The sequence below is a fragment of the Tursiops truncatus genome, chromosome 20 (genome assembly GCF_011762595.2).
Source record: "Tursiops truncatus isolate mTurTru1 chromosome 20, mTurTru1.mat.Y, whole genome shotgun sequence".
In the NCBI taxonomy this organism is placed as follows: domain Eukaryota; kingdom Metazoa; phylum Chordata; class Mammalia; order Artiodactyla; family Delphinidae; genus Tursiops; species Tursiops truncatus.
The window spans coordinates 21,273,050-21,345,138 of NC_047053.1; positions in this window are offsets into that span (position 1 = coordinate 21,273,050).

A 72,089-nucleotide genomic window follows, 5' to 3' on the forward strand; every position below is an offset into this window, starting at 1 on the left:
AGAAGAACAGATAAGTGACCTGGAAGAAAAAATAGTGGAAATAACTACTGCAGAGCAGAATAAGGAAAAAAGAATGAAAAGAACTGAGGAGAGTCTCAGAGACCTCTGGAACAACATTAAACACACCAACATTTGAATTTTAGGGGTTCCAGAAGAAGAAGAGAAAAAGAAAGGGACTGAGAAAATATTTGAAGAGATTATAGTTGAAAACTTCCCTAATATGGGAAAGGAAATAGTTAATCAAGTTCAGGAAGCACAGAGAGTCCCATACAGGAAAAATGCAAGGAGAAACACACCAAGACACATATTAATCAAACTATCAAAAATTAAATACAAAGAAAACATATTAAAAGCAGCAAGGGAAAAACAACAACTAACACACAAGGGAATCCCCATAAGGTTAACAGCTGAACGTTCAGCAGAAACTCTGCAAGCCAGAAGGGGGTGGCAGGACATAGTTAAAGTGATGAAGGAGAAAAACCTACAACCAAGATTACTCTACCCAGCAAGGATCTCATTCAGATTTGATGGAGAAATTAAAACCTTTACAGACAAAGAAAAGCTGAGAGAGTTCAGCACCACCAAACCAGCTTTACAACAAATGCTAAAGGAACTTCTCTAGCCAAGAAACACAAGAGGAAAAGACCTACAATAACAAACCCCAAACAATTAAGAAAATGGTAATAGGAACATACATATTGACAATTACCTTAAATGTAAATGGATTAAATGCTCACACCAAAAGACACAGACTGGGTAAATGGATACAAAAATAAGACCCATATATATGCTCTCTACAAGAGACCCACTTCAGACCTAGAGACACATACAGACTGAAAGTAAGGGGATGGAAAAAGATGTTCCATGCAAATGGAAACCAAATGAAAGCTGGAGTAGCAATTCTCATATCAGACAAAATAGACTTTAAAATAAAGACTATTACAAGAGACAAAGAAGGACCCTACATAATGATCAAGGGCTCGATCCAAGAATAAGATATAACAATTGTAAATATTAATGCACCCAACATAGGAGCACCTCAATACATAAGGCAAATACTAACAGCCATAAAAGGGGAAATCGACAGTAACATATTCATAGTAGGAGACTTTAGCACCACACTTTCACCAATGGACAGATCATCCAAAATGAAAATATATAAGGAAACACAAGCTTTAAATGGTACATTAAACAAGATGGACTTAATTGATATTTATAGGACACTCCATCCAAAAACAACAGAATACACATTTTTCTCAAGTGCTCATGGAACATTCTCCAGGATAGATAATATCTTGGGTCACAAATTAAGCCTTGGTAAATTTAAGAAAATTGAAATTCTATCAAGTATCTTTTCCGACCACAACGCCATGAGACTAGATATCAATTACAGGAAAAGATCTGTAAAAAATACAAATACATGGAGGCTAAACAATACACTACTTAATAACGAAGTGATCACTGAAGAAATCAAAGAGGAAATAAAAAAATACCTAGAAACAAATGACAATGGAGACACGACGAACCAAAACCTATGGGACACAGCAAAAGCAGTTCTAAGAGGGAAGTTTATAGCGATACAAGCCCACCTTAAGAAACAGGAAACATCCCGAATAAAGACTTAACCTTGAACCTAAAGCAATTAGAGAAAGAAGAACAAAACAAACCCTAAGTTAGCAGAAGGAAAGAAATCATAAAAATCAGATCAGAAATAAATGAAAAAGAAATGAAGGTAATGTTAGCAAAGATCAATAAAACTAAAAGCTGGTTCTTTGAGAAGATAAACAAAATAGATAAACCATTAGCCAGACTCATCAAGAAAAAAAGGGAGAAGACTCAAATCAATAGAATTAGAAATGAAAAAGGAGAAGTAACAACTGACACTGCAGAAATACAAAAGATTATGAGAGATTACTACAAGCAACTCTAAGCCTATAAAATGGACAACCTGGAAGAAATGGACAAATTCTTAGAAATTCACAAGCTGCCAAGACTGAATCAGGAAGAAATAGAAAATATGAACAGATGAATCACAAGCACTGAAATTGAAACTGTGATTAAAAATCTTCCAACAAACAAAAGCCCAGGAACAGATGGCTTCACAGGAGAATTCTATCAAACATTTAGAGAAGAGCTAACACCTATCCTTCTCAAAATCTTCCAAAATGTAGCAGAGGGAGGAACACTCTCAAATTCATTCTACGAGGTCACCATCACCTTGATACCAAAACCAGAGAAGGATGTCACAAAGAAGGAAAATAACAGGCCAATATCACTGATGAACATAGATGCAAAAATCCTCAACAAAATACTAGGAAACAGAATCCAACAGCACATTAAAAGGATCATAGACCATGATCAAGTGGGGTTTATTCCAGGAATGCAAGGATTCTACTATATACCCTAATCTATCAATGTGATAAACCATATTAACAAATTGAAGGAGAAAAACCATATGATCATCTCAATAGATGCAGAGAAAGCTTTTGACAAAATTCAACACCATTTATGATAAAAAGCCTGCAGAAAGTAGGCATAGAGGGAACTTTCCTCAACATAATAAAGGCCATATATGACAAACCCACAGCCAACATCATCCTCAGTGGTGAACAACTGAAAGCATTTCCATTAAGATCAGGAACAAGACAAGGTTGCCCACTCTCACCACTCTTATTCAACATAGTTTTGGAAGCTTTAGTCACAGCAATCAGAGAAGAAAAGGAAATAAAAGGAATCCAAATCAGAAAAGAAGAAGTAAAGCTGTCACTGTTTGCAGATGACATGATACTATACATAGAGAATCCTAAAGATGCTACCAGAAAACTACTAGAGCTAATCAATGAATTTGGTAAAGTTGCAGGATACAAAGTTAATGCACAGAAATCTCTTGCATTCCTATACGATAATGATGAAAAATCAGAAAGTGAAATCAAGAAAACACTCCCGTTAACCACTGCAAGAAAAAGAATAAAATATCTAGGAATAAACTTACCTAAGGAGACAAAAGACCTGTGTGCAGAAGATTATGACACTAATGAAAGAAATTAAAGATGATACAAATAGATGCAGATACCATGTTCTTGGATTGGAAGAATCAACATTGTGAAAATGACTCTACTACCCAAAGCAATCTACAGATTCAATGCAATCCCTATCAAACTACCACTGGCATTTTTCACAGACCTAGAACAAAAAATTTCACAATTTGTATGGAAACACAAAAGACCCCAAATAGCCAAGGCAATCTTGAGAATGAAAAACGGAGCTGGAGGAATCAGGCTCCCTGACTTCAGACTATACTACAAAGCTACAGTAATCAAGACAGTATGGTACTGGCACTAAAACAGAAATATAGATCAATGGAACAGGATAGAAACCCAAGAGATAAACCCATGCACATATGGTCACCTTATCTTTGATAAAGGTGGCAGGAATGTACAGTGGAGAAAGGACAGCCTCTTCAATAAGTGGTGCTGGGAAAACTGGACAGGTACATGTAAATGTATGAGATTAGATCACTCCCTAACACCATACACAAAAATAAGCTCAAAATGGATTAAAGACCTAAATGTAAGGCCGGAAACTATCAAACTCTTAGAGGAAAATATAGGCAGAACACTCTATGACATAAATCACAGCAAGATCCTTTTTGATCCACCTCCTAGAGAAAAGGAAATAAAAACAAAAATAAACAAATGGGACCTAATGAAACTTCAAAGCTTTTGCACAGCAAAGGAAACCATAAACAAGACCAAAAGACAACCCTCAGAATGGGAGAAAATATTTGCAAATGAAGCAACTGACAAAGGATTAATCTACAAAATTTACAAGCAACTCATGATGCTCAATAGCAATAAAACAAACAATCCAATCCAAAAATGGGCAGAAAACCTAAATAGACATTTCTCCAAAGAAGATATACAGACTGCCAACAAGCACATGAAAGAATGCTCAACATCATTAATCATTAGAGAAATGCAAATCAAACTACAATGAGATATCGTCTCACACCAGTCAGAATGGCCATCATCAAAAAATCTAGAAACAATAAATGCTGGAGAGGGTGTGGAGAAAAGGGAACACTCTTGCACTGCTGGTGGGAATGTGAATTGGTTCAGCCACTATGGAGAACAGTATGGAAGTTACTTAAAAAACTACAAATAGAATTGCCATATGACCCAGCAATCCCACTACTGGGCATATACCCTGAGAAAACCATAATTCAAAAAGAGTCATGTACCAGAATGTTCATTGCAGCTCTATTTACAATAGCCAGGAAATGGAAACAACCTAAGTGTCCATCATTGGATGAATGGATAAAGAAGATGTGGCACATATATACAATGGAATATTGCTCAGCCATAAAAAGAAATGAAGTTGAACTATTTGTAATGAGGTGGATGGACCTAGAGTCTGTCATACAGAGTGAAGTAAGTCAGAAAGAGAAAGACAAATACCGTGTACTAACACATATATATGGAATTTAAGAAAAAAGAATGTCATGAAGAACCTAGGGGTAAGACAGGAATAAAGACACAGACCTACTAGAGAACGGACTTGACAATATGGGGAGGGGGAAGGGTAAGCTGTGACAAAGCGAGCGAGTGGCGTGGACATATATACACTACCAAATGTAAAATAGATAGGTAGTGGGAAGTAGCCGCATAGCACAGGGAGGTCAGTTCGGTGCTTTGTGACCACCTAGAAGGGTGGGATAGGGAGGGTGGGAGGGAGGGAGACGCAAGAGTGAAGAGATATGGGAACATATGTATATGTAAAACTGATTCACTTTGTTATAAAGCAGAAAATAACACACCATTGTAAAGCAATTATACTCCAATAAAGATGTAAAAAAAACCAAAAAACGACATACTGATATTTTACATAATTCACCATAGTCCAGGTGACCACATACAAAGCAAGCAGCAAGTCACTATGAGCACCTACAGAGCTTGGAAAGAACACTATTCTTTTAAAAAGTTATGTTGCTAGTGTTAGAAGAAAGAAAATAGATCTTTAAGGTTGAGCAGGTACTCCCATCTTTGAGGAGGTGAGGTTAAGGTGTAATGCAGATGCACACTGCACATTAGGAAAGGAGCAGGACCAAACAAACACAGAGAGAGGATTATATGTGTAATTTTTTCTTGTCTTGCCTTAAAATATAAATTTTATTTCATCACTATTATACTTTCTGATAAGATCCCACACATTAGAGTTTTTTTAAACATCACCCTCAAAAGCACACTGTTTGTTTTGAGGCCGATGTTTCTCTTAGACCACATCCACGGACCTCATTATTATTTTTATTTTTAAACATATTTATTGGGGTATACTTGCTTTACAATGGTGTGTTAGTTTCTGCTTTATAACAAAGTGAATCAGTTATACATATACATATGTTCCCATATCTCTTCCCTCTTGCGTCTCCCTCCCTCCCACCCTCCCTATCCCACCCCTCCAGGCGGTCACAAAACACCGAGCCAATATCCCTGTGCCATGCGGCTGCTTCCCACTAGTTATCTACCTTACGTTTCTTAGTGTATATATGTCCATGACTCTCCCTCGCCCTGTCACAGCTCACCCTTCCTCCTCCCCATATCCTCAAGTCCGTTCTCCAGTAGGTCTGTGTCTTTATTCCTCACGGACCTCGTTATTGCATGTGGTAAGTTTACCAAGGTGAACCTTGTTAAAATACCAGTTCTTTTAAAACTCTATTTGGCAGCAAAGGCTCCAAGGAGACCATTAAAGTAACACTCTGGGGTATTTCAGGAATGTTCTTGGTATTGTTGGCCTCAGCTGGACAGGCCTAGCAGGGTAGCCCAAGGCAAAACTTGTTTGAGGCCAAGCTTATCTTTGGCTTCCTCTTACACTGTCTTGAGAAGGTCTGCCAGGCTCTTTGACCTTAGGCAGGGCACTGGCTTCCTCATTCATAAACAGGGGATAATGATAATACTGCTTTTATCTAACTCAAAGAATTTTTCATTCATTGTATTAGCTACCTATCCCTGCAGCAACAAATTATATCAAAACTTAGTGGCTTAAAACAATAAACATTTATTATCTCCTGGCTTCTGTTGGTCAGGAATTTAGGCTGAGCTTAGCTGGGTGCCTCCGACTTTGGGTGTCTCATGAGGTTGTTATCAAGCTGTAGCCCAAGGCTACAGTAATCTCAAGCCTCAAGTGGGTCAACATACAGATGGCTGACAGGCACATGAAAAAATGCTCAACATTGTTAATTATTAGAGAAATGCAAATCAAAACTACAGTGACGTATCACCTCACTCTGATCAGAATGGCCATCATTAAAAGGCCTACAAATAGGGCTTCCCTGGTGGCGCAGTGGTTGAGAGTCCGCCTGCCGATGCAGGGGACACGGGTTCGTGTCCCGGTCCGGGAAGATCCCACATGCCGAGGAGCGACTGGGCCCGTGAGCCATGGCCGCTGAGCCTGCGCGTCCGGAGCCTGTGCTCTGTAACGGGAGAGGCCACAGCAGTGAGAGGCCCGCATACCGCCAAAAAAAAAAAAAAAAAAAAGTCTAGAAATAATAAATGCTGGGGAGGGTGTGGAGAAAAAGGAACCCTCCTACACTGTTGGTGTGAATGTAAATTGGTACAACCACTATGGAGAACAGTATGGAGGTTCCTTAAAAAAACTAAAAAGAGTTACCATGTCATTCTGCAATCCCACTCCTGGGCATATATCAAGAGAAAACTATAATTTGAAAAGGTACATGTACCCCAATGTTCATAGCAGTACTATTTACAATAGGCAAGACATGGAAGCAACCTAAATGTCCATCAACAGATGAATGGTTAAAAAGGATGTGATATATATATATATATATATATATATATATATATATATATATATATAAAATGGAATATTACTCAGCCATAAAAAGAATGAAATAATGCCATTTGCAGCAACATGGATGGACTTAGAGATTATCATACTAATTGAAGTAAGACAGAGAAAGACAAATATCATATGATATAACTTATATGTGGAATCTAAAAAAAAGATACAAATGAACTTATTTACAAAATGGAAATAGACTCATAGACTTAGAAAACAAACTTATGCTTAACAAAGGGGAAAACGGGGGAGGGATAAATTAGGAGTTTGGGATTAACATATATAAATATTATATATAAAATAGATAAACAGCAAGAACCTATTGTAAAGCACAAGGAACTATATTCAGTATCTTGTAATATTATAATGGAAAATAGTCTGAAAAAGAATATATATATAACTGAATCACTTTGCTGTACACCAGAAACTAACACAACATTGTAAATCAACTGTACTTCAATTAAAAAAAAAAAGTATCCAAAACTGCTGTTCCTGGTGCTGCATTGGTGAAGTTTCACAGCTGAACTTCTGCACACTCTGAGAGCTGCATATGAACACCTCGGCTCTACACATCAGGAAAGGGACCCCTGGGTGCCCGTGTCTGCAGGGCTGGGAGGCAGACCAGGGTTGTCCCCATGCATGGTTATTCATCCACATAGTGCTGCTCTCAGTGGATGGGTATCTGCAAACAGGAGCACAGGTGAGATGTTATTTTGAGCGGAGATGAGCAGGGAGACTTGCCAGTGTCCCTTAGTATTGATCTTCTGCTCTACAGATGGTCTCTGCTTCTCAAGAAAGGAGATTAGAGGAAATGGGCAGCAGGGTATTTACAGTTCACACCTTATTTTTTGACTCAAGGGACCTAGTGGATATTATTGCTGTTCAGCTGTTTTCTGCTACTGTTCACAGAAAAAGATAGAAGAGAAATCCCTTGGTGAGAAGAGTGATCACACTACTTGATCTGCTATACAATTGTACATCGTTAAAATACAAGACATTCTCATAGGACAAGAAGGTTTGACTTTATCAAATAATTTGGCCTCTCAGCCACTGGCTCCTTTCTTTTGAAATAATAGTAACTGTGTGCCAGGCACCTTTCTAAACTCTTTTTAGGAATTAATTAATTAAATCTCAGATAAATGCCTAGTGGTGGAACTTCTGGATTACAGGGTAGATATATGTTTAACTTTAAAAAAAACTGCCAATCAGTTTTGCAGACTGGTTATGCTGTTTTACATTCCTACCAGAGAGTCCTGGTTACTATCTTTGTCACTTTATCAATTTTATCATGTATGTAGTGGTATTTCATCATGGTTTTAATTTCACTGAAGACTAATATATTTTTAATGTGCTTATTGATTATTTGTGTGTAATTCATTTAAAAATCTTTCTTATAATTAAATAAAAAATAATTTAAGACTGAATTTTCCTGAGTGTAAGTTTAGTCATATCCCAAAGGGTTTGGAAAGAAGGGTTCTACATTTTTTAGTTCTAAATAATTCTGTCATTTTATTTCTAATAATTGCTAAAAATTCCTAAGTAATAAAGGATCATTTACAGATTACCTCAGTGGCTATTACTTTTTTGCTTGCCTATCTCTTAATTATTTTCTTCTGAATTTATGACAGTGTAGTCAATGAACATGACCTGTAAAATACTAACTTTTTAAGAAAAAGCATACAGTTATTGCCAAGTACATGCTCATAGTTTTTTCAAGCTCTATGGGCATAAAGAATATATTCTTTCTTTTAGTGTACATGGTTTCTTTCTATATATCTATTAAATCAAGATTGATAATTATGTTGTCAAAATAATTTATGTACTTATTCCTTTTTTGTCTGTTCAATTAAAAAAAATTGGAGAGGTGTTTTAGACTCTCTCATTATGCTTTTCTTTTATCATTGAATTATCTTTGCATTTTTAAGAGCTTTGCTCTTAGCTATTGTTTAGTGCATAATTTTTCATGCCTTTTATAACTTGTTCAAAGAGTGTCCTTTTGTCACTTAGAATATTCTTCTTTGAACTATTTAAAAATTTGACCTAACATTCTATCTTTAATCCTAAATATTTCTACCTCTGCTTCTTTTTTTTATTGAAGTATAGTTGATTTACAATATTGTGTTAGTTTTAAGTGTACTACCTCTGTTTCTTTTTGTTTGCTTTTATCTGATATCCATTTGCTCATCTAATATTTTCCAACTTCACTGTGTCATTTTGTTTTAGCTTAATTTCTTTAAGACAACATATAATTGGACTTTTGTTTTTCAAACCCATTCTAAGAATCTTTGTCTTTCTATAGCAGAATTCAACCTTTTGACATTTATTTGGGATTCAAGATGTTTGGTCTTATTCCTGCCATTTAATAATTTTATATTGATACTTTCTATGGCACTTTCTATTTGTTTCCTCATTTCCACTTTACTTATTGGGTTGGCCAAAAAATTCGTTTGGGTTTTTCCATAACATTTAACTGAAAAACCTGAATGACCTTTTTGGCCAACCCAATATATTTGTTAAATTGATGAAATTTTCTTTTTCATTTTTTTCTATCCAATGAATTGGAAGTTCTAATATGAATTTATATTCTACTAGTGTTTACATTTAAATATTTAATATACATATTTAAACTTACATTTTCTAACAATTACAAAAATGAAGTAATGACCATGTCCCTTTGAAATGCCTCTTATATTTCAAGAATCCATTAACCCTTGTATTGCAGTTTAATTTACTTAGACTTAATTATTAATAAGTGTTTATTCAGTTGAATTGTAGGAGAAGCTTTTCGTCTCTTTGCTCATTGACTTGAGGACAGGGACTATTAAAAAAAACAATTCCCTATATTCCCCCAGAACCTTCCACCTGGTAGGCAATTCACACTGGTAGTGTGCTGTAGGAGACATAGAGTTGGCCTTGAAGTTTAACTTGTGTTTGTTCCAGCTCTGCCACTTGTCAGTTACAAGTAAACCACTAACATCATTGACCCTCAGCTTCTTCAACCCTAAGATGGGAATAACTTGGCAGGCTAGTTATCAAGGTCAAGAGGATCAAATCTACAGAAATTCTGAGAACCGTAGAGCAAAATTGCTGGATGAACAAATGGATGCATACAAATTGAAGAAAAACAGAGTCAAAGCCTACAGACTCTGAAATGTATCCTGGACATGAAGACTGTTCCATGGAGCATTTGCTGCCTTTGCTTTTTAGCTGAAAGTGTTTTCAGTGAGCTCAGCCAAGAGGTGGTTGCAGAATGTAGCTGGAGGTGTTGGCGAGAGTGTGGGGCTTTATGATGTCCCAAGTCCACATGTACAGCCAGATGGGCCCCTGTGTGAGACTCAATCTGCTCACCATGCTGGGTGCCAGCCTGTGCTGTCCTGCTATTTACCAGGAGTCAACCTGGCAGAGAGCATTGGAATGGTGACCTGGAGGCTTGGCAAGGGCGTGCTAGGTTTCCAATGAGTTTGTTTGTTCAGTCACATTGGTTTCTGGTCCCCTGTGACCTGAGGAGACCTGGTGCTCATCTTTCTCCCCTCCCCGCCATTTGTTTGCCTGAACCCTTGGCTCCCTTTTTAAAGCTACTTTAAAATTGTTAAGATTTTCCTTTATTAAAAAGCACTCTCTCTCTCTCTCTCTCTCTCTGTGTGTGTGTGTGTGTGTAATTTATAAAATCTGGGAGCTTAGCACACAAAATGGCCCAGCTCGATGTTTATTTGCTTTCTACTTTTCTCAAGGATGAGAGAAATTGCTATGGCAGGGAAGAGACGGCCAGTTGACCTCTCCTGGCTTTCTGCTAGTGTTGCTTGTCAACTCCAGTATCTCTGAATGCTGAGGGCCTGAGTGACATTGAGCTAAATTTGCTCTTAACTGTGCTTCATGCAAGGGTCCCCTATACTCATGCTGAGCTTGGTACCAAGGGGTGATACATCATTTGAACTGAGGACTCCCCCTCCCTTGAGTTAACTTTTTGTTTTGGATTATCAGAAAAGTTGTAGAGAGTTCTTAAATAACCTTCACCCAACTTCCTTTAATATTAACATCTTTTGGCCTAATACTATATATAAAACTATAGACTTCAGAATTCACCAGGTTTTTCACTAATGCCCTTTCTCTATTCCAAGATCTAATCCAGGATCCCACATTGCATTCAGTTATCATAGGCCCTTAGCCTGCTCCCATCTGTGATAGTTATCTCAGTCTTTTCTTCTTTTTCGATCTTGAAAGTTTTGAAGAGTACTCCATTTTAATTTAGCAAAATGCAAGTTCTCTTGCATTTGAAAAGGAGGAAGAACAATTTATTATTTTCTGCCTTCTCAGTGGAAATCTGCTCTCATCTAAGCCATTTTTCTGGTAGTGTCATCAATATTCTCGGGAGATTATTCAGAAGGCAGTTGGGGAAATGAGTTTTCGTCCCTATACAGAAGTTTGGCTGAGCAGTACTTAATTTATTATCTCCATGACCCTGACTTAGTATGTGAACAGGGAATACATGGAGTTGACAGGTTAATAATGTCCCTGGATTTGTTATATATGGTTGTGCCCACTCTCAGGTGGGAGAGTCCTGGTTCTGCCACTAATCTGTGGTGAGATTTGGGCTAATTCACTATCTTTAGTTTCCTTGTTTGTGAAAAAAAAAAGGGGTTGTGGATTAGATAATTCCAAGTTTCCTTCGAAGTCTAGCAAATGATGATTCTTATTAACTATGTTACACCCAAGATAACTTGCCTCAGCCCTCACCAAAGGACTTCTTTTCTTTCTTTCTTTTTTTTTAAAATAAATTTATTTATTTATTGGCTGCGTTGGGTCTTCGTTGCTGCGCACAGGCTTTCACTAGTTGAGGCAAGTGGGGGTTACTCTTTATGGCAGTGCACGGACTTCTTATTGCAGTGGCTTCTCTTGTCGTGGAGCACAGGCTCTAGGCACGCGGGCTCAATAGTTGTGGCTTGCGGGCTCTAGAGCACAGGCTCAGTAGTTGTGGTGCACCGGCATGCGCTCTGCGGCACATGGGATCTTTCTGGACCAAGGCTTGAACCTGTGTCCCCTGCATTGGCAGGCAGATTCTTAACCACTGCACCACCAGGGATGTCCCTTATTCTTTTCCTTGAGTGCCACCATGTGAAAACTTTAGGGAGCATCATGGTAGTGGAGAGTGTTCTTTTGGCCACCTGACATCCATTTCCAATTCCTAACAGCACCCCAAAATCTTTTTGGGCAATTACCTCTTCCCTGGGGATATTAGTCTGATGGGGTCCTGTCCTTCTGTAAACACAGGGACATGTGACCCAAACCAGGCCATCCAGATGTTCCTTTCCTGGAATTTGAATCTTGAGCAAATAGGAAAAGACTGCCAATGTCTGGTGTTGCCCACTCCAGTTGGCATCTGGATGTGGCCACTCATGCAGCAGGACCTTCCTATACTTCTTGCTTCTAGGAGCTGTCTATGCCCTAGTAGTGTCCAGGCCTGGGTCCCAGCCTTCCAGTTGATTCTGAGAGCCCCTGACCTCCTTCAGTATAATCCCTTTTTTCTTACACTAGACAAAATCAGTTTCTATTATTTGCAACCATAGATCTGTAAATATTGAGAAAGTGTCTGCTAAACTTCTTAAATGTGAACTTGTGCAGAGAATATTTGCCTTAGTTTCAGATAATTCCAGAGTTCTGGGAAATATGGGTCATGCCACCTTGTGATATTAAGGCTCTGGAATGAAACACATCTAAGCCAAATTGAATGTGATGTCTGGAGTCACCTTTGGTTATTCCTGTCCTTGGATAACTTTCTAACTCTTTTTAAGCCTCAGTTTTTTGTTTTTATGTTTTTGTCAATTACATGGGGATAATAATAATACCAGCCACACTGAATGGCTGTAAAGATTTAAAAAAATATTCATAGTAAGTTCTCAATAAACACTGAATCCGATTGTGATTGCAATCATGGAAACTTGGATTGTTGGTGATGCTGTGTTAGGTCTCATCTGTCTCTAGAGGCCCAAAATCACTAGGAACAGAGACTGAGAACAACAACAGCAGCAGCAGCAGTGCACACTAATATAAGCACTTACTATGTTCCAGCTACTGTCCCTATTAACTCATGTAATCCTTATAACATAGGGTACTATTATTACCACCACTTTATAAATGAGGAATTGAGGCATAGAGCAGTTAAATAACTTTCTAAGGCCTCCAGAAGCACTTTACCTGCTCTGATGTTTTCTGACCTGGAGAAGGCAGGGCAGACAGGCTGACATCGTACAATACATGCAGTGCAGAACTCTATGCTTTCTCTGCATCCCTCTCCTGGTCTCAGGGAAGGCATTGCCACTGCAGTCGGGGAGGGAGGCAGCTTCATCGGTAGGTATGACTCAGCCTGTGCTCCTGGATTTGTTCTTGAAGTGAGATCTTACTGTATTTATTGCAAACAGACAGGCAGCTCTGTTTCCTGTTGGTTCAATTTCATTCCCACTAAGTTACCGAACTTCAAGGTTGGGGAGGGCGAGCAGGAAGGGAGGTTAAACAGGGTTACAAGAGGACTGTCTTCAGCAAGTAATGAATTTTCTGGTAGTCTTCCCCACTTAGTCCAGATGTCTTGATAGGATGTGAAGATGGGCTTCATTGCTCTGCCCAAGTTGCAGCTTGGAAGGTTGCAGCTCCTCTTGGGAAGCTGGCCCAGGGACCAGACATCTGCTGCTGAGGCCAGAGGGAAGACTGGCTAGTGTTCTGGCCACACACCTGCACAGCTGAGAGAAAGATGGAGCAAAGCCATGGGGTGTAAATGGAGGCTGTAACAAGGAGTTCAGTCAAAGAGCCAGAGGGGCTTCCCTTCAGTGAGTTCTTCACTGGTGACACATATAGAGAGCCAGGAAGGAGTGACCACACACTGAGAGCCTGCTGTGGGGAGACACAGCAACAGACCCATCCAATACCTACCTCACTTAATCACCAAGCCAACCCCCCAGTGCAATTGTATTATCCTACCTTACAGACAGGAAACTGAAACTGTAGAGCTAGGATTCAAGATCTGCTTGACTCTAGGGTCATTCCAGAAATCTCTTTCCTTTGGGCCTTTCTGCTAAGATTTCCATCTCTGACCACCATTTAAATGAAATACAAGAATGCAGATAATTTATAAAATCCCAGATAAAATAGATGTGAATGCCTTTGTTTTGGCTGTGGTTGTTGAAGAGGAGGTGACAATTGATGTGAGGGGTTTTTGTCTAATGCATGAAATGCTTATGCTGGAGAAGTTGAAGCAGGTTGGAGGGCTTTAGAAACCATTGGGTCAGTGGTCTTCCACTGGTGGTGGTTTTGGTAATGTCTACAAACATTTTTGGTTGTCATCACGGGAATGGTGGGGCTGCTAGCCTCTAGTGGGTAGAGGCCAGGGATGCCACTGAGTGTCTTGCAAGCTACAGGACAGCCACCACATCACAGAATCATCTGACCTAAAGTGTCAGTGATGCCAAGACTGAGAAAGCCTGATCTTGGTATCCTGTATTTACAAGGTGTGTAAACAGGGTTCCAAGAGGTGAGGTGCCCTGCCCCAGGAAGCACAGCTTTTGTGAGGCAGACATGAGACCAGAACCCAGGTTTGCTGCCCGCAAAGTGAGTGATATTTACACTGTGCTGCATGGCCTCAGTCAAGGGGTACAGGAATGGGTTTTGGATGGAAAGGAGGGGTCCCGTGCAACTCAGCTTAAATTGTCCAGGCCAGGTAAGGGCCTGCACAGGTCTCTCTCTTTGAGGAAGAGATGCTTCTAGTCTGCTGATTTATCCATGGGGTCCAGGACCCTGGGAGGAAGGGCACTATGGGGTGTCCTTGGAACCAGCACAATCTGGGTGCTACTGAAGGAGATTGGTAGGAAGTCCCGAGATGCCACTTCCCCCGCTGCCCTCTAGTGACCTGCATGCCCACCCAATGGGAAACATGGGAACAATTGTAGCCCCTGACTCCTGAATAGCTCTCTTTTTTTTTCTTTTTTGGCCATACCATGTGGCATGTGGGATCTTAGTTCCCCAACCAGGGGTCGAACCCTCGCCCCCTACATTGGAAGCGCAGAGTGTTAACCACTGGACCACCAGGGAAGTCCCTTGAATATCTCTTGATAGTTTACAAAGAGCTTCTTAATGTTCTGTCTTTTCATTGACTGTGTGATCCCCACAACAGCTTCATGAGGTAGGCTGAGCAGGCATGATAGTCCCATTTTAGAGACAGTGGAAGTGGGGTTCTAGAGGTTGGTCAACTGTCCACACATCTTGCTAGAGGCCCATGGAACCATAACTCCAGCCCTGTGGCTTTTGCCTTGTGTTCTTTCCACGATGGTTTACCAGTTTCCTGTGAGGGGGAGCTCTAGGTCTGCGCACTGCCATGCCTGTCTCTTCTACCCTCCTTCTTCTCCATGTCCTTGCTTTGCACTGTTTCTCCAGGGTGTGAATATCTCAGTTTTTTTTTTTTTTTTTTTGGCCGCGCTGCACAGCTTGCAGGATCCCTAGCAGTGAAAGCACTGAGTCCTAACCACTGGACCGCCAGGGAATTCCCATCAGTTTTCACACGCCAGTGAACACAGATATTCAGTATTTAATTTTCATTTTAATAAATGAATCTTCCACTTGAGGTGCATTTGCATTTGTGAGGCTTGGTGCTGCAAGCAGGGACACGGTGCTGACCAAGCCATGGCACCATCTCTCATATGCTCAGTAGGGGATACAGAGGCAGGAACAGGCAGTGATTTGGAACGTAAGCAGAGGGTGCCACGGGCCTGGAGGTGTGCAAACAACCAGTCCTGGAAGGGCTCCCAGAGTAGCAACGAGAAACCGCTGACCTCATATTACTGCTTTATAATTTGCATTGTGTAACTCTCTCCAAAAGACCTTATGCTTCTTCAAGAGCAGAGAGCATTTCTTTTCAATTCTGCCTCTGCAGCCCGTAGAAGAGCTCTTGGCACATAGTAGTAACCCAATAAATGCCAGATCCTTCTGTTCTCTCTCTGGGGGCACTGTAGAGAGTAGTTAAGAGCATGACTTTTGGAGCCTCAGTTCCTTAACATATTTGCTGTGCAACTTGGGGAAAATTAATTAATCTCTCTGAGTTTTAGGTTCTTCATTTGGAGCAATGGGTTCTGTGAAGATTATCTGTGTAAAACACCAGCACTGTAGGAAGATGTCAATAAATGCAGCTTCTATAGTGTGATTATATAATTGAATGGTGATGCCCATGCCTGTCCAACACATGCACCAGCGCTACTTAGATCCCAATTCCTATTGGTTGATTTGAATGGTACAGGCACAGGTGTTGTAGTATAGATTTTACTCGTTAACCACCTTACAGTGCTTTATAGTTGGAAGTGAGGTCACCTGTTGACATGCTAAGAAGTATCAATACCTTTAACACCTCCCAAAACAGAGTAAAAAATATTCTGAAGCATCATACAGGTGGCTCTACTGTGGTTGAAAGGACATGGGGCCAACAAGTTTTGGATTCATGCTTGAAGCTTGTTGCTTACTGACTTTCCTGTTCCACTGCATGAACCTTTGAAACTCTCCTGTCACTGCATCTATTCCATAGCTAAGTGTGCCTGCAGCCAGTTCAGGAACAGTTCGGAGACTCTGAGTCCACAACGCCAGGATTGCTAACATTCTTTGCCCTCTCCTGGATCTGCCACATTCTCTTTGCTAAGCTCCAGGAGGTAATTTACCTCTTGATCACAACTAACATGTTTGTAGCCATCTCCAATGGTGGCCAAATAGTGGTCAGGATTGCCGACTCTGGGTAGGTCTGTGCTAGGATCCTTCTGACAGAGATAGGAATCTATCCCGCTTCCATGATGCTTGAATGTCAGGGACAGAGCTCCAGAGGCCCAGCCACCCCACCTCGATGCAGCCTGGGGTGAGCCTCTCTCTGCAGCAAGCTCAGCATTCCCATGCTGTTCCCAGCACACATATACAAAGACATCTTTTCTCCTTTCTGTTGGTACATCGTCAAAATGTTAACATCTGGGTCCGTGCTTCCCTTTGCATATCCAACCACCTGTTTGAACATTGTTAGGCAGTCAGCCACGGGGACCAAGGCATTTGAAGCTTTGAGGCAGCCGCTGGCTTTTTATTTTTATTATTTATTTATTTTTTGTGGTACATGGGCCTCTCACTGTTGTGGCCTCTCCCGTTGCGGAGCACAGGCTCCAGACGCGCAGGCTCAGCGGCCATGGCTCACGGGCCTAGCCGCTCCGCGGCATGCGGGATCCTCCCAGACCGGGGCACGAACCTGTGTCCCCTGCATCGGCAGACTGACTCTCAACCACTGCGCCACCAGGGAGGCCCTTTTTTATTTTTATTTTTTTATTTTTATTTTTTTTCAGCTGCTGGCTTTTAAGTGGGGACGTGGAGACTTACTGTCAACTCCACTCCTCTGCTCTGCAGGAATTGTAATGACATCTGCAGAGTGTCTAACCACACATTACAACAATCTTTGTGCCTTGGCAGGTAGAGGTGGATAGAGATTTTTGATCAGTCCAAGCATGTCTTCCCAGTAGACTTAAACTTTTAATGAAATCCTGTGTCTATAGATGCTGAGTTTTTGTGACCAGCTTCCAGGGGCCTCCTTTGCTTGATTTTATCCAGGGAAATTTATGATCTTCATACTGGTTCTCTGCCAGGTTCTCTGACAGGTTACCTGCCCCCAACCCCAATTTGTAAGGTTGATGTCAAAAGAGTTCCGTAACTTCCTTCTGACTTTTGGGAGATATTCCTAAGGATATTTTCTAAACTGTTAGGAAAGAAGGAAGATGGGGTGAACAATAAATCTGAGGATGAAGGTGGGACAGATGATGCCCTTGAAGGTAGAATCATACCTGCCAACCACACTGTGATCTGAAGCTAAATATGGGGCCCCTTACATCAGTCAACTGAACCAAGGCTTCTGTGCAGCAGAAGTAACATGTAATGTCAGTGGTAGGAAGAAGACTTTCTAAAGGAAATGAAACAGGATGGATGTCTCTAGAGAGAGAGTTAGAAATTCATCCTTATCTTGAATCATTTCTAGAACCCCTGGAGTATGAGATGAAGACTTTGCCCACATGGATCAGCGCTCTGGAATGCAGTGCCCTTCCACCTCGGGACACCATCTGGGGGAACATCTGGATGTTTTGTTGTACAATGTGTTCTGGGGTGCCCAGTATTTCACCATAAGGATGAGACCCAGAGAACATGACATTTCATTGAGCAGAGTTATGTATTCAAATATGCAAAAGTAAATATGAGGAGGGTCTTGTGTGGTATAGAAAGTTTAAGAGAACTGGCTGGAGTCTTGAATCTGCTGAGGAAAATGGTGAGAAGAAATTTCCATTGCTTGGGGGAAGGAGACATAAGATTTTCAAGAATTTTTGGTATTAAACTGCAAGTTGTTTTTCTTTGAAATAAATCCTTACCTATTGTGACCAAACCCTCAGTAAATTCTTCTAGACATATGGTTTAGGGTGTGTGTGTGTGTGTGTGTGTGTGTGTGTGTGTGTTTTGTAACCAAAATAAATGTTTATTGAATGAGTGAGTGAATAAATGAAATGAAGGAAAATGAATTACTTATTCAAATAGTACATTTCTATAAAAACTACCATTGTTAAGGAAAAATAAGGTATTGGGGCATGGTTTTGGGCAAAGTCAGGAAAAAGGAACTCTGTTGCACATTAGGATTGGTGAGGGGAGGAAAGAAGAGGTGGGGAAGGGAATTCATAAACGAGACAGAGAATTCGGTAGGAGCAGGGATTGAAAGTCAGCGGAGGTTAGCAGAACATATACCTTTAGGGATTCATAGAACTCTTGGGGAGGGCATTGGACTCCCTGCAGAATGTGGACATAGGCATTGGTGCCAGTTTTATTTAAACCCTAAAGCTTAGAAAAATCTCATCTAATACCTGAGTTTATATGGATGCACATAGATAAAGGTCAGGAAGAAAAAGTTCAGGAAGACCATATCAAGCTTTAGCTACATCTAGGGAGTGTTACTTTATGTGAGTGATTGGTAAGTTGAGGGAACCTTCACTTTTTTCTCTACATATACTCCAGTATTATTTCAATACAAACTTATTAATTAAAAATGTACCATTTTATTATTTAAAAATAAAAAAGGCACAAACCTCTCATAAGCTCATTGCCCAGGTGTGATAATTTTTAACATTTGATGTGTATTCTTCCTGATGTTTCTATTCATGTGTAAACACATATACATGTACATGTAAAAAATGAGATCATACTATATTTGTTGTGTAGCCTGCCTTTGGAAGCTAATAATATCTTTTTCAAATTTTTAAAAAAATTAAAAATTTTATTTATTTTTAATTTTTTAAACTTTTTTATATTGTAGTATAGCCAATTAACAATGTTGTGATCATTTCAGGTGCACAGCAAAGGGACTCAGCCATACATAAACGTATTTCTATTCCCCCCCAAACTCCCCTCCCATCCAGGCTGCCATGTAACATTGAGCTGAGTTCCCTGTGCTGTACAGTAAGCGCTTGTTGGTTATCCGTTTTAAATATAGCAGTGTGTACATGTCAATCCCATATTCCCTAACTATCCCTTCACCCCATCCTTCCCCCCTGGTAACCAAAAGTTCATTCTCTAAGTCTGTGAGTCTGTTTCTGTTTTGTAAATAAGTTCATTTGTATCATTTCTTTTTAGATTACGCATATAAGGGATATCATGCAATATTTCTCTTTCTCTGTCTGACTTCACTTAGTATGACAATCTCTAGGTCCATCCATGTTGCTGCAAATGGCATTATTTCATTCTTTTTAATGGCTGAGTAATATTCCATTGTATATATGTACCACATCTTCTTTATTCATTTTTCTGTTGATGGACATGAAACCTAATAATATACCTTACACATCTTTCCATGTCCTCAAAATATAGATACACACCATCATCTTTTAATAGATACATGATACTGCATGGCTGATGTAACTGACATTAAGGACATTAAGGTTGTTTCCATATTTTTCATACCATATACAGCGAATATCTTCATACATGCATCTTTTCACATTTTTTAATTATATCTATAGAAAATATTCTGAGAGGTGGAATTACTGGATCAAAGAGCAGTTATATTAAAAATTTTGATACATATTATCCAACAATCCTCCAGGAATATACCAATTTCCACTTTCTAGCAGCTATCAGCACTCATATATGTTTTGAACACTTACTCTGTTCCAGACAAATAGAAATTATTTTTTCCCTGAGAGAGTTTACATTCTACTAAATAGCTGGATAACACATACTAAGATTCCTTATTTATTTAACAAGCCCTTACACAATGCTTACCATGTGTCAGATAGTTTTCTAAAGATCTTATAATATTGTCATTTAATTCTCATGACAACTCTGTAAGTCAGTACTATTATTATTTCTATTACAAATGAAAAAGCTGAAGCAAAGAAGTTAAATAACTTATTTAAGTTCTTACTGGAGATAAGTGGCAGAGCCAGGAGTCAAACCTAAGAAGCACCCTAGCTCCAGAATCTGTGTTCTTAATCTCATGCATAACAGGTAATAAATCTCTCAGCATCAAAATAGTAATCCAGTGGCTTGGAAACCCTATATTCAATCATGGAAGCTAACAAGGGAGAGGGGTTACCAGTTGCCATCCTTTAGGTTTGGGACAATGGACCCTCAAAGGGCTCAATTACCCTAGTCTGGGCAGTGGAGGATAGAATGAAGGAGTGAGGATCATGGAGTTTTCCTTGGAATTTTCCACTTCAAGGCTATCATTGGAGGAGACCCAGGAATAGGTAAACTAGCTGAGGCCTTATGGCTGACCCAGGAAGATGGAACTCTTTTTGGAGGTATGAGTGATGCATTAATTCTGAAGAAGGATGAAATTTGAGAATGAGGAAAGAGGAGAAAGAGAGAGAGAGAGATAGGTAGATAGATAGAGAGAGAGAGAGAGAGAGAGAGGGAGGCTTAAATAGAAACTTAAGCTTGAACAAAGGTCAAAAAGGCCATAGTGCAGAGCATGAGGGTATGTTTTCGTGGTAATGAGCAGTAAGCCATGAGTGGAGAGCAAGCTGCAGATGGGGTTAGGTGGGAGATAAGAAAGACAGCTGGTTTCAAATCTCAGAATGCTCTGAGCCCAGGCAAGGAGTTGGATTGAGGACAATGGGAAGCCATGATATGTTAAAGCAGAGAAGTGACTTGACCAGAGCTGTGTTTTAGAGATATCTTGCAGGAGGTATGGAAAGATTTATGAGAGGACAGACTAGATGGGAGATCCCTATAATAGTCTGAGCAAGAGGCATTTGGGGTTTGATTTAGGGCCTAGGCAATTTGAGCAAAAAGTTGGGATAATGCAGTCAATGTGAAGATGAACCTGAGAAGTTTGCATGACTGATTTTGTGGTCTGAAGGGAGAATAAGTAAGGAGAAAATAAGATTTTGTGATTTTCAGCTTGAGCATTTGGGAAGCTACTCCTGTCCTTAACTGAGATGGGATACCCAGGAAGAGGGTAGATGGAGGGTTGGGATGAAAGAGACTTCTGTTTTGGATTTGTTGATTGAGAGCTCTGTGAGATATCCAGATGAAAGGGCCAAGCAGCATAAGGAAATGCATGTTTGGAGCTAGGGAGAGAACTTAGGAAGTTGAGTCCTGAGAGACACCAGCCTAGGGGACAGCTGTGAAGCAGTGAGTGGGGAGGGGATCCTACAGGGAGAACATGCAGAGCAGGAAGAGCAGAGGACAAAGGGCTGGTCCTTAAGAAGCGCCCCTGTTTAGAGGAGTGGTTCTGAACCTTGGCCCCATGGTAGAATCGCCTGGAGACTATATAAGCTCCTGATGCATTGGTCCCACCCCCAGATATTCTGATTTCATTGACTGGGAAGCCAGCCTGGGCATCAGATACTTTAAAGCTCTCTTGGTAATTATACTGTGCAGCTAAGGTAGAGAGCTATTGATCGAAGGTGATTACAGAAGAGGAATAAGAGAAGGAGCTATCTTAGTAGAGCAGGTGAGAATTTAGAAGTGTTTTCATTTGTTATATAACATTTGCTGAGTGCCTAATAATAATAATAACTACCAATTATTGAAAGCTTTGTTCTGTCAGGCCCTGTGCTGAGTGATTTACACACATTATCTCATTTTAATGCTCACACAACACTATGAGATAGACATCTTTACCTCCTTTTTCAGGTAAAGAAACTAAGAATCAGAGAAGTTAAGAAACTACCCAAAGTCACACATCTAACTAAGTGGTAGAGTCAGGATTTGAACCTGGTAATGAATGTCTTGGGGTTAATCGTTGTGATATGCTGCTCACTACCTGATAGACCTTGTACTTGAAACTCTCAAGGGCCTCAAAATCTGATGGGTATAGAACAGTTATGTATAATAAGGTAAGTGCTGTCATGGAGAAATGTATAAAGTGCCATGGGTACCAAAAGGAGGAAGCTCACATCAGTCTGGAGGACTCAAGGAAAGCTTTGCCTATAAGCCAATGCCAGGGGAAGCATTTTCCATTTATTTCTGCACCCACAAATGGGCTTTGCTTCTTGATAGAAGGGTGGCATATGTGTACAGGGAGGAAAGAATGACCACAGGATGGTGGCCATTATGGAGCTAAGCAACTGTAGTCTTGATCAACAAATGTGCACATTTGAGAGAGGACTAGGGACTGTATTAACTTTCCTTTCAGATCCTTTGGCGCTAAGAATGTGACAGAGCCCCTCTAGTGAATGGAAACCAGATTGGTTTCTGTCTATTTTTAAGCTTCCCTAGAATAAAAGCCACAACTACTGAGAAGGTGATCCTAGCCTCAGTAACACTGAAGAATTCTGCATAGTCAGAGCAGTCAGCTGAGCCAATGGCAACATCCACTGTCCTAAAGAGAAATCCTTTAGATAAAGTTTGACATCTTACTTGGTAAGGTATCTCCTAAGCCAATGTGAATTTACTGTATCTGGAAGGAGAAAGGACACATTTAGGCTTTCAAAAATGAGAAGCTAAAAGTGGGCATCAGTCAGGGTTGTCATCACCTTATATATCAAAACTGGGATCATGCTGATGTCATTCTTGACTTAGAACATAATGAATTTTAAAATTGCCAGTCAAGAGGCTGCTGCTCATGCTTATGATTAATGATAGAAATCAAGGTGTTACATAAACATCTCCACTTCCCATTTATGTTTGCATGAAATTCAGGGGAAAAGAGAAGCTGAACTCTTTGTCAGGCATGGTCAACAAGACTATGGTCTCAGAGGGAACCAAGTTTTCCTGTACTGGGGAGTGGCCAAGATGGTGGAGCAGGAAGACACATCTCCCACAGCAAAATTGCAACTACTTACAGAGCAACTATTGATGAGAAAAAATTGAAGACTAGCAGAAAAGATTTACCATAGCTAAAGATATAAAGAAGGAACCACATGATGAGTAGGAGGGGCAGAGATGTGGTATAGTCAAGACCCACACCCCAGGTAGGTGACCAACAAACAAGAGGATAATCACAATTACAGTGGTTCTCCCCAAGGAGCAAGAGACTTGAGCCACACATCAGGCTCCCCAGCATAGGGGTCCTGTAATGGTTAGACAAGCCCCCAGAAGGTCAGGCCTTGAAGGTCAGTGGGGCTTGCGTATGTGAGAGCCAGAAGGCAGTAGGAAATAGAATCTAATCTTAAAGGGCATGCAAAATCTCACACGCTCCAAGTCCCAGAAGAGGCAGTAATTTACAAGGAGTCAGGATCAGACCCACTTGCTAGTCTTGGAGAGCCTCATGGAGAGGGAGGAGGCAACTGGGACTCCCCATAGGAATACAGATGCTAGTTGGAACCATTTAGGGAGCTCATTCTACCACGAGGACATGGGTGCTACAAGTACCATTTGGGAGTTCTCCCTCTAGCCTACTAGTGCTGGAGGCTTAACTACTTCAGGGCCCCATGAGTCAGCCATCCTGGGACTTGGCCCAGCCCACCAGCAGCTGACAGCCTCAGCATGAGGCAGTGCCTGGCAGCAAACTGGGCTGTGGGTCAGCCCCATCTACCATTATTTCATTCTTTTTTTCTGGCCGAGTAATATTCCATCATATATAGGTACCACATCTTCTTTATCCAATCCTCTGTCAATGGACATTTAGGTTGATTTCATGTCCTGGTTATGCCCAAGTAGCTGGCCCTGCCATAACAGAAGAGCCCACACAGCCCACATGGGGAGCACCCCTAAAACATATAGCTCTGGTGACCAAAGCAGATTGTGCTCCTGGGCCCCATAGGATGTTTTCTACATGAGGCCACTTCTCTGAGATTGGGAAATGTAAATGACCTACTTAATACTTAGAAATTAAAACAGAGAGTTAGGCAAAATGAGGCAACAGAGGACTATGTTTCAAATGAAGGAATAATATAAAACCTTAGGAGGAAAACTAAATGAAGTGGAGATAAGCAATCTACTTGATAAAGAGTTAAAGGATATGATCATAAAGATGCTCAATGAACTTGGAAGAAGAATGCATGAACACAGTGGGAAGTTTAACAAAGAGAAAATACAAAGAAGAGCTCTGGTGGAATCAACGGTAGTATAGATGATACAGAGGAACAGATCAGTGAACTGAAGCACAGACTAGTGGAAATCACCCAAGTTGAATTTAAAGAAAAAAGAATTTTAAAAAATGAGGACAGTTTAAGAGACCTCTGGGACAACATCAAGCATACTATCATTTGCATTATAGGGGTCTCATAGGAGAAGAGAGAGAAAGGAGCAGAGAACTTATTTGATGACATAATACCTGAAAAATTTCTTAACTTAGGAAATGAAATAGACATCCAGGTCCATGAAGCACAGAGTCTCAAACACGATCAATCCAAAGAGGACCACAACAAGACATATTGTAATTAAAATGGCAAAAATTAAAAATAAAGAGAGAATCTGAAAAGCAGCAAGGGAAAAGCAACTAGTTACAAACAAGGGAACTCTGATAAGACTATATCTCACTTTTCAGCAGAAACTCTGTAGGTCAGAAGGGAATGACACAATATATTTAAAGTGATAAAAAGAAAAACCCTACAACCAAGAATACTCTACCCTGCCATGCTACCATTCAGATTTGAAGGAGAGATCAAGAGTTTTACAGACAAGCAAAAGTTCAGCACCACTAAACTGGTTTTACAAGAGACATTAAAGGGACTTCTTGAAGTAGAAAACAAAAAAACATAACTAGAAATGTAAAATTTACCAAAGGAAATATCTCATTGGTAAAGGCAAATATAAAGTAAAAATAGTAGATCAGCTACTTGTAAAACTAGTCAGAAAGTTAAAAGACAAAAGTAGTAAAATCACCTGTATCCACAATAAGTAGTTAAGGGATACACAAAACAAAAAAAATGTAAAATGTGATATCAAAAACATTAAATGTGGTGGTGGGAGTAAAAATGCAGTAATGTTAGAATACATTTGAACTTAAGAGATCATCAACATAAAGTTAAAAAAATATATATATATATAGCTATATATAAGCCCCATGGTAACCACAACACTAAAAAAAGAAAGGAATCCAAACATAACACTAAATATAGTTATCAAATCACAAGGGAAGAGAACAAAAGAATAAAGGAACAAAAAAGAACTACAAAAATAACCTGAATACAATTAACAAAATTGCAACAATTATATACCTATCAATAATTACTTTAAATGGACTAAATACTCCAATGGAAAAACATAGAGTGGATGAATGGGCAAAAAAAAAAAAAAAAAGACTCATATACATACACACACACACACACACACTCACACACATACATATTCATATATACTGCCTATAAGAGACTCACTTCAGATCTAAAGACCCACACAAACAAACTGAGGGGATGGAAAAAGGTATTACATATAGATGGAAATGAAAAGAAAGCTGGGGTTGCAATACTTATAACAGACAAAATAGACTTTATTTATGTATTTATTTATTTATTAAATTTTATTTATTTATTTATTTTAAAATTGAGGTATAGTTGTTTTAAAATATATTAATTTCAGGTGTACAACACAGTGATTCAAAATTTTATAGATTATACCCCAGTTAAAGTTATAAAATATTGGTTATATTCCCTGTGCTGTACAATATATACTTGTAGCTTATTTACCTATTTAAATTTGTAAAATTTATTTTTTTATTTTAAATTTTTTAAATTAATTTTTTATTGGAGTATAGTTGATTTACAATGTTGTGTTAGTTTCTGCTGTACAGCAAAGTGAGTCAGTTATACATATACATCTATCCACTCTTTTGTAGATTCTGTTCCTATATAGGCCATTACAGAGCATTGAATAGAAAGTTTCCAGTGCTATACAGCAGGTCCTTATTTGTTACCTGTTTTATATATAGTAGTGTGTATATGTCAATCCCAATCTCCCAATTTATCCCTCCCCCCCATTTTCCCCCTTGGTAACCATACGTTTTTTTTCTACATCTGTGACTCAATTTCTGTTTTGTAAATAGGTTCTTCTTTTAGATTCCACATATAAGTGATATCATATGATATTTGTCTTTCCCTGTCTGACTTACTTAACTCTGTATGGCAATCTCTAAGTCCATCCATGTTGCTGCAAATGACATTATTTCATTCTTTTTTTCTGGCTGAGTAATATTCCATTGTATATAGGTACCACATCTTCTTTATCCATTCCTCCGTCAATGGACATTTAGGTTGATTCCATGTCCTGGTTTTTGTAAGTAGTGCTGCAATGAACATTGGGGTGCATGTATCCTTTCAAATTATGGTTTTCTCTGGATATATGCCCAGGAGTGGGATTGCTGCATAATATGGTAGCTTTATTTTTAGTTTTTAAGGAACCTCCATAGTGGTTGTACTAGTTTGCATTCCTACCAACAGTGTTTTCTCCGCACTCTCTCCAGCATTTATTGTTTGTAGAGTTTTTGATAATGGCCATTCTAACCGGTATGAGGTGATACCTCATTGTAGTTTTGATTTGCATTTCTCTAATGATTAGTGATGTTGAGCATCTTTTCATGTGCTTTTTGGTCATCTGTATGTCTTTTTTGGAAAAATGTCTATTTAGATCTTCCACCCATTTTTTAGATTGGGTTGTTTTTGTTTTTTTTTTTGATATTGAGCTTCATGAGCTGTTTGTATATTTTGAAGATTAATCCCAGATGGATCACTTTGTTTGCAAATATTTTCTCCCATTCTGTGGGTTTCCTTTTCGTTTTGTTGATGGTTTCCTTTGCTGTGCAAAAGGTTTTAAGTTTCATTAGGTCACATTTGTTTATTTTTATTTTCATTACTCTCAGAGGTGGATCAAAAAGGATCTTGCTGTGATTTATGTCAGACCGTGTTCTGCCTATGTCTTACTCTAAGAGTTTTATAGTATCTGGTCTTACATTTAGGTCTTTAATCCATTTTGAGTTTATTTTTGTGTGTGGTGCTAGGGAGTGTTCTAATTTCATTCTTTTACATGTAGCTGTCCAGTTTTCCCAGCACTACTTATTGAAGAGGCTGTCTTTTCTCCATTGTATAGTCTTGTCTCCTTTGTCATAGATTAGGTGACCATAGGTGTGTGGGTTTATCTCTGGACTTTCTATCCTGTTCCATTGGTTATTTATTTATTTAGTTTTAGTTTTTATAAGTTTATGTATTTATTTATTTATGTATTTATTTATTTTTGGCTGCATTGGGTCTTTGTTGCTGCACGCAGGCTTTCTCTAGTTGTGGTGAGTGGGGGTTACTTTTCATTGTGGTACACAGGCTTCTCACTGCAGTGGCTTCTCTTGTTGCAGAGCACAGGCTCTAGGTGCACATGCTTCAGTAGTTGTGGCACACGGCCTCAGTAGTTGTGGCTCACAGGCTCTAGAGCACAGGCTCAGTAGTTGTGGCACAAGGACTTAGTTGCTCTGTGGCATGTGGGATCTTCCTGGACCAGAGCTTGAAACCATGTCCCCTGCATTGGCAGGAGGATTCTTACCCACTGCACCACCAGGGAAGCCTGGTTATTTATTTTTTAAGTAGTAGTTTGTAACTCTTAATCCTCTTCCCATATATCACCCTTCCCCATTCCCTCTCCTCATTGGTAACTACTAGTTTGTTCTATATATCAGTGAGTCTGTTTCTGTTTTCTTATATTCATTCACTTGTTTTATTTTTTAGATTCCACATATAAGTGACAACATACAGTATTTGTCTTTCTTTGGAAAAAACAGACTATAAAACAAAGACCATGAAAAGGGACAAAGAAGGAGATTATATAATGATAAAGGGACTGTTCCAAGAAGAATATATAATTGTAAGTATATATGTAACCAACATAGGAGCATCTAAATACATAAAGCAAATATTAACAGACATAAAGGGAGAAATTGACAGACACAATAATAGTAGGGGACTATAACCCCACCTCCATCAATGGACAGATCATCTAGACAGAAAATCAATAAGGAAACACTGGCCTTAAATGACACATCACACCAGTTAGACCATATATATATATTCCATCCAAACTAAGAAATGGAAGAGAAGTTACAACTGATACCATATAAATACAAAGGGTCATAAGACATTCCTACAAATATTTATACACCAATAAAATGGACAACCTAGAAGAAATATTCCTACAAACATACAACCTCCCAACACTGAACCAGCAAGAAATAGAAAATATGAACACCAATTACAATTAATGAAGTTGAATCAGTAATTTTAAAAAAGTCTCCCAATAAACAAAAGTTCAGGACCAGATGGCTTCACAGGTGAATTCTACCAAACATTTAAAGAACAGTTAATACCTATCCTTCTCAAACTATTCCAAAAATTTGCAGAGTACAGAATGCTCCTGAACTCATTCTATGAGGCCAGCATCACCCTGATACAAAACCAAAGATATCACAAAAAAATAAAATTACAGGCCAATATCACTGATGAACATAGATGCAAAGACCTCAACAATCTATTAGCAAACCAAAGTCAACAATATATGAAAAGGGTCATACATCATAATCAAGTGGGATTTATCCCAGGTATAGGAGGATCATTCAATATCAATCAATGTGATATACATATTAATAAATTGAAGAATAAAAATCGTATGACCTTCTGAATAGATACAGAAGAAACTTTTGACAAAGTTCAACATCCATTTATGATAAAAAGCTTCAACGAAGTTGGTATAAAGGGAACATACCTCAACATAATAAAGGTCATATATGATAAGGCCACAACTAACATCATAGTCAGTGGTGAAAAGCTGAAAGCATTTCCTCTAAGATCAGGAAGAAGACAAGGATGTACATTCTTGCCCCCTTTATTCAACATGATTTTGGATTTCCTAGCCACAGCAATCAGACAAGAAAAAGAAATAAAAGGAATCCAAACTGGAAAGGAAGAAGGAAAGCTTCAATATTTTCAGATAAATGAATTCAGTAAAGTTGCAGGATATGAAGCTAATATACAGAAATCTGTTGCATTTCTATACATTAATGAGGAGCTATCAGAAGAGAAATTAAGAAGACAATCCCATTTACAGTTGCAGCAAAATGAATAAAATAAATAGAATTTTTCACAGAACTAGAACAAATAGTTCTGATATTTGTGTGGGAACACAAAACACCTCAAATGTCCAAGCAATCTTGAGAAAGAACAAAACCAAAACTATCAAACTCCCTGACTTCAAACTATTCTACAAAGTTACAATAATCAAAATAGTGTGGTATGGTGCAAAAACAGACACATAGATCAATGGAACAGAATCAAGAGCCCAGAAATAAACTCATGTTTATATGATCAATTAATCCATGGCAAAGGAGGAAAGATATACATAATGGGGAAAAGACAGCCTCTTAAATAAATGGTGATGGGAAAACTGGACTGTTACATGCAAAAGAATAAAAATGGACTGCTTTCTCATATCATATACAAAAATAAGATCAAAATTGATTAAAGAGTTAAATGTAAGACCAGAAGCTATAAAAGACATAGAAGAAAATATAGGCAGTATGCTCTTTGACATCAGTTTTAGTAATCTTATTTTTTGTATATGTCTTCTCAGGCAAAGGTAACAAAAGCATAAATAAACAAATGGGACTACATCAAAATAAAAAGTTACACACAGTGAAGGAAACTATCAGCAAAATGAAAATGTCACCTACTAAATGACAGAAAATATTTGGAAATGGTGTATCTGACGATGGGTTAAAATCCATAATATTAAAAAAAAAACCTCCTACAACTCAATATCAAAAAAATGAATGACCCAATTAAAAAATGGGTACACATAGAGAACAAACATATGGACACCAAGGGGGGAAGGGGAGAAAGAACTGGGAGATTGAGTTTGACATATATACACTATTGATATTATGTCTAAAATAGATGAATAGTAAGAACTTACTGTATAGCTCAGGGAACTCAATGCTCTGTGATGACCTAAATGGGAGAGAAATCCAAGAAAAAGAGGGGATATATGTATACATATAGCTGATTCTCTTTGTTGTACAGTAGAAACTAACACAACATTGTAAAGCAGCTGTACTCCAATAAAAATTAATTAAAAATAAAATAAAATACTCTATGCAAGAAAAAAATGGGCAGAGAACCTGAATAGACTTTTCTCCAAAGAAGACATACCAATGGCCAACAGATACATGAATATATGCTCAACATTATTATGAATAATCAGGGAAATGCCAAACAAAACCACAAAGAGATATCACCTTACACTAATCAGAATGGCTCTATTATCAAAAGACAACAAATAATGAGTGTTGATGAGGATGTGGAGATAAAGGAACACTTGTGCACTGTTGGTGGGAATGTAAATTGGTTCAGCCATTATGGAAAACAGTATGGAAATTCTTTGAAAAATTAAAAGAGAGAACTACTGTATGATCCAGTAATCCATGCTTGGGTACTTATCTGAAGAAAATGAAATCACTATCTCAAAAAGATATATGCACTAGTATGTTCATTGCAGCATTATTTACAATAGCCATGGTATGGAAGCAAACTCAGTGCCCAGAAATAGATAAATGGATAAAGATCATGTGATACGTTTATATAACAGAATATTGCTCAGCCATAAAAAAGAAAGACATCTTGTCATTTGTGACAACATGGATGAACCCGTAGGGTATTATGCTAAGTGAAATAAGTTAGACAAAGACAAAGAAGTATGATTTCACTTATATGTTGAATGTTAGAAAACCAAACAAATGAACAAACATAACAAAGCAGAAACAGATACAGGAGTAAACAGGTGGTTGCCAGGGGAGAGCAGAATATGAGAAGGAGAGAAACAGGTGACGGAGACTAAGAGGTGCAAGCTTTCAGTTACAGAATAAACGAGTTATGGCTATGAAATGTACAGTGTGGGGTAAATAGCCAATAATTATGTAATAGCTTTGTATGGTGACAGGTGGTCACTTGACTTATCATGGTGATCATTTTGAAATAAATGCATAGAAACATCAAAACATTATGTGTTGTACCAGGAACTAACAAAGTGTTATAGGTAAATTATACTTCAAAAACAAACAAACTCCAGAAAAATAGATTAGATCTGTGTTTACCAGAGGCGAGGGATGTGGGGAGTGGAGATTGGATGAGGGTAGTCAAAATGTCAAACTTCCAGTTATAAGGTAAATAAGTAATAGGGATGTAATGTACAGCATGATAAATATAATTAACACTGCTGTGTGTTATAAATAAAAGCTGTTGAGAGTAAATCCTAAGGTTCTCATCAGCATGAAATTTTTTTTTCTATTTCTTTAATGTAGTTTCTATATGAAATGATGGATGTTTTCTAAATTATTGTGGTTATTATTCATGATATATGTAAGCCAAATCATTATGCTGTATACCTTAAACTTGTACAGTGCTGTATATCACTTATATCTCAATAAAACTGGACTACATCAAACTAAAGAGTATTTGCATGGCAAAAAAAAAACTATCAAGGAAACAAAAAGGCCACCTACTAAACAGGAGAAGATATTTGCAAACGATACATCTGACAAGGGGTTAATATCCAAAATGCACAAAGAACTCGTACAATCAATATCAACGAAATAAACTCGATTAAAAAATGGGCAGAGGACCTGAATAGATTTTTTTTTACAAAGAAGACATACAGATGGCTAACAGACACATAAAAAGATGCCCTACATCATTAATCATCAGGGAAATGCAAATGATAACCAGAATGAGATATCACCTCACACCTGTCAGAATGGCTATTATCAAAGAGACAAGAAATAACAAGTGTTGGGAATTCCCTGGCGGTCCAGTGATTAGGACTCTGTCCTTTTTTTTTTTTTTTTGCAGTACGAGGGCCTCTCACTGATGTGGCCTCTCCCGTTGCGGAGCCGGACGCGCAGGCTCAGCGGCCATGGCTCACGGGCCCAGCCACTCTGCGGCATGTGGGATCTTCCCAGACCGGGGCACGAACTCATGTCCCCTGCATCGGCAGGCGGACTCTCAACCACTGAGCCACCAGGGAAGCCTGGACTCCGTGCTTTTAATGTCAATAGCCCGGGTTCAATTACTGGTTGGGGAATTAAGATCCTGCAAGCCTAGCGGTATGGCAAAAGAAACCAACCAACGAACAAAAGCAAGTGTTGGTGGGGGTACAGAGAAAAGGGAACCCTCATGCAGGGTTGGTGGGAATGTAAATTGGTGCAGCCACCATGGAAAACATTATGGAGGTTCCTCAAAAAATTAAAAATAGGACTACCATATGATCCAGCAATTCCACTTCTGGGTATTCTTCTGAAGAAAACAAAAACACTAATTCCAATAGATATATGCATTCCTGTGTTCATTGCAGCATTATTCACAATAGCCAAGAGGTAGAAGCAATCTAAGTGTCCATTGATTCATGAATGGATAAAGAAGGTGTGATATGTTACTCAGCCATAAAAAGAATGAAATCTTGCCATTTGTCAGAGAGAGAAAGCCACACAGAGAAAGACAAATACAGTATGTTTTCTTTTATATGTGGAATCTAAAACAAAACAAATTAATAAACATAACAAAACAGAAACAGAGTCATAGATGCAGAGATCAAACCGGTGGTTGCCAGAGGGGAAGGTGTGTGTGGGGGATGAGTGAAATAGGTAAGGGAGATTAAAAGACACAAACTTACAGTTACAAAATAAATGAGTCATGGAGTTGAAATATACAGCATCAGGAATATAGTCAATAATAATGTGATTTTTTTGTATGGTGACAGATGGTAACTAGACTTATCGTGGTGAACATTTTGCATAGAAATATCGAATCACTATTTTATGCACATGCAACTAAAAATGTTTTAGGTCAATTATATGTGCAAAAAAAAAAAAGGAAAAATGTTTGCTACATTTTAAGATCTGGTCCTTGGCATCTGCCTTGACTTAGAATGACACCTCTGCATTAATCACACAGACTCTCTGCTCAGTCCCTGAGGCTTCTCAAGGGAACCAGCTGGCAAACAGGTTTAATTGAAGTTCCTGAAAAGTCAGGGAGTTGAGAACTCTTTATTTAAATGCAGTAGCTATATCATTTAAGACACAATTAGTGACCAAATAAAGAGTTTCATACAAGTGGCCCTTACCAATTTGCAGCTTGCTTTTATTAAACTTACTTTTAGTGAAATCATTCAGGGCTAAGATCTAATACATTCAACACTAGCATGAAAAATGGCAAAATATGGTGATATATTAAAATTAGTTAGATACACACAATGATGAGAATGTAAATGAGTATAAAACTTCAAGGGAATAATATAAATTCTAATGACTTTTCACCAAGTGATGAGATTCATGATTTAAAGAAATCACTCTAAACATTTTTTTCAACAGTCAATAATTGACCATTCACTATGGGTCATGCACTATACTATGTGCTAAAGATTCTGATGTGAACAAGATAGAAAGTCCCTGCCTTCAGGAAGCGTATAGTCTAGTGGAGAAAACCAGGCAACAAATGTAGCTCTGTGAAGGGTAGCTATGATCATTGAAAGGATGAAAGGTTTCCCCTGAGAAGAGACTTTGCAAGAGCCATGTTAGATGAATGGTAGGAATATTGAATGTGTTGAGGATTAAATGGGAGGTGAGAACCATAGACAACTCTTTTAAGAGGCTTGAGGACGTCCAGAGGAGAAAGGGAATCTATAGAGGAGAATTGTAGAAGGGAGGATTTTTAAAGATTAAGTAGACCTGAGTGCATTTAAGTGTAGATGCAAAGGAAGTCAGAGACAGAGAGAGACAGAGACAGAGAGATGCACAGAGACCAAGAGACAGAGACAGAGAGATTAACTATGGGTCCTAAGAGGGTGAGAATAATTTTACAGGTGAGTGACAGGGCATCCAGTTCATAGGTGGGAAGATTTGTTAGTCAGGATGTTGTGGTTGAACCCACCCCAGTCACCCAATCTCTTTCCTCTTCTCTCAGTCATGAGGGGTTGTGGCTCCTTCTGCAGTTGCTACTTCCATGATACCTTAGAATTCCTTTTTGTCATTTCCAATTATATAGTTAACAGTTTTTATAGTAAATTTTCTCTTTTACAAATAAATGGTATGGTTTGGGTCTCCTGACTGGACCGTGTCTGATACCTACCAGTCTTTTTAGGGGGAAATTTAGGCTTATTTCTGGCAGGAATTGAGGATCCCCTGGGTCTGGGACAGACTGCCTTTCAAGCCTTCCACCCCAGGGTCACCTTGTTTCCTGCCATGCAAATCCCTGGTCAAGCGTGCTAACCAAGACTCTCAGCTTCTGTAACTCTCTTCCCTCTTTTCCACTGGGCACAGGGGACCTTCTGGGCCTCCACCATGTCAAGTGCAATCTGCAAGGAACCAGGGGACATTCTCTGCCATTTCCTGTCTGGAACTCCTGCTGCTGTCTATCCCATGTCTTGTGCTCTGTGTGACATCAGTGGGATTCTCAATTTCTAATATCAGTTAAGAAAGAGCACATCAGTTCACCCATTTACAGATACACCCAAACTCCAGGGGGATCCTCTCATATTTTCTTCCCTTTCCCTCATCTTCCTCTCATTAGCTGGGGACCCTCAATCACTATACCCTCTCTAACTTGTTTCATCTTCCACCAACTCTTGTCTCTCATTTCCAGGTCTCTTTATCTTGAAAAATCAATTCTCCCAGTTCATACATGCCCTCCAGTGATTTCTCTCACTTGGCCCACTCTCCACCGCACTTAGCACCTTGGGACCTACCCCCAGCCCCTTTTAAAAAAAAGTTGTTTGTAGGTGATTTCTAGAAACATTTAATGTCTCAAATTACCAGTTGGCTACAAATGAATATGTCATGTATTAATCTGCTTTTATTATTATTACTATTAATCTTTTTTTGTCCGTATGGCATGCGGGATCTTTGTTCCCCACCAGGGGTCAAACCCTCACCCCCTGCATGGCATTCTAAACACTGGGCCGCCAGGGAATTCCTGAATCTGCTTTTATTATATTATGCTGTCGGGGAAGCTAGTAAAGTAGTCTTGTTCAGGCTTCAGAGGCGGCACTAGGCCTCTCTCTTGACCAGACAATGACGCTAATGTTGGCTGCATGTCAAACTGCTGAGCTACACCCAGGCCAGTAGGGCACCAGCACACATCATAAACCACTAGATAAGAGAGAGAGTAAGTCATGGGACTTCTTGTGCCTTGAGGGTCTGATCAGCCCTCGGGGATCAAGAACATTCCAAGACTTACAGGTTAAGACCAAGACATTTATTACAATAACCAGAGCTGCAAACTTGAACATAGGCTGATTGTTATCAGCCTGCAGCCTGGTGCTAAAAGCTGGGCTCCTTCATGTGGCAAACTGAAGTCTCACCCGTGGGGTGGACACACAGCCCCGGACCTTCCCAACCGAAAGTAAGGCTTTCGGCAAAATGTATACTTCTAAAGGTAGTGAGCAATATAAGAAGCAGAAGGCAGGACGACGTAAGCTCAAGAATCCAGACAATCTGTCTTGTGGCCTGGCATTTTGGATTCCCCCAGCCTGTTTTGTGGATTTCATCTCACTGTGACAGAGCACCCAAGGAGATTGCAGTCAGCTCGCTTAAGCACTCTCGCCAAAGCCTAACTGTTCCATTCCACTCAAAAAAGTAAACAGCTCAGCCTCTTTCCCACAGTACCCCTTCTGCCCCAGATGCTAATTGCATTTAACTAATCCACAAGTGAAAAGCCCATACAGAATTCCATTTTAATTAGCATATGACACTCTTTGTGCAAATTTGCTCTCAGAGGAGCCTCATTGCAACTGCGTGGAGATGCTAATGACAGGACCCCTTGATGTTTTCCCGATTGCTTTAAGATGTAAAAGCATTTGGGCAGAACACCATGAGCATCTTGCCCAAGTGTATTACTGGGGAACACCTGATTGGCCAGAAGTTGATCCTCTTGTAATTTTCCTCTGTTTCTTTGCATTTATTCTTAAACCTCAATTGTGTCACTTATCAGAATGCTGTAAAAGGTAGCAGTGTCTAGGATGAAATGAAGAATTAGACTATGGACTATTTTCTTTCCTCTGTGCCATGAAATTTCAATGCTAAAAAGGGACTTTATTTATTTTTACTGAAGTATTGTTGATTTACAATATTGTGTTAGTGTCAGGTATAGTCTCAGGTTAGTATCAGCATAGTGATTCAGTTATTTTTTCTGATTATATTCCATTACAGATTATTACAAGATATTGAATATAATTCCCTGTGCTATACAGTAAATCCTTGTTGCTTATTTATTTTATGCATAGTAGTCTTTATCTGTTAATCCCATAGTCCTAGTTTGTCCCTCCCTCCTCCATCTCCCCTTTGGTAACCATAAGTTTGTTTTCTATATCCATGAGTTTTGTATATAGATATGTTTGTATTTTTTTTAATTCCACATAAAAGTGATATCATATAGTGTCTGTCTTTCTCTGACTTATTTCATTAAGAATAACATTCTCTAGGTCCATCCATGTTGCTGTAAATGGCAATATTTCATTCTTTTTTATGGCTGAGAAATATTCCAATATATCTGTATGTATCTGTATATATACATACATATATATGGGTATTTCCATGTGTTAAAAAAAAAAGCATAATGTGAGAGCTGCAAGTTAAATTTTATTTGGGGCAAAGTGAGGACTGCAGCCCAGGAGACAGTGTTTCAGATAGCTCTGAGAAACTGCTCTGAGGAGGCGAGGGGGGAGCTAGGATATACAGGAGTTTTGAAACAAAGGGCAGGTAGTCAGGAACATCAAAAGATTATTAATTAAAGAAAACCAGATATCTCAAGTTAAGGAATTTAACACTTTTCTATGTATGGGAAGATGCAAGAGTCTGGGCTCACTGAAATCATTCCTTTGATATGTACCTCATCTATCTGGGACCAGTATACTGTATTTTCACATCCTGAGTTTCCTCGGCTCACTGTGGGGAGTGGCTGCAGTCTGATTGCTGCTAGATGTCAGGTATTATTTTCTTTCCTGAGTTTCCTCAGGGCTCACCAGCTCATGTTGGAGGGCTACAATTGCTGATGACTGTGACATCCTTGTTTACTGATATGGCAGGAAATATTCCATTTCTCATGTCTTGGCTATTGTAAATAGCACTGCTATGAACATTGGGGTGCATGTATCTTGAAAAGGAACTTTAAAATTATTTTGTCCAGCTGGTTCACTTTATAGCTGCGAAAACTATGGTCTACATTCTTTTAGCTTGAACTGGGGCTAGAATCTCCACTGAGGGCCTACCTAGTACTTCTTAATGCTGGACATGCCTTAGAATCACCTGGGAGCTTTAAAAATGTACCAATGCCAGGCCCCACTCAGACCAATGAAATCATGTTTATGGTGGGGCCCCAGCATTGCTGTTTTTTTCAGAACTCACTGTTATGGACTGAATTGTGTCCCTTTAAAATCCATATGTTGAAATTCTAACCTCTGTGCCTCAGAATGTGATTGTATTTGAAGTGAGGGCCTTTAAAAAGTAATTAAGTGAAAATGAGGTCTTATGGATGGACCCTAATCCAATAAGACTAGGGTTCCTATAAGATGAGATTAAGACATGGACAATCACAGAAGGTAGACCATGTGAAGACGCCAGAAGAAGAAGGTCATCTATAAGCCAAGGAGAGAGCCCTCAGAAAAAACCATCCCTCCATCTCACACTTTTAGCTTCCTGAATTGTGATAAAATAACTTTCTGTTGTATAAGCCACCAGAAGTCTGTGGTATTTTGTTATGTGGCCTGAGCTAATACAGTCCCCAAGTAATTGTAATGTGTAGTCACAGTGGCCTTGTTCAGGCTTCAGTGGCACCAGTGGCCTAGTACAGAGCCTGGAACTCAACAGGAGCTGCTCAATTGATTTTTTGAATGAAGGATTGAGTTTTCTAACTCTTTCCAGTGCTCTTGCCACAACACCAGGCCCACAAACATCCAAATCCACCAGAAATTTTATGAATGATAATCTTTTCCCAGGATTGTATCCTGAATTGTCTGCTCAAGCCAAGGTGGTTTCCTCACTAACTCTGTATGTTTTCTTGCCTCTGGCCATCTTCTCTTTGTCCTGCCTGGTTTGCTCTTGCTTTTCTCACCTGTTTCACATGCTACCTGTCCTTTAAGCTTCCCTCTCTACCCTAGTTGAAGCTGTGCCTTCCTCCTCTGGCTCCTATAACCATTATCAAGTGTGATGTGTGAAATCAACTTTGCATTTACATATGTACTGCCCTTGACAGTTATTCTATTGTCCTTTTGATATGTCATCACCCCCATTGGGGTAAGTTTGCCTCACATGTCTGTTGTTACAACCTCAATTTCAATTGGCTGCTAAGTGTCTTCATCTGCACTTCAGAAGCGACAAGTTTTCATTTCAATTCACCATCTCAACCCCAAACTTCTCCATCTTCCCATATTTCCTGTTTCTGATTAAAGCATCTCCATTTTCTAGCAGAGGACATTCAAACTTCTTTGACTGAGACCCCCATAATAAGAAATACATTTTATATCATGACTCATAAAAGTTGCAAGAAATATTACTTGCTCATGATATACTCTAATCCATTCTGTTATGTTACATTATTTTTTCTTTACTTGAATAGCTGCCATAGAAGAAGCTTTTTGGAGTCAAATTGATCATTCATTCATTTGTACAACTAGTGTTTATTGAATGCCTGTATATGTTTGGTATTGTAGATGCTGGTGAGATTAGGGGAAAAACAGACACAATTCCTTGGGTTTACTTTATCAAAGAGACAGGTCTTGAACTTGTAGTTTCAAGATGACTTGGTCCAATACAGCAAGCCAGGGGAAAGGAGAGAGTCACCTAGAAATCACATCAAAATGGCAGGCTTACACTGAAAGAACCCTAAAGGCTCTTGGTGAGATGCTAGAATGGAAATAGCCATAGCGCTGGTCTGGAGTTAGTTAGATCAGGTTTTTTTCTTGGCTTTGTCTCTAACCAGGCACCTGACTTTGGGTTATGTTGCAATGTAAATAGAAATGAGAGTTTTCTTTCTTCTTCTCCTCGAGAGCAAGGAAAACAAAGGGAACAGCAACCAGGCTAGAGAAGAAACATAACGTGGCCTGAAAGAGTTAATCACTCCTTGTTTTACTTTGTCACTAATTTGTAGTAACTAGATTTGTACTTTACAAAGCTAACCTCACTCCCTGACATTATGTAATTTACATTCGGCACCTATCACCCCTAACTCTGTGTGAGTTACATCCCATCCCTCTCACTTCCTAACCCTATTACGTCCCAGCGCTTACATTCTATACGTCCCTTGTAACAAATCACCCCTGTGGTATCTGCATTTCAGAAACAAGGTCACCGGTCGATAAACCAGAGGCAAAAGGACTCAATTACCAGGCTGCCAGACCCCAATTACCGGGTGGCCTGACGCCAGCTGGGACTGTTTTGAAATAATGCAAAGGAAAGGAAGAATGAAAGACCTTTACTACTTTGATCCTTATCTTATACCCTGGACTGCGAGCCCCACATATAAAAATCTCACACCAGTCAGAATGGCCATCAACAAAAAATCTAGAAACAATAAATGCTGGAGAGGGTGTGGAGAAAAGGGAACCCTCTTGCACTGTTGGTGGGAATGTAAATTGATACAGCCACTGTGGAGAACAGTACGGAAGTTCCTTAAAAAACTACAAATAGAACTACCATATGACCCAGCAATCCCACTACTGGGCATATACCCTGAGAAAACCATAATTCAAAAAGAGTCATGTACCAAAATGTTCATTGCAGCTCTATTTACAATAGCCCAGAGATGGAAACAACCTAAGTGTCCATCATCGGACGAATGGATAAAGAAGATGTGGCACATATATACAATGGAATATTACTCAGCCATAAAAAGAAACGAAATTGAGCTATTTGTAATGAGGTGGACAGACCTAGAGTCTAGAGTGAAGTAAGTCAGAAAGAGAAAGACAAATACCGAATACTAACACATATATGTGGAATTTAAGAAAAAAAAATGTCATGAAGAACCTAGGGGTAAGACAGGAATAAAGACACAGACCTACTAGAGAACGGCCTTGACAATATGGGGAGGGGGAAGGGTTAGCTGTGACAAAGCGAGAGAGAGGCATGGACATATATACACTACCAAACGTAAGGTAGATAGCTAGTGGGAAGCAGCCGCATAGCACAGGGAGATCAGCTCGGTGCTTTGTGACTGCCTGGAGGGGTGGGATAGGGAGGGTTGGAGGGAGGGAGATGCAAGAGGGAAGATATGGGAACATATGTATATGTATAACTGATTCACTTTGTTATAAAGCAGAAACTAACACACCATTGTAAAGCAATTATGCTCCAATTAAAAAAAAAAAATCTTCCCTGATTACCTAGCCGGTTGTGGGGGGGGTGCGGCACAGTTCTTGAGGCACTAGCCTGTTGTGTCTTCCTTTCTGCCAAGCAGAAAAATAAAGCCATCTCTCTCTTCCTCCAAAATCCCTGTCTCCATATTTCTGTTCGACATTGGTGCACAGGGAAGCAGATATTTCGGCAACAATTAGTCATATCCCTTGGTGGGGAGTCTATCCCTTCACGTGTGAAAAGATAGGGCTGGACTTGATGAGTTCCTGTCCAGTTCACACATTCCGTGCCTATGGATCAGTAGTGCCCTCAGCTCCTCTCTCATCTTTCTTGGCCAGTACGTGGCACAGAGCTTCTCTTTCAGGAAATGCTCAATAAATATGGAATGAATGTGTCCATGGACCATCAGACTTGAAAGGGACATAGGGTCCGAGCTTGGCAAGTAGTGAAAACTCAAAAAATAGCTGATCAACTGCCTGAATGAATGAATGAAAGGAATTTATAGATCAATTTTTTCAAACAATTCATTTTATAGATGAGGAGCCTAAGATATAAAACATCATTCAGAGGAGGAGCTGCGGCTCATCTTTCAATCTGAGTGAATAAAAGGAGTCCATTAACATTCCAAAGTGAGTAAAAAATGCAAACACTACAAGGCATAGTATCAGTTAACACACATCTTTTCATTGAAAAGCTTCTTCTTCTTTTTTTTTTTAAAGTACAGCAATTTATTAAACAACTACCTTTTATTTTTCTGATTTTTGTCCTGGAACAGGAAGAAATACCAAAAACATTTTAATGCTGAGGACTAAAACCCCAAATTGCAAGGTACAAGATGGTTGGTGAGAAGTAAACAAAAGTGATTGTATACCATCATACGAATAGCAGGTTACATACAGAATAATTTTTTTTCCTATATCTACTAATTTAAATCATGATGCTAATAATTATCAAATTACTACTAAGTATTTTCTAAGGATATATTATATGTATAGGACTTTATTCTAGGCTATATTCTAGTTCCTGATTGGGTTCACACAAAATTAAAAACCTAGGTCTATCATATGTTCTTTTCCTCCTTTTTTAAATTGTGTTAAACATAATATAAAATTTACCGTTTTTAAATGTACAGTTCAGTGGTATTAAATGCTTTCACATTGTTGTGCAGCCATCACCACCATCCATCCCCATAACACCATGTGTTCTTTTTTTTTTTAACATTTTTATTGGAGTATAATTGCTTTACAATGTTGTGTTAATTTCTGCTGAATCTTGAATGCACATGTTTGAGGAAGAATGCCCCTATGAGCCAGGTTTGAGAGCAGAAAGATTGCTGAAATAGGTGACAGAAGACATGCTTCTGCTTACTGCTTTACGATCTTGTGTTCTCCTTCACACTTATTTCTCCTTCTTAAGACACAACAAAACAACAGAAAAGTAGATAGGTTAATTCAACAATACCATAGCCTAGTAGTCCAGAATTTAAAAATATTAAATCCTATTTCATTTTTTATAGAAGATAGAGAATATTATAGATAAAGGTGAGCTTCTTTTCACCCCCAAGCAGACCCATTCCTTCTCTTTCTATAGGCAGTTATCATCTTGAATTTGATGTTCTTCCAGTCCTTTTTTCTCCTCTTATTTTTGAACACCACTTTGCATTTTGTCTTTCTGCTTTTTCATATAAACAATGTTTATTGAGGTATAACTTATACACAGTAAAAGATAAAAGCTTAAGTGTTCTTAAGATGTAACCCTGAAGTCTTCCCTGGTGGCGCAGTGGTTGTGAGTCCGCCTGCCGATGCAGAGGACACGGGTTCGTGTCCAGGTCCGGGAAGATCCCACGTGCCGCGGAGCGGCTAGGCCCCTGAGCCATGGCCGCTGAGCCTGCGCGTCCGGAGCCTGTGCTCCGCAACGGGAGGGGCCACAACAGTGAGAGGCCCGTGTACCGCAAAAAAAAAAAAAAAGATGCAACCCTTAGATCAAGACAGAACATTTTTCTCACCCCAGAAAGTCCTTTCTAGGCAGTATCATTTCCTCTAAGAGTTAACCTGACTTTTATCATCATAGGTTAGTTTTGTCTGTGTTTGAACTTGGTGTAAATGCAATCACACAACATGTACTATTTTGTATGTACTATTTTGTATCTGGCTTCTCTTGTTCAAAGTAAAGATTTTGAGATTCATCCATATTGATACTTGTCTCAGTGATTTATTATTTTTATTGCTAAATACTATTCTACTGTATGAATACAAGGCAATTAATTTGTCTATCCCATAACTATGTATTTTTATATATTTAAAATATTACATCTAACATTTCTATGTTTTTATGGTGGAAGGGGAGAGTATGTGTGTGTGCTTTCCTCTAACTTTTTTTTCCGACTTGGTAAACCTATTTATTTATTTATTGGAGTATAATTGCTTTACAATGTTGTGTTAGTTTCTGCTGCACAATGAAGTGAATCAGCTATATGCATATATATATCCCCTCCCTCTTGGAACTTCCTCCCACACCCCCCATCCCAGCCATCTAGGTCATCAGAGAGGACCGAGCTGAGCCTCGTGTGCTTTATAGCATGTTCCCACTAGCCATCTATTTTATGCATGGTAGTGTATATATGTCAATCCTAATCTCCCAGTTTGTGCCACACTCCCCTTCCCCCCGCCCCGTGTCCACATGTCCATTCTCTACGTCTACGTCTCTATTCCTGCTCTGCAAATAGGTTCATCTGTACCATTTTTCTAGATTCCATATATATGCATTAATATACGGTATTTGTTTTTCTCTTTCTGGCTTACTTCACTCTGTATGAGAGGTTGTGGAGAAAACGGAACGCTCTTGCACTGTTGGCAGGAATGTAAATTGATACAGCTACTGTGGAGAACAGTATGGAGCTTCCTTAAAAAACGAAAAATGGAACTACCATATGACCCAGCAATCCCACTACTGGGCATATACCCTAAGAAAACCATTATTCAAAATGACGCATGTACTCCAATGTTCATTGCAGCACTATTTACAATAGACAGGACATTTCTTATTTTCTATGTCTGTGAATCTATTTCTGTTTTGTAAATAAGTTCATTTGTATCTTTTTTTTTAGATTCCACATATAAGCAATATCATATGATATTTGTCTTTGTCTGACTTACTTCACTTAGTATGATAATCTCCAGCTCCATTCATGTTGCTACAAATGGCATTATTTCATTCTTTTTTATGGATGAGTAATATTCCATTGTGTATATATATATATATATATATATATATATATATATATACACCACATCTTATTTATCCATTCACCTATTGATGGACATTTAGGTTGCTTCCCTGTTTTTGCTATTGTAAATAGTGCTGCTATGAACATTGGGATGCATGTATCTTTTTGAATTATAGCTTTCTGTGGATGTATGCCCAGGAGTGGGATTGCTAGATCACATGGAAACTCTATTTTTAGTCTTTTTAAGGATCCTCCACACGTTTCCATAGTTTTCCATAGTGGCTGCACCATTTTACATTCCCGCCAATAGTGTAGGAAGGTTCCCTTTTCTCCACACCCTCTCCAGCACTAATTATTTGTAGACTTTTAAGTGATGGCCATTCTGACCAGTGTGAGGTGATACCTCATTGTAGTTTTGATTTGCATTTCTCTAATAATTAGCAATGTTGAGCATCTTTTCTTATGCCTGTTGGTCATCATGTATGTCTCTTTTGGAAAAATGTCTATTTAGGTCTTCTGCCCATTTTTTTGATAGGGTTGTTTGTTTTTTTGTTATTGAGCTGTTTGTATATTTTGGAAATTAAGCTCTTGGCAGTCATATTGTTCACAAATATTTTCTCCCATTCTGTACGTTGTCTTTTTGTTTTGTACATGGTTTTCTTTTCTGTACAAAAGCTTATAAGTTTGATTAGTTCCCATTTGTTCATTTTTGCTTTTATTTCTATTTCCTTGGGAGACTGACCTAAGAAAAGATTGGTACAATTTATGTCAGAGAATGTTTCACCTATGTTCTCTTCTAGGAGTTTTATGGTGTCATGTCTAATATTTAAGTCTTTAGGACATTTTGAGTTTATTTTGTGTGTAGTGTGTGGGTGTGTTCTACCTTCATTGGTTTACATGCTGCTGTCCTGCTTTCCCAACACCAGTTGCTGAAGAGACATTTTCTCCATTGTATATTATTGCCTACTTTGTTGAAGATTAATTGGCCATAGGTGAGTTAGCTTATTTCTGGGCTCTCTCTTCTGTTGCATTGATACATATATCTGTTTTTGTACAAATACCATGCTGTTTTGATTACTGTAGGTTTGTGGAATTGTCTGAAGTCTGGGAGGGTTATGCCTCCAGGTTTGTTCTTTTTCCTCAGGATTGCTTTGTCAATTCTGGGTCTTTTATGGTTCCATATCAATTTTTGTATTATTTGTTCTAGTTCTGTGAAAAATGTCATGAGTAATTTGGTAGGGATTGCATTAAATCTGTAGATTGCTTTGGGGGTATGGCCATTTTAACAATATTAATTCTTCCAATCCAAGAGCATGGGATATCTTTCCATTTCTTTGAATCATCTTCAATTTCCTTTATCAATGTTTTATAGTTCTCAGAGTATAAAACTTTCAACTCCTTGGTCAGGTTTATTCCCAAGTTTTTTTTTTTGTTTTTTTTTTTTTGGATGTGATTTTAAAAGGAATTTTTTTTTTTTTACTTTCCCTTTCTGATATTTAATTGTTAGTGTAAAGAAATGCAACATATTTCTGTATGTTAATCTTGTATCTTGCTACCTTCCTGAATTGTTTATCAATTCCAGTAGTTTTTGTGTGGAGTCTTTAGGGTTTTCTCTATAGAATATTATGTAATCTGAATATAATGACAATTTTACCTCTTCTCTTCCAATTTGTATAACTTTTATTTCTTTTTTCTATCTGAATGCTGTGACTAGAACTTCCAATACTATGTTGAATAGAAGTGGTGAGAGTGGGCATCCTTGTCTTGTTCCAAATTTTAGTGGGAAGTCTTTCAGCTTTTCATCGTTGAGTATTAAGTTGGCTGTGGGTGTGTCATAAATAGCTTTTATTAAGTTGAGATATGTTCCCTCTATACCCACTTTGTTAAGAGTTTTTATCATGAATGGATGTTGAATTCTATCAAATGCTTTTTCTGAATCTATTGAGATGAGATGGTCACATGATTTTTATTCTTCAGTTTATTAATGTGTGGATCACATTAATAGATTTTCAGATATTGAGCCACCCTTTTAACCCTGGGATAAATCCCACTTGATCACGGTGTATGATCCTTTAAATGTATTGTTGAATTAAGTTTGCTAGTATTTTGTTGAGAATTTTTGAATCTCTGTTAATCAGTGACATTGGCCTGTAGTTTTCTTTTTGGTGATATCATTGTCCAGTTTGGTATCAGGTTGATTCTGACCTCATAGATTGAGTTTGGGAGCATTCCCTCCTCTGTAATTTTTTGGAATAGTTTGAGAAGGATAGGTGTTAACTCTTCTCTATATGTTTGGTTGTGTAGTCATCTGGTCCTGGATTTCTGTTTGTGGTGAATTTTTTTAAAATTACAAATTCAGTTTCACTACTAGTAATTGGTCTGTTTAGATTGTCTGTTTCTTCCTGAGTCAGTCTTGGCAGGTTGTATGTTTCTAGTAATATATCCATTTCTTCTAGTTTGTCTAATTTGTTGGAATATAACTCTGTAGTTTTCTCATTGTGTTCTCTATGAGAGATCACATACTAGGCCACAAAACAAGTCTCAACAAATTTAAGAGTATAAAAGTTATATCAAGTATTTTTTTCTGACCATAATGGTCAGAAACTAGAAATCAATTACAAGAAGAAAAATGGAAAAAGCACAAACACATGGAGACTAAACAATATGCTACTCAAAAACAAATGGGTCAACATAGAAATCAAGAGGAAATCAGAAAATACCTCAAGACAAATGAAAATGGAAATACAACTTGCCAAATCTGTGCAAGGCAGCAAAAGCACTTCTAATAGGGAAGTTTATATCTGTACAGGCCTTCCTCAAGAAACAAGAATAATCACAAATAGACAGCCTAATCTTTCATTTAAAGGAATTAGAAAAGAAGAACAAGCAAAGCCCCAAGCCAGCAGGATGGAAATAAAAAGATTAGAGAGGAAATAAACAAAATAGAGGCAAACAATAGAAAAGATCATTGAAAACAAGAGCTTGCTGTTTTTGAAAATATAAACAAAATTGATAAATTCTTAGCCAGGCTCATCAAGAAGAAAAGAGAGAGGACCCAAGTAAACAAAATAAGAAGTGAAAGAGGAGAAATAAGAACCTATAGCTATGATTTGATCATTTAGTCCATTTAAAGTAATTATTGATAAGTATGTACTTATTGCCATTTTGTTAATTGTTTTTGGTTGTTTTTGTAGGTCTTCTTTTGTTCTCTTCCTTGTGATTTGATTATTATCTTTAGTGTTATGTTTGGATTCCTCTCTCTTGTTTTGTATCTATTATAGATTTTTGGTTTGTGGTTACCATGAGATGTATATACAGCAATCTATATTTATACATGATTGTTTTAAGTAGCTGGTCTCTTAATTTTTTACTCCCCAATCTCTACAATTACTGTTTTGACATCGTATTTTACATCTTTTTGTTTTGTATATTCCTCACTTGCTTATTGCAGACATGGATGATTTTTACTACTTTTGTCTTTTAACCTTCCTATTAGTTTAATATATGGTTGATTTACTACCTTTACTGTATATTTGCCTTTACCAATGAGCTTTTTCCTTTCATAATTTTCATGTTTTTAGTTATGTCCTTTTCTTTTTTACTTAGAGAAGTCCCTTTAACATTTCTTGTAAAGGTGGTTTTGTGGTGCTGAACTTTTTGGCTTTTGCCTGTCTATAAAACTTTTGATCTCTCCATCAAATCTGAATGAAAGCCTTGCTGGGTAGAGTATACTTGGTTGTAGGCTTTCCCATTTCATCATGTTAAATATTTCATGCCACTCCCTTCTGGTCTGCACAGTTTCTGCCGAAAAGTCAGCTGATAGTCTGATGGGAGTTCCATTGTACATAACTTGTTTCTTTTCTTTTACTGCCTTTAATATTTTCTCTTTATCTTTAATTTTTGCCATCTTAATTATGTGTCTTGATGTTTTCCTTTTGAGTTGATCCTGTTTGATACTCTCTGTGCTTCCTGGATATGGATATCTATTTTCTTTCTCAGGTTAGAGAAGTTTTCAGCTATTATGTCTTCAAATATGTTCTCTGCTCCTTTCTCTCTTTCTTCCGTTTCTGGGACCAAGAGGTCTCTTATAATGTCCCCATTTCTTTTTATTCTTTTTTCTGTTTATCTTCAGTGATTTCCACTACTCCCTTTTCCATCTCCCAGATGTGTTCCTCCATATCATCTAATTGATATCTAATTATTTATTCCTTCTAGTGTTTTTTTTTTTCTTTTTTTTTTTTTTTTACTGTGCCATGCAGCTTGTGGGATCTTAGTTCCCCAACCAGGGATTGAACCTGGGCCCTTGGCAGTGAAAGCGTGGAGTCCTAACCATGGGACCACCAGGGAATTCCTCCTTCTAGTGTATTTTAAATTTCAGTTATTATATTCATTATCTCTGGTCCTTCTTATATTTTTAACTCTTTGTTACAAATTTTTAACGTCTCACACTGTTCATCCAATCTTCTCCTGAGTTATTTGATTATTCTTACAATCATTACTTTAAGGTATTTATTGGGTAGATTGCCTATCTCCACTTCACTTAGTTCTTCTTTGGGGTTTTATCTTGCTCCTTCACTTGGAACGTGTTCCTCTGTTACTTCATTTTGCCTAGTTTGTTGTTTTTGTTTCTATGTCTCTGGTAGGGTGGTTATTTTTCCCACTTGCTTGGAGAAGTGATCTTTTGTAGGAGACATCCTATGCATCCCAGCAGTGCACTCCCCTCTGGTTATCAGAGCTATATGCTCTAGGGGTGCCTCCTTCGTGGTCTGCATGTGTACTTCTGTTGTGGTGGGCTGACTACTGTGAGCCATACTGGTAGGTATGGCTGAATCCTGATCTGGTTGGTTGCCAGGCCCTGCCTTGTGGGGTGTTTGCTGGCTGCTCTTTGGTGGATCCAGGTCATGTTAGCTGGCTATAGAGCCCTGGGGGATCCTGAGGTTAGTGCTTGCCCTCTGGGGTGAAGGCTGCATCCTGGGGTAGGTTGTTGTGGGGACAGAATTCTTGGATCTAGTGTTGGCTTGCTGGTGGATGGGCCTACTTCCTGACATGGGTGGCTTCAGATTCTGCGGTGTCCCAAAGCTGATTCTGGTCCACTGGTGAGTGAGGCTATATCCTGCCATGGCTGGCTGAGGGATCCAAGGTGTTGTGGAGCTTGTGTTGGCCTGCTGGTGGGTGGGGCCAAGACCTGGGCAGTCCCAGGACAGGTGTTGGCCTGATGGTTGACAGGTTGGGGCCCAAGGGGTCCTAAGGCTAGTGGTGACTCACATGTGGGTGGAGCTGTGTCAGGATTTCTGGCTGCAGGACCCTGGGGGTCCTGAATCTGTTGTCAGCCTGCTGGTGGATAGGCCCAGATACTGGGGCCACTGGCTGAGGGGCCCAAGGTGTCCTAGAGTTGGTTTTTGCCTGCTGGTGGGAAGGACTAGAGGTGGTGCAGACCTGCAGGTGGTCAGGGCCTGGCCCAGGGAAGCCTGGGACTAATGCCTGTTTACTGGTGGGTGAGGTTGATCCTGAGTTTAGGGCTGGTCCCCTGGTGGTGGAAACAGGGTCCTGGGGACTCTGGCTTCAGGGCCCTTTGGGTCCTGAAGTTGGTCTGTCAGACCACTGGTGAGTGGGGCTGGGTTCCAGAGTGTCCTGGGACTGATGCATGCCCACTGGTGGGTGGAGCCACATCCTGGGGCCACTGGCTGTAGGGCCCTGGGGGTCCTGGAGCTAATGCCAGCCCACTCATAGGTCAATCCAGGTCCTGTGCCCCTGGTGGATAGGGCTACATCCTGGGGCAGCTGTGAGGTCAGGAGGTCTTAATGTAGCCTGACTGGTGGTGAGTGGGGCTGTGTCCCTAGCCAGCTATCTGCTTGGCTTGGGGCATCCTAGGATTGGTGTTGACAGACTTGTTGGTGGGGCCAGTTCTAGGGTTAATAAGATAGAGGGAAGATTCTAAAATGGCACCTGCCAGCACCAGTGTCCTCATGGTAGAATGTACTTCCCAAAATGACTGCTACCAATGTCTATGAGCTCCAGTTGTTTCCTGCCTCTCTGGAAGGCTCTCTAGGATCAGTGGGTAGGTCTGACCCAGACTCCTTTCAAATTACTTGCTTCTGCCCTGGGTCCTGGAATGTGTGACATTTTGTGTGTGCCCTTTAAGAATGGTGTCTCTATTTCCCACAGCTCTCATGGCCTTCAAAACCAAATGTTCTGGGGGCTTGTCCTCCATGAAATTTCAAAAGCAGTCCTCAAGTCAATATTTTCTATTATTTTATTTAAGAAGCTCCCATAATACAAAACCAAGGAAACATAAAATAACCTGGCAGATATTAAAGGTCACTAGGAGCAGAAGGAGTGGATGCTTTAAGTTCAAACCAAGACCTTTAAGATGTGTTGGAAAAGCCCCTGGTCTGGGGTTAAGAGATCTCTGTTCTGGCTCCAGCTGTGTGACTTGGGGCAAGTTGCTTAACTTCTCTGGGTCTCAGGTTCCCGCATTGTAACTATAAGAGGTGGGGCTGGACAGTTCCTGAGATTCTCCTCAGCTCTTGTCCTCAGTGCTTCTCAGATCCAAGAGGAGGCCTGACTGAAAGGATTTGGTCCTGTACTCATGCCTTAACATGGATATCACCTGGACGGCGGATACCTCCTTCCTGCCGGATTAATTTTTATTTGTGAAAAGTCTATGAAGCAAGGTAAAACCTTTGATTTACATGAATTCTTTGCAAGAAAAAATATTTAGTTTGGAGCTTCAGGAAAAGTTAAAACACTGCTAAGCTGGGCAGAGAGGGATTTTCACTCTACTGTGACATTGGTATGTGCAAGAGATCAGCTAATGATTTGCTAGTTGGAGTCAGAATTGCCCATCCACTATGCAGTAGTGATAAGTCTGTATAGAAATGTCCACCACATCCTAGAAATATAGTCTGCAGAAACCATCATGGTGTCTGGCACATGATAAGTGCTCAGTAAATATTTGATGTTACTTTGAGGATTCTTCTTCCTCAGCCTGGGTAGAGAAAAGAGCTGTTTCCTATTCTGTCACCATGCAATTTGTGTTTGAGTAGTAGGCTTTACTGCTTGCTGCTTCCTTCTGCTCACCAAGAGAGAAATTGTGGAAATAGGTATGCTTGGGATGGGGTGAGAGTGGGTTCAGGGAATTGGGGGTAGAGAATTCATACACAAGATTCCTTGGAAAATTCATATTACCATCAATCTGAGAAAGGGAGTGGCTATTATGAGAAGCTCTTGAAAAGCAGTCTCCTTCCCAAAGATACCTAGATCAAGCAGTTCCACTGCTTTCTCACTTTTTCTCCCCATTATTTTGCAGTTAACATGTATATACTAATAAAGTGTAGAATAATATAGATATTACCATCACTAGGTATTTTATTAAAACAAGGTTTTATTAAAGCAAAGTTCATCAGTGTCCCTTTCCCTAATCACCTGTCAATCATGATTATGTGGGGGAAAAGAACCCAATCGCCCATTTGGAAAAAAAATCATTTGAAGCACTAACACCTGAGGAATAAACACACTTGATTAGGAAGTTCCAGATATCCCTTCAACTTTACTTTTTAAAAATTTTGGCAAAAGGCATGTAACATAAAATTTAACATCTTAACCATTTTAAAGTGTATAGTTCAGTTATGTTAAGTATATTCACATTTTTGTGTAACAGACCTCTAGAACTTTTTCATCTTGTAAAATTGAAACTATATGTCCTTTCTTCTTTTGAACTCTGAAAAACGCAAGAAAAACATGTTTTGAAGAGGATGCGTTAAGAGCACAAGCTGTATGGGTTTGATTTTACTCAAGGGATGGAAAAGGAGGAAATTAACTAAATCAATATGTATTGAGCACCTGCTAGGTGTCAGTCCCTTTTACGCAGCATATCCATGTACTCTACTGTTCTGAGATTCTACACTTGTCATTTTTGTTGATCTTGCTAACATGAGGATGCTATAGGGGCCTGTAAAAGCCTGACTACCTGTGTGATATATAGAATATGGGATACTTGTCATTTTGTTGTTTTTTTTTTGGAATGAGGTATTTAATGTAAAGAATAATTATTCTTTGCTTTTCATTTATCAATTACTTAAAAATTATATATATATGTATATATGTATATGTGTGTGTGTGTATGTATATATAATCACATACACACATATATATAGAGAGAGACTGGGTACCATAAGTTACATTTTCCATTTGCATTACTCTGTCCAGTTCCTTAATAATTTTTTTGAAAGAGTGTATCCCCCCTCCACAATACCCTTCATATGGGCTTAGTTCTAGTGTTCACAAATAAATGGAGAAAATAAAATATAAAGTATTTTGAAAAAAAGTATTTTACTTGGTTAGAAGCGTCATTCCCAGGCAATCAATCTGCGAGAAAGTCTAAAAGCCAGTTGCTTACACAAAAGTTTAAATATTTATTCAGCTTAAGTGTTTAAAGCATTAGAAGAAAATGAACACAGTTCAATAAGTAAGAGGTGATGAAATGGATCTGGGAAAGAAAACAATGATTGAAATCTTGTCTTTTCTACCTTCTCTTTAAGATATGGTATCTTTAAGACCGTGTAGCCTGAAATGGTCCAAAGAGTTCATTTCCAATGTGATAAGATAAAATGGGCTCAGCACATCTTGAGATGCAAATGGCTTTGACTTGGCAGTTGTCTAGCAGAAATCATTAAGGAGTAGGTCTGAACAAGTTCATAAGCCAAAAGCACAGAAAGAGAAACAACTACTGGCTGAATATCCTTGACTAAAGCAGATGCTCCAACAACAGCAACAAAAAATAACGTTTGCCTAGCACTTGCCAGTTTTCTCTAGGGTTCTGACATCAGTTTTGCCCACCAGCCCTGTTCACCAGACCCACTGACAGGAGGATGGGGTGGGGGTGGGGGTGATGTTTGGGGGACCGGGCTTACTGTCTTGGTATCTTGTGTTGATATTGGCAGAAGTACTGCATTCAAATTCTGGTTGTCTGGCTTTTAACTAATTTATTCCTTGCTCCATTTCAACAAAACATTTAGACATAGCATGAGAAACAAATGGTAATCATCAGTTTAAATAATCAATAGGAAAATTTAGACAAAGGGCAAAAGAAGGCAGGACAATAATAGGAGGAAGCTGTAAGAAATTAAACAGAACCTCAATTAAATAGAGCTGGGAAGCCAGAAGGGGGAGCTCTCATACCTTATGACCATAGCAGAGCCCAACAGGAAGAAGAAAGACCTCCTCTTATTTCCTGGCAAGAGCTCAGCCAATGAGAGACTGTCACCACACAGCCAATGGAAAGCCATGAACTGTTTACTAAAACCCTCCCAACTTCCTTTTCCCCTTCATAAAAGAGTTCTCTTTTCCATTTTTGCTGAGGACTTGCATATGGCTTCGATGGTTACAGATTCTGAACTGCAATTCTTTGCTGAGTCAGAATAAACCCATTTTTGCTGGAGAAATAATTGACAATTTATTTGTTTTAGGTCAACATTTTGGTGGCCTGTATGGGAATCCAGAGAAGACCCTGGATGACTCCAAGGCTGGTTGCTCACTGCTTTTCTTACTGACCCTGGGGTTTGAGGGTATTTCTCCTGGATCCAACCTTCTGCCCCTTTTGCATTTTGACACACTCCACATTTATTTTGGGATCTGTTTTAAGGTTTTTGTCCTTTCTGTTAAGGATTTGTTCTGTATGTGAGTACCTGTTTTGTTCTTAGGCCTTGTTTTGAAATCAGACTGTTCAACTGGTACGGGCTATCCATCAGCCCATTCCTTTGGGGACAGTCTGTTTCACTGCAACTGTGCCAGTTTAGCCTTCATTCCAATTCCCTCTAGAATAAGGGCTGTTCTATTGGAACTGTGCTGAGCAGCTTTCAGCCTGGCTCCTCCAGGACCAGACTGTTTTCTAAGAACTGGCTGATATTAAGCCTGCAAGCTATTTGGGCTATCTGAGCTGTTTAAGCAGTTGGAAAATTATTCTCTTACTCTAGAGAAAAATCTCTGAGAAATGGGATCCATTTATCTAAATATTTTGAGGGTCCCTCAAAATATTGAGGGTCCCTCCACAGAGACCCTGGCTGATTTTATGTTTGAAAACCGTGGTTCTTCTAATCATTTCTAACTAAATCGACAGACCTAATCAAAGGCAATTTAGAATATCAATGACCATTATGGGGAATTTTGAAATCCCAAAACTTACTTTTCTTAAAACCAAATTGGGCAACTATAGCTCTAAAATTTCTAAAACTGAATGGAATCCTTATTTCAATTGGTATTTTGAGACTTCCAAACATTATCAGAAGCCTAAATTTCCTTTCTTCCAAATAATATTTTAAGATTAACTGAGGCAAACAAACAATTAAAAAAAGATAAAATGGCTTCCAAAACCTCATGTTCTTCCCTGGCTCCTTTGTCTCAGGCTTCACCTCCAGTGCCATCTTGCCTTTTCCCCAGCTCCTTGTGCTCAGGTCCTGCCTCCAATGCTATCTTTCACTTTCCCTTCTATGCTGCCTACACCTTCTCTATACTCTCTGTTCCCCAATACTAATTCTCTCACTGAACTTCCCTTTTTCTCTGAAACTCTCCCCACTCACTTTTCCTCTGAACCTATCAGAACCTGTCCCTTTAAAATTAAGACTTCTGAGGATCCAGAGGCTAAACCCTTAACTTCTTATATTCCCTGGATTAAAGCTGAACTGAGAGCCATGGTCAAAGATTTTCCTAAAGTAACTGAAGATCCTTACTGATTTGCTGAGGAATTTAATATAGTAGTTCAAACTTATTAACCTGGCTTCTCTGACTTATATCAGCTAGTTCATAGGCTTGTCAGTGAACACCAGAGCCAACACTGGATAGAAACTGCTAATTGGGAAAATCCTGAAAGGTTTCTACAATTACAACTGGGAGACTGGGCTTGGGCAATCACTAAGTGACTTCATCAGGCAATTCCTAGGGCTTTTCCAAAGCCTGTTGATTGGAACACAATTCAGCCTTGCTCACAAAAATCTGATGAATCTGTTCATGACTATTACAATTGACTTCAGATTGATTTTATTTTTTAATTCTTGTCTTCCTTCAGATGTTGATTCCACCTGGGTAGCTTTTAACTCTATGTTTATTAATGGGTTGAACCAGGACCTCTCCCTTCTAGAAAAGAAGACCAGGATGGAATGGGAAACTATGTCCACTCCAGATTTAGTTAATCTGGTAAGCCAGCTCTCTCACACTCTAGATGAGTAACCTAAAAGGAAGACTGCTAAAATTCTCAGTCTTCAACTCCAGGAAATAAAGGCCCCTAAAAAGAAACAAACCCTCCTAGTTTCTGCTGTTAATGAAAAAAGACAAGACACTGGAAAAGAGATTATTCCAACTTTAAGCATGCCAGGCACCTTCAGCTCTCTAACCAGCCTTTACAACGTTCTTCTAATTCTCAGTGATGAGACTCCAAGGACCTACAGGGGCTCTTCCTATTCCTCCCTCTTAATTGGCTTGGAGAATCAGTCTCCAGATTGGGGATGAATCTCTTCCAGTTCTAATTAACACTGGAGCCACACTTTCAGCATTATTATAAAGCAGCCCCTGCCTCAGAGTACTAAAATAGTTCAAATAGTGGGGATCTCTAATAAACCTCAAGAGGTTCCTACCTCTGAACCTTTGTTTAGGTCCTTTGAGAGATACGCAACCCCTCCCCCCCCCTTTTATTAGTTCCTCCACCCCCATCCATTTTGAGAACTTCTTAGAGAAGACTCATTCTGGAATTTCTTTCTTCCAAAAGGGGGAAATAATTCTAGAACTTGACAGCAGTCATCAAAGCAGCCAATCAGGTGAATTAAATGACTTTGACATCATTTATTTGCTCCATCTCTGGTGGCACCAGAGATGATTCTGGAAACATTGATCGTTTGTATTGAATCAGCTACCACCCTTCTTATGGGCAAAATCTCCAACTGACACTGGCAAAATTTACAGCACACGGGCCATCAAGATTCAGATAGATCCCTCAAAACTTCTCAGAATTAATTGATATCATATATGTAAAGAAGTCCTTCAAGTTATAAAGCCCATAAAATAAGATTACAAGGTTCAAAGCCTCCTTATCCCTTGTACTAGTCCCTGTAACACTATTTTGCTGGTGAGAAAACCTAAGGCCTGAGGGTTGTTGTTTGTCCAGGACCTCCAAGCGATAAACAACACTGTTATAACTTGAGAACATGTTGTTCCTAATCCTCATATGCTACTAACACCCATTCATCATAGGAAGAAAATTTTTTATTGTAATTGATTTATGTAATGCATTCTTTAGTATTCCAGTTGATGAAGATAGCCTACCCTTTGATCTTCAGTTGGGAGGTAAAACAACTCACTTGGATAGTAATGCCTCGGGGTTTTAGTGACAGTCCTTGTTTCTTGCAAATCCTGAAGGCTGGTCTGGATGATATAATGCTCCCTAGGGGCTCTACTTTGTCACAATATGTGGATGATTGCTTCTTTGCTCTTCTTTTCAAGCCTCTTCATGGGAAGACAGTGTTAAAGCTTTCAGCTTTAAAGAGACTTAAGGTAACCAAGGAAAAATTGCAATTTACTCAAGCCCAGACTTGACATTTAGGGCATCTGATATCAGAACAAGGGCTACGAGTAGATCTAGATAGACTTCATGGTGTCCTAAGTTTCCCCAAACCCAAAACTAAGCGCCAGCTGTGAACTCTTCCCAGGCTAGTTGTTTATTGCCAAAATGAGACTCCAAACTTCTGTCTTATGACCAAAACTCTGTATGTTTTACTAAAGAATAACAGCCCCAACCCAATTTTATGAGAAAAAGCAGACAACATAAACTTTAATGCCTTAAAGGAGAGTTTGATATACCCACTCACCCTTGAGCATCACATCTCAATTATCAGAATCCCTTTTTTCCTTTTTGTATATGAAAAGTAAGGGAATGCTTTTGGGGTACACACCCAAAAACATGAGGACCACCTTATACTCATAGGATATTATAGCCAACAACTGGAGCCTCTGGTACAGGGATACCCCTCTTGCTTTAGAGCCATTGCTGCCACTACCCTTTTGGTTAAGGCCACTGAGAAAATTTTTGTGGGATCCCCTTTAACCATTTTTGTACATCATGCAGTAGAAGCCTCCTGAATTCTCATTACACTCAACATTTCTCAGCCAGCCACCTCACCTTCTATGAAGTCCTTTCATTAACTGTTCTTCACACAACTTTTTCACTTTGTAATAATCTTAACCCTGTTACTCCTCTCCCCTCCTTCCCACTGACAAAGTCCCTCATGACTGCTTAATGCTGATGGATCACCACCTGACTCCTGGTGGTGATCTGCAGGAAATTACTTTGGGTAATGCTGACTTCTCATCATTCACTGATGGTTCTTATTTAAAAGAAAGGTGACAATGGCAAATATTGTGCTGGGTATGCTATTGCAACTCTTTTTGATTTGTTGAGACAGCATCTTTTCCTATGGCTACTTCAGCCCAACAGTCTGAATTATATGCTTTTACATGAGTTTACACTTTAGCCAAGGTCAAAACAGCCAATATTTATACTGATAATAGATACGCTTTTAGAGTAGCTCATGATTTTGGAATGTTGTGGAAGCAACATGGCTTCCTTACTTCCAGCAGAAATAAAATTAAAAATGGCCCCTATATTCAGAAATTACTGGGTACAATATTTTTCACCTGGCACTTTACCTATTGTTATGATTCTGGGGCATTCTAAACTTGACTCTCTGGAAGCTAAGGGAAATTACCTTGCTGACATTTCTGCAAGAAATGCTACCCTTAAAGGAACCAGCAGCAGCAAGACCTCTGTCATGGTCCAAAAGGATATTTCTCCAAATGATAACATAAAAACTGGCTAGAGAAGCCCAACATTTGGCCTCATAAAGGGAAAAAAAAAAGATTGGAAAGGCAATAATTATTGGTTTTATAAAAAGAGAAGTTCTGGTTTGGACCAAATAACTTTCTAGTTCTACCAGAGACTCTAAAATTCCCACTCCCCACCATGGTACATGCATCAAAATATTGGTCTACTGGCAAAATAATAGTATTCATTAATCAATATTTGGGGGTGAAACATTAGCAAGACTGCAAAAAATGCCCACCTCACTTGTTCCACTTTTTTGAAATACAACCCAGGGAAGTCTGTTTGTACTGTCCCCATTTTAACCTGTCTAATGGACTATTCAAGGTATGGCAAATGGATTCCATTTGCCATTCCATGTTTTAGTCATGGTGAGTATGCTTTCACATTGGACTGAAATCTTCCCTTGCAGGCAGGCTACTGCCTCTTCTGTGACTAATGTCCTTTTGGAAGAGATTATTCCTACCTGAGAACTCCTGTTTAACTTCCTAGTGATGAAGGAACCCACTTTAGTGGTCAGGTACTTCAACTAGTCTGTGCTGTTTGGTTGGTTTTACAACACTTTCACTCAGTCCTCTCTGGTTTAGTCGAATGCACTAAAGGCATTAAGACTCAATTGGCAAAATTTGTAGAGGCCCTTCAAATACCTTGGATAAAAGCATTGCTTTCAGTCCTTTTACATCTTAGATCCACCTTTTTAGAACTCATAAACTTTCACGATTTGAGATAGTCATAGGATACCCAATGCACTTGGCTCCTGTATCTTTTGAACCACAACTGATAAAAGGAGAGCGAGTTCAATATTGCAAAGGCTTAACTGCTTCTATTAAAAATAATCATGTTTTGGAGCAATCTTTTCAAAGTGTATCCTCAGGAGACAAAGACACTGAATATCACACCTTGCAAAATGCAGATTTCATCTATTAGAAAAGACACCTCCAGAAGGACTCTTTTCAACTGGAAAGACCCCCATCACGTAATTGTAACCAACTTTTCTGCTGCCAGACTCCAGGAAATAGATTCCTTGATTCACCTGACACACGTAAAATAGCACCAAACCCTGACTGGACCTGCACATCATTTAGTGAGTTGAAAGTAAAGATTTCCCCAAATTAAAGCAGATGACATCTGATGAGACAGCTTTCCCAAGATATCCCGACCAGGCCTTTTGGAAGTTTGTCACCAAACCTTTGATGATGACATAACACTTCAGATGATCTCCAATTTCTATGATCTTGATAACATATGGACTTTAGAGAAAAAGTGCCTGAGTTCTTCTTTCTGCCCTTACTTGTTACTGAAATGTGACCTCAGTAGGTTTCCAGTCTGTACACTTTCCCTCCTATGTGGGCCAGTACACCTAAGAAAGTTTCTTCCTGGCATTGAGGGACAAAAAGCCACTGACACCAGGAAACCTGACTCCTGATCAGCAATGCTTTCAGAGAAAAATCTTGATCAAAAAAGGGAAATGTGAAAAATTAGTAAACAGAAATATTAATTAAATAGTAAGGAGACCAGAAGGGGGAGTTCCATACCCTACAATGGTAGCAGAACCCAACAAGAAGAAGAAAGACTTCCTCTTCTTTTCAAACAAGAACTCAGCAAATGAGAGAATATCACAGCTCAGTGAATGAGAAGCCATGGACTCTTAGTTCACTATACTCTCCCAACTCCCCCCCACCTCCACACCCCATAAAAGTGTTCTCTCCATTTTTGCTGGGGACTTGTGTGGTGCACAATTGTTGAAGACCCTGAATTAAAATTCTCTGCTGATTATGAATACATGTAATTTTTCTGGAGAAATAACCGGCAGTCTATTTGTTTTAGGTCAACAAAGCTGAGTAAGGGTTCTTGCCCTACATCCTGTGCAGAGCTTTCTGGCTCTAGGGAGTTCATTTAAATCTTCTGATTTCATTTCTCTCATTTATAGAATGGGACACAAACTACTTACCTCAAAGGTCATGAGAATTACATTAGAAAACACTATATAAATGAACTATTGTTATCATAACAAATATCCCCCCCCCATTTTTTCTTTTTTGCAACCCAGCCCAATCACCTTCCACTAAGAACAAATTAGCTAGATAAGATTTTTAGGCAAGTGGGGAAATTTGCAGCAATGGGCAACTTCCTGACCCTCTTTGAATTGCGATTTCCCTTTGGGTTATTAGAGAATGATGAGCAGAGCAGAATTTACACTCTTTTGGCATACTATACAAAGAAACTGGGGGAAACTTCTGAATATCCAGCTCTCCAGGTATCACTTTTCCAATATTTCTTGAAATTGCCTTGTGGAAGTTCTCTACATGTTTCTGCAAGTAAGAAATGTGTGCTTCAGTGGAAAAGTATGTATTGTTTAGAGCATACCCTTTCAGATTATTTAATTCTGATTTTGTGGGGGCTTTGAGCCTCTATGGGTTGAATTGTGTGCTCCCCTCTCTGCCCAATTCATATGTTGCAGTCCTAGCTACCAGTAACTCAGAATGTGACCTTGTTTGGAAACAGAGTCATTGTGATTAGTTAAGAAGAGGTCATACTGGACCTCATCTTGGGTAGGGCCCTGATTCAATATGACTGTTGTCCTTATTAAATGGGTAAATTTGGACAAAGACACAGAGGGAGAATGTCATGTGAACATGAAGGCAGAGATCGGGATGATGCATTCCATCCCAAGGAACATCAAAGATTGACAGAAAACCACCAGAAGCCAGTTGAGAGGCATGGAACAAGTTCCCTCAGAGCCCCCAGAGAGAAATAGCCCTGCTGACATGTAGGTCTCTGACTTTCAGTCTCCAGAACTGTGAGACAGTTCTTACAGTTCTAAATTTGTGTATTTTAAGCCACCCAGTTTGTGGTACTTTGTTAAGGCAGCCCTAGAAAACTTATCCACCTTTCATGACTTTGAGCCACTTTAAACTCTGTGAATTATAGATAACTGATAGCAATGCAAATAATCCTTGTCTATAGAGGTGCAAATTTTGTCCTGTCCACCTGGAGGCTTAATTTGTTTTCTTCTCCTACTGTGAAAGAAGGCAGTTTGCTCCTATTTGCACATTCATTCCAAGATTCTTCACATTTAAATGTGTTGGTTCTTTGGTTTCTCTTCTGAACTGATTATAAAATTTTGCTGGTTCCCTTTTTTAATAATGAGTTAAATAAAATCTTTAACACGTGTCTATTTTACACCTGTAGGAGAGTCAAGCTTTTACATTTTTTGGAGGAAATTTATCCTTTAACAGCTCTTTATTATCAAATAGTTCTTCTATGGGTTTAATTTATATACTACTTTATTTAACAATTTTCTCTTTAGTGTTTTTTTTTAACATCTTTATTGGAGTATAATTGCTTTACAATGTTGTTTTAGTTTCTGCTTTATAACAAAGTGAATCAGCTTTATGTATACATATATCCCCATATACCCTCCCTCTTACGTCTCCCTCCAACGCTCCCTATCCCACCCCTCTAGGTGGTCACAAAGTACTGAGCTAATCTCCCTGTGTGATGCACCTACTTCCCACTAGCTATCTGTTTTACACTGGGTAGTTTATATATGTGAATGCTACTGTCTCACTTCATCCCAGCTTACCCTTCCCCCTCCTCGTGTCCTCAAGTCCATTCTCTACATCTGCGATTTTATTCCTGTCCTGCCCCTACATTCATCAAAACATTTTTTTTGATTCCATATATATGTGTTAACATACGGCATTTGTTTTTCCCTTTCTGTCTTACTTCATTCTGTATAACAGACTCTAGGTCCATCCAACTCACTACAAATAACTCATTTTTGTTTCTTTTTATAGCTGAGTAATATTTCATTGTATATATGTGCCACATCTTCTTCATCGATTCATCTGTTGATGGACACTTAAGTTGCTTCCATGTCCTGGCTATTGTAAATAGAGCTGCAATGAAGATTGTGGTACATGACACTTTTTGAATTATGGTTTTCTCAGGGCATATGCCCAACAGTGGGATTGCTAGGTAGTATGGTAGTTTTATTTTTAGGTTTTAAAAAAACCCTCCATACTGTTCTCCATAGTGGCTGTATCAATTTACATTCCCACCAACTGTGCAAGATGGTTCCCTTTGCTCCACACCCTCTCCAGCATTTATTGTTTGTAGATGTTTTTGATGATGGCCATTCTGACTGGTGTGAGGTGATACCAAATTGTAGATTTGATTTGCATTTCTCTAATGATTAGTGATGTTGAGCATCATTTCATGTGTTGGTTAGCAATCTGTATATGTTTGGAGAAATGTCTGTTTAAATCTTCTACCCATTTTCGGATTGGATTGTTTGTTTTTTGATATAGAGCTGCATGAGCTGTTGTATATTATGGAGATTAATCCTTTGTCAGTTGCTTCATTTGCAAATATTTTCTCCCATTCTGAGGGTTGTCTTTTCATCTTGTTTATGGATTCCTTTGCTGTGCAAAAGCTTTTAAGTTTCATTAGGTCCCATTGCTTTATTTTTGTTTTTATTTCCATTTCTCTGGGAGGTGGGCCAATAGGATCTTGCTGTGATTTATGTCAAAGAGTGTTCTTCCTATGTTTTCCTGTAAGAGTTTTATAGTGTCTGGACTTACATTTAGGTCTTTAATCCATTTTGAGTTTATTTTTGTGTATGGTGTTAGGGAGTGTTCTAATTTCATACTTTTACATGTACCTGTCCAGTTTTCCAAGCACCACTTATTGAAGAGGCTGTCTTTTCTCCACTGTATATTCTTGCCTCCTTTATCAAAAATAAGGTGACCATATATGTGTGGGTTTATCTCTGGGTTTTCTATCCTGTTCCATTGATCTATATTTCTGTTTTTGTGCCAGTACCATACTGTCTTGATTACTGTAGCTTTGTAGTATAGTCTGAAGTCTGGGAACCTGATTCCTCCAGCTCCATTTTTCTTTCTCAAGATTACTTTGGCCATTCGGAGTCTTTTGCTTTTCCATACAAATTGTGAAAATTTTTGTTCTAGTTCTGTGAAAAATGCCATTGGTACTTTCATAGGGATTGCATTGAATCTGTAGATTATTTTGGGTAGCATAGTTATTTTCCCAATGTTGATTCTTCTGATCCTAGAACATGGTATATCTCTCCATCTCTTTGTATCATCATTGATTTTTTTCATCAGTGTCTTACAGTTTTCTGCATACAAATCATTTGTCTCTTTATGTAGGTTTATTCCTAGGCATTTTATTCTTTTTGTTGCAATGGTAAATGGGAGTGTTTTCTTAATTTCTCTTTCAGATTTTTCATCATCAGTGAATAGGAATGTAAGAGATTTCTGTACATTAATTTAGTATCCTGCTACTTTACCAAATTCATTGATTAGCTCTAGTAGTTTTCTGGTAGCAGTTTAAGGATTCTCTATGTATAGTATCATGTCATCAGCAAACAGTGACAGCATTACTTCTTCTCTTCTGATTTGGATTCCTTTTATTTCTTTTTCTTCACTGATTTCTGTGGCTAAAACTTCCAAACCTATGTTGAATAATAGTCGTGAGAGTGGGAAACCTTGTCTTGTTCCTGATCTTAGAAGAAGTGATGTATGTTTTTCACCATTGTGAACGATGTTGGCTGTGGGTTTGTCATATATGGCCTTTATTATGTTGGGGTAAGTTCCCTCTATGCTTACTTTCTGGAGAGTTTTCATCATAAGTGGGTGTTGAATTTTGTCAAAAGCTTTTTCTGCATCTATTGCGATTATCATAGGGTTTTTATCCTTCAGTTTGTTAACATGGTGTATCACATTGATTGATTTGGGGATATTGAAGGATCCTTGCATTCCTGGAATAAACTCCACTTGATCATGGTGTATGATCCTTTTAATGTGCTGCTGGGCTCTGCTTGCTATTATTTTGTTGAGGATTTTTGCAACTATGTTCATGAGTGATATTGGTCTGTAGTTTTCTTTTTTTTGTGAGAGCTTTGTCTGGTTTTGGTATCAGGGTGATGGTGGCCTCGTAGAATGAGTTTGAGAGTACTCCCCCCTCTGCTATATTTTGGAAGAGTTTGAGAAGGATAGGTGTTAGTGCTCTTCTAAATGTTTGATAGAATTTGCCATAGAATAGAGAGAATTTGATAGAATTGGTGAAGCCATCTGGCCCTGGACTTTTTTTTGTTGGAAGATATTTTATCACAGTTTCATATTCAGTCCTTGTGATTGGTCTCTATATTTTCTATTTCTTCCTGGTTTAGCCTTGGAAGGTTGTGCTTTTCTAAAAATTTGTCCATTTCTTCCAGGTTGTCCTTTTTGTTGGCATATAGTTGCTCATAGTAATCTCTCATTATTCTTTGTATTTCTGCAGTGAAAGTTGTTACTTCTCCTTTTTCATTTCTAATTCTGTTGATTTGAGTCTTCTCTCTTTTTATCTTGATAAGTCTATCTAGTGGTTTATAAATTTTGTTTACCTTCTCAAAAAACCAGCTTTTAGTTTTATTGATCTTTGCTATTGTTTCCTTTATTTCTTTTTGCTTTATTTCTGATCCAATCTTTATGATTTCTTTCCCTCTGCTAACGTTGAGAGTTCTTTGTTCTTCTTTCTCTAATTAGCTTAGGTGTAAGTTTAGGTTGCTTATTTGAATTTTTTCTTGTTTCCTGAGGTACGATTGCATTGCTATAAACTTCCCTTTTCAACCTGCTTTTGCTGTGTCCCATAGGTTCTGGGTCGTTGTGTTTTCATTGTCATTTGTTTGTAGGTATGTTTTGATCTCCTGTTTGATTTCTTCAGTGATCTCTTGTTTAATAGCATATTGTTTAGCCTCCATGTGTTTGAAATTTTCACAATTTTTTTCCTGTAATTGTTACCTTATTTCAAAGCATTGTGGTGGGTAAAGATACTTGATATGATTTCCATTTTCTTAAATTTACCAAGGCTTGATTTGTGACCCAAGATATGATCTATCCTAGAGGATGTTCCATGAGCACTTGAGAAAAAAATGTATTCTGTTATTTCAGATGGAATGTCCTATAAATATCAATTAAATCCATCTTGTTTAATGTGTCATTTAAAGCTTGTGTTTCCTTATTTATTTTCATTTTGGCTGATCTGTCCATTGGTGAAAGTGGGGTGTTAAAGTTCCCTACTATTATTGTGTTGCTGTCAATTTCCCCTTTTATGGCTGTTAGTATTTGCCTTATGTATTGAGGTGCTCCTATGTTGGGTTCATAAATATTTACAATTGTTATATTTTCTTCTTAGATTGATGCCTTGATCATTACCTCGGGTCCTACTTTGTCTCTTGTAACAGCCTTTTTTTTTGTGGTATGCAGGCCTCTCACTGTTGTGGCCTCTCCCGTTGCGGAGTACAGGCTCCGGACATGCAGGCTCAGTGACCATGGCTCAGAGGCCTAGCCACTCCATGACATGTGGGATCTTCCTGGACCAGGGCACGAACCCATGTCCTCTGCTTCGGCAGGTGGACTCTCAACCACTGCACCACCAGGGAAGCCCGTAATAGTCTTTACTTTAAAGTCTATTTCGTCTGATATGAGAATTGCTACTCCAGCTTTCTTTTGATTTCCATTTGCATGGAATATCTTATGCCATCCCTTCACTTTCAGTCTGTATGTGTCCCTAGGTCTGAAGTGCGTCTCTTGTAGACAGCATATATATGGGTCTTGTTTTTGTATTCATTCAGCCAGCGAACGTCTTTTGGATGGAACATTTAATACATTTACCTTTAAGGTAATTATTGATATGTATGTTCCTATTACCATTTTCTTAACTGTTTTGGGTTTTTTTTTAAGGTCTTTTCCTTCTCTTGTGTTTCCTGCCTAGAGAAGCTCCTTTAGCATTTATTGTAATGCTGGTTTGGTGGTGCTGAATTCTCTTAACTTTTGCTTGTCTGTAAAGGTTTTAATTTCTCTGTGAAATCTGAATGAGATCCTTGCTGGGTAGAGCAATCTTGGTCGTAGATTTTTCCCTTTCATCACTTTAAATATGTCCTGCTGCTCCCTTCAGGCTTGCAGAGTTTCTGCTGAAAGATCAGCTGTTAACCCTATGGGCATTCCCTTGTATGTTATTTGTTGCTTTTCCCTTGCTGCTTTTAATATTTCTTCTTTGTATTTACTTTTTGTTAGTTTGATTAATATGTGTCTTGGTGTGTTTCTCCTTGGATTTATCCTGTATAGGACTCTCTAAGCTTCCTGAACTTGATTGACTATTTCCTTTCCCATGTTAGGGAAGTTTTCAACTATAGTCTCTTTAAATATGTTCTCAGACCCTTTCTTTTTCTCTTCTTCTTCTGAGATCCCTATAATTCGAATGTTGGTATGTTTAATGTTGTCCCAGATGCCTCTAACACTGTCCTCAATTCTTTTCACTCTTTTTTCTTTATTCTGCTCTACAGTAGTTATTTCCAATATTTTATCTTCCAGGTCACTTATCCGTTCTTCTGCCTCAGTTATTGTGCTATTGATTCCTTCTAGAGAATTTTTAATTTCATTTATTGTGTTGTTCATCACTGTTTGTTTCCTCTTTAGTTTTTCTAGGTCCTTGTTAAATGTGTCTTGTATTTTCTCCATTCTATTTCCAAGATTTTGGATCATCTTTACAATCATTACTCTAAATTCTTTTTCAGTAGACTGACTATTTCCTCTTCTTTTTTATGGTCTGGTGGGTTTTTACCTCTCTCCTTTATCTGCTACATATTTCTCTGTCTTCTCATTTTGCTTAACTTACTGTGTTTGGGGTCTCCCTTTCACAGGCTGCAGGTTCATAGTTCCCGTTGTTTTTTGTGTCTGCCCTCAGTGGGTTAGGTTGGTTCAGTGGGTTGTGGAGGCTTCTTGGTGGAAGGGACTTGTACCTGTGTTCTGGTGAGTGGGGCTTGATCTTGTCTTTCTGGTGGGCAGGGCCACCTCCAGTGATGTGTTTTGGGGTGTCTGTGAACTTAGTATCATTTTAGGCAGCCTCTCTGCTAATGCGTGAGGTTGTGTTCCTATCTTGCTAGTTGTTGGCATGGTGTATCCTGCACTGGAGCGTGCTGATTGTTGAGTGGAGCTAGGTCTTAGCGTTGAGTCAGAGATCTCTGGTAGAATTCTTGCCAATTGATATTATGTGGGGCTGGGAGGTCTCTGGTGGTCCAATGTCCTGAACTCGGCTCTTTCACCTTAGAGGTTCAGGCTTGACACCAGGTTGCAGCACCAAGACCCTGTCAGCCACACAGCTCAGAGGAAAAGGTAGAAAAAAAAAGTAAATTAGAAAACAATAATTAAAATTTAAAAATTATTAAAATAAAAAAGTAATTAAAACAAAAAGAGTGCAACCAAACCAAGAAATAAAACCACCAATAATAACAAGGACTAAAAACTATACTGAGATAAACACAATAATCAGAAATAAGTCAGTCACAAACAGCAAACCCCAATTCTACAGTTGCTCCCAAAGGCCATACCCTCAATTTTGGTTTGATTCGTCTTCTATTCAGGTATTCCACAGATGCAGGGTGCATCAAGTTGACTGTGGGGATTTAATCTGCTGCTCCTGAGGCTACTGGGAGAAATTTTCCCTTCTCTTCTTTGTTTGCACAGCTCCTGGGGCTCAGCTTTGGTTTTGGCCCCACCTCTGTGTGTAGGTTGCCCTCAGGCGTTCCTGCCCGGACAGGATGAGGTTAAAGCAGCAGCTGATTAGGGGGCTCTGGCTCACTCATGCCAGGGGGACGGAGGAGTATGGTAGTTACAATTGGAATGCTGGACGTGCCTGCAGCGGCAGAGGTCAACGTGATGTTGCAATAGCCCGAGGTGCACTGTGTGTTCTCCTAGGGAACTTGTCCCTGGATTACAGGACCCTGACAGTGGCGGGCTGCAAGGCTCTTAGGGGGTGTGGTGTGGATAGTGACCTGTGTTTGCACACAGGATTCTTGGTGGCTGCAGCAGAAGTGTTAGCTCTTCATTCCCATCTCTTGTGTCTGAGCTGATACCCATGGCTTGTGCCTCTATCTGGAGCTTGTTTAGGTGGTGCTCTGCCTTCTATGGGCAGATGGGGAAGGAATCCCCTCTTCTCATCACCTGAAACAATGGTCTCTTGCCTCTTTGGCAGCTCCAGACTTTTTTCCAGACTCCCTCCCAGCTAGCTGTTGTGCACTAGCCCTTTTTAGGCTGTGTTCACACAGTCAACCCCAGTCCTCTCCCTGGGATCTGACCTCAAAACCCCAAGCCTCAGCTCCCAGCCCCCACCTACCCCGGTGGGTGAACAGAAAAGCCTCTCAGGCTGGTGAGTGCTGGTTGGCATCAATCCTCTGTGTGGAATCTCTCCACTTTGCCCTCTGCACCCCTGTTTCTGTGCTCTCCTCTGTGGCTCTGAAGCTTCCTCCTGCCCTATCCCTGTCTCCATTAGTGAAGGGGCTTCCTAGTGTGTAGAAACTTTTCCTCCTTCACAGCTCCCTCCCAGAGGTGCAGGTCCCATCCCTATTCTTTCATCTCATTTTTTTCTTTTTTCTTTTGCCCTACCCAGGTACGTGGGGATTTTCTTGCATTTTGGGAAGTCTGAGGTCTTCTGCCAGCATTCAGTAGGTGGTCTGTAGGAGTTATTCCATGTGTAGATGCATTTTTGTTGTATTTGTTGGAGGATTGTGATCTCCATGTCTTAGTCCTCCATGGTTTTGAAGGTCTACCCTCTCTTTAGTCCTTTTGATGGTAACATCCTAATGGGTTAGAGACACATCTATGTCAAATTGAGGAAGGGTCATCTGTGGGACATATAGCTTTTATAAAATACTTCGAAGGCTGTCACTTGAAGGAGGGGCAGAGTCATTCCCTGTTTCCTTTAGCATCTGTCAGTTATAGGGAAACATGTTTTGGCTCTACAGAAACATGAACTTGATTATCATCAGAGTTGTCCAAAGACAAAATGGATTGCCTTGGGAGGCAGTGAGTTTTTGTGGTTGGAGTTGTGCAGGGAGGTTTAGGATGGCCTTTTGGTGGTATGTCATATTAGGGTTTAAGAATAAAGGGTTGGCTGGACGTTGTAGGTCCTTTCTGGTCATGAGATTCAGTAATTCAAATATATAAAGACTTACATTAATATCGTCTCCCCCACTTCTTTTCTTGCTCCCATCTCTAAACTTCTTTTGCCTTACTTAAATTGCAAATCCTTCTTCTCTAGTCCTATTTCCAGCTTCTTGGTGATTGTCATTTTCCCCTTCAATCTTGAGATGGCTCTTTTGCGTAGAGAATCTGCTTTCTCTTCATTAGCTTATGTTCACCTGGCTGCCCACCAGATGGAGTCAGGATGGAACATTTAGAGCCTTCATACTCTGGGCCTGGGCCTTGGGGCTTCTAGTATGCAAGTTATTTTTGACAAAGATGTCAAGATGTCATTGGTAAGTGGCTGAGAAACATTGTGGGTGTGGTGTTATTGCCTGACACACTCTGGGTCTGTAGTCTTGCAAAACTCGGAGGGTATAATTAATGCTATACACATACTGTCTAATGTCATCATAAATCTGTCAGTGATGGGTCCTCATGGCGTTTTCTTTTTTTTTCTTTTTGCGGTATGCGGGCCTCTCACTGTTGTGGCCTCTCCCGTTGCAGAGCACAGGCTCCAGACGCGCAGGCTCAGCGGCCATGGCTCACGGGCCCAGCCACTCCGCGGCATGTGGGATCTTCCCAGATCAGGGCACAAACCTGCGTCCCCTGCATCGGCAGGCGGACTCTCAACCACTGTGCCACCAGGGAAGCCCCTCATGGGCGTTTTCTGACTCTTGGTGCTAAACTTCATGAGTCCCCATCACTGCTTTCCAGGCATGTCATCATTTTGCAGGTTATAAATTTGCAGAACAAGAGAGACACCTATTAACAATGAGCCAGTTAAGGTTATTCCAAAGACTTCATTATATGCCATGCATCTTACAAGTTTGTAATTATGCAGTTAAAAAAATTGCCAGGGCTTCCCTGGTGGCGCAGTGGTTAAGAGTCCTCCTGCCAATGCAGGGCACGTGGGTTCGTGTCCCGGTCTGGGAAGATCCCACATGCAGCGGAGCGGCTGGGCCCGTGAGCCATGGCCACTGAGCCTGCGCGTCCGGAGCCTGTGCTCCGCAACGGGAGAGGTCACAACAGTGAGAGTCCCCCGTACTGCCAAAAAAAAAAAAAAAAAAATTGCCAAAGTCAGCCACTTGACATAGATGCATAGTTCTAGTCCACAAAAATTATTGATATAATTTTTTTAGCCTTCTTTTATTAAAAAAAAAAGTAGGTTAAAAAAATCAGTGAACTTTTTCAGTGTACATAGAAATCCCAATGAAGTTGCAGTGCCTGAAGTTTACTGATGTAACATAGGTCACACTCTGGATCTTAAAAAAGTGTTGATTTGCTGCTCATGCAGCAATGGAAGTAGAGACCCCTGTTCATTTATTGTTGGGGATCTTTTTTCTTCCAGGATACTGCAACTATAGATTGTGCTGAAGATTAAAAAGGTAATGGTGAGATAGGGATTTGACCAGTGGCAGGCAGCTGGTTCTGAGTCTTCACTGGGAGCAAGTGTGGAACACCATTACCTAAATCCTGGCCAAATATTACACTGCTGCAGGGCATCAGATCACTAGCATGGAATCAAATCAACCAGAAAGACAGATAACCAGGAAACACGCAACTAATTTCATCCTGGAGGAAGAGCTCCTTTCACTTTATTCCCCCTGAGAACCCTCACTAGCCAGGAATCCAAGCCAGTGCCAGCTCAGCAGAGCTCAGTGACCAGTGGGGAGTCTGTTTTATTGAATCTTCAGGGCCAGAGTTCACTCCTTCCTTCTTTGCTCTAACCCTTCCTAGGAAACTCACGTCTATCAAGTTCCAGTCCCTGGATATCCTCCTTTAATTTACTTTTTATTTCATCATGTCTCATACACCTCAGTTACAATTAGAAAAGTTGCTTTGAGGTTTCTTCTCCCAGGAGATGGATATTAAGTCCTTTCACATGACTTCTGGCTAATCCATCAACTCAAGCAAAATTGCTAACTAAAAGGGTATTCAAACTTTAAAACCCTTTCTTTTTTAAAGTGAATGTTTAACTTCATAAGTCATGTATACAAAAAAGAATCATTTTCACCCCTTATGAAGATCTAAAAATGAAATATTATGTCTCTCATTTTTCTTTGCAATTTGAATATATATTTATCCCCTCAAAAGCCGTGATTCTGAAAAGCTCAGGGTAAATGGAATTCTTTTCTTTTTTTTTTTTTTTTGCTATGTGGGCTTCTTACTGCTGTGGCCTCTCCCGTTGCGGAGCACAGGCTCCGGACGTGCAGGCTCAGCGGCCATGGTTCACGGGCCCAGCCGCTCCACGGCATGTGGGATCTTCCCAGACCAGGGCACGAACCCGTGTCCCCTGCATCGGCAGGCGGACTCTCAACCACTGCGCCACAAGGGAAGCCCTGGAATTCTTTTAAACTATGTCTTATTTCACCACTAGTTTCATCTCTGAGCTTAGATTTTAGCTTAATTTTTCTCTGGTGGTCATTTAGTGAGAGTCCTAATGATCTGCTCCCAGGTTTCACTGTCAAGTAGTTAATGATCTGCAAACCAACCCTTTAATTTAACTAACTCTTGATATTTTCCATGGAAAAAGATTTCAAGGCAAAGAAATGTTCTGTAATGCAACAGATCACACTCAATTTCTATTTGATAAACTCAGATATCTGTTTCTTAGACGTTTTTTAATGGAATGTATGAACAACTTGGTGTTAGGAAACCTGGATTTTAGGCTTCACCTTGTGGATAACTTGAAATAAAATCATTATCTGCAGATATTTGACATACATCCTGTTATTCCCTTTCCTTGTCCATGGCAGACATTGCTAATAGAGCAAGCTAAGATTTCTAGTCAAGCCCAGAGACAGCTTCAGAATTCTTCTCATGGTGGCTCTCTAGGCAGCCCCTGATAATTGATAATTGATTAGGGTTACCAGAGATGAAAATTACTTGCCAGTCTAGAGCAAAGCAGTTCTTCCCTTCCAAAATTCTATTGTCGTGTATGATGTGTTATTAATGTCCATTTTTTTTGGACAAAGATAAAGTTATAGAAAAATACCATTTCCTTTCATCTGAAGAACTCTGAATTTCCAAAAGTCAAAGTTCTGACTGGGTCTTCATGGGATGTGCTAGAATATCAGGGCTCTGGGGAGGTGCTGCAGGAAGTCAGGGCTGAATAAGACAGAGTTTGACACAGTCTGCCAGCAGTGCTACTGGCTCAGGGACCCAGAGTGAGACACTGTCACCTGCAACATTGGAGATTCTGAAAGGGCCCCATACTTGGTTCCAACCCCTCCCAGCCACAGTCTGTGAGGAGTCCTGCTGGTGTGAGGTACTTCTGTATGAGTCTCAGGAGGTGCTAAAATGGCCTCGTAATCAGCTCGAGCCCTT